The sequence below is a fragment of the Dendrobates tinctorius genome, unplaced genomic scaffold (assembly GCF_039654945.1).
Source record: "Dendrobates tinctorius isolate UK_male_01 unplaced genomic scaffold, ASM3965494v1 ptg000040l, whole genome shotgun sequence".
Taxonomy (NCBI): Eukaryota; Metazoa; Chordata; class Amphibia; order Anura; family Dendrobatidae; genus Dendrobates; species Dendrobates tinctorius.
In genome coordinates this window covers 4,318,506-4,390,594 of record NW_027361708.1, presented here as the reverse complement: position 1 = coordinate 4,390,594, position 72,089 = coordinate 4,318,506, and the positions used below count along the sequence as shown (strand labels likewise).

The 72,089-nt window shown below is 44.5% G+C and overlaps 1 protein-coding gene across 1 annotated transcript; it reads right to left on the bottom strand.

The window, feature by feature from the left end:
* Positions 1-35,283: 35,283 nt before the first annotated feature.
* LOC141088725 (uncharacterized) lies at positions 35,284-43,746 on the bottom strand. Its single transcript, XM_073574909.1, has 7 exons — positions 43,588-43,746; positions 43,103-43,225; positions 42,560-42,636; positions 42,230-42,267; positions 41,455-41,658; positions 40,588-40,659; positions 35,284-35,660 (listed from the first exon to the last, which is right to left on the bottom strand). Exons 1-7 carry the CDS (start codon positions 43,744-43,746, stop codon positions 35,284-35,286), a joined length of 1,050 nt encoding a protein of 349 aa, XP_073431010.1.
* Positions 43,747-72,089: the final 28,343 nt, after the last annotated feature.

The window sequence follows — 72,089 nt, the reverse complement described above, 5'->3', positions numbered from 1 at the left end:
TAACTTTAGAAATCTAATGAAAAACAACAACTTTTTTATTCCACATCTCAACTCCTCATAGTTATATATCCACTATGGGGAAAAATAGCAAAATAAATCATTTAAAAACACACAAACCTGTCAGTCCTTTTTTATTTAGTGTTTCTAGTGGAACGTTCGGTTTCTCTTGAATAGGCTTTGGGAGAGGATTTGAGATTGGAACTTTGGGAAGTACCTGAAGTTTTGCCCACTTGAATGGCTGAGGAAGGGAAGATGCTAGACCAAGCACCATTAAAAGTAGCAAAGATCTCTGAGATGACATCTTTTCGGTCAAGAAAACCTGGAAATTAGACATATTTTAGATGATAGAATGCAAGTAATAACAATCATTTGCTTCCTTATTGTATCATTATGTACAATAGCTATGAACATTATGTAAATCTAACCGTAGAAAGTAGTAATGAACACACAATATTGGTTTTAAAGGAGTTTTCTCACACATAACATTTATGACTAGTGTTGAGCATTCCGATACTGCAATATCGGGTATCGACCGATATTCGCTGTATCGGAGTTCCGATACTGAGTTCCGATACTTTTAGAATATCAAATACCAGAATCGGAAGTTCCCATAATGCAATGAGCCATTTTATTCAGCCATTGAGGAATCCTAAGAAGTGTGGGCACATCCTGTTATGCATGTTAGGCATGTTAACTAATGGCATGGCTGTGATTGGCTGCGAGCAGACCACCCAGTTGCTCCTCCCCCAGACACACGCTGAACAGTGATCTATGGAAAGTGAAACTAGTGAGGGAGGAGGAAACGACCAGTTCTCATTTCAATGCCAGAACACCCCCCGGACGTTTATCTTAGAAGCAAGAGATGATATCTTGGAAACCGTGCAGACTAGCCACAGAAGGTAAATTACTTATTGTCAGCATTCTGCAGCCCAGATATGCACTGAGATTATGTGAAAAGCCCGGACAACCCGTTTAACATAGTCAATATCTTTGTAATTCCGAACATCTTAAAAAAAAATTAATTCCTGCTATTCCATTTGATTGGGCTAAACCTCTATGCCTTTAATGTCTCCTCCACCTCCACCAATACATTCTACATTATTCTTAGTTGTTTTCCTTCATGTAGAATTAACCTACAAGGAAAGTAAGGGTTTTTTTCATTCCGATATTTGTGTCCCATTGACTTGCATTGGTTTCCGGTATCGGAATCGGCGATATCAGATATTTTTGGGGTATCGGTCCGATCCAATCGGATCCGATATTTCCCGATATCGGAAGGTATCGCACAACACTATTTATGACATATCTACAGAATAGGTGATAATGTAATGTAAGATCTCTGGGGACCCCCTGGGTGTCTTGGGCTATCTCCATCAGTTTTGCTGACTATAGTCTTTACTATCTCCATCAGTTCTATGGACTTTAATTTCCTGACTGTTTTCATGAATTGAGTAGGAATGGAGGTCTTGGGACACAAGTTCTACCCATCAATGGGGGGTCTCTCTGATGGGGACCCCAGAGATCCCCAGAGATCTTACAATTATACAAAGAAGGCTCACTTGATCAAAACTTGTAAGAAACACAGGCCTCCAGTGAATTTCATTGATTGACAAAATAGTATGGCATATCGTATATTTGCTAGTTCTATAATATTTTGTAGAGTATTGTTTATGAACCTTGTATAATGGGACCGACTGTAATTAACTGGTATATTTTTGTGAATTGGGGAAATTATAAGAGTGAAGTTTCCAGTCTATAGTCAAACACCTTAAATTCTGGACTACCTTTTTGTATTGCAAAACATATAAAGGGTGCATCAATTTTGGCTATACAGAAAAGCACAATCTACCAAACTAAAAACTTGGACTAGTAAAGCCTTATGTTAAGCTATTAGATTTTTTTTTTTTTGCTAGCATTAGCACAAAACGGGAAAATTCCCTCTTCATATGTTCACATATCAAGTTTCACAAGAGTGGATCCCATGATGAAAAAGTTTGCCCTGATCTAGATAAATAATACAGCATTCATATAGAATAGAGAGTAGTGATGAGCAAGTATACACGTTACTCGAGATTTTCCGAGCATGCTTGGGTGATCTCCAAGTATTTGAGTGTGCTCGGAGATTTAGTTTCTATCCCCGTAGCTGCATGACTTGTGGCTGCTAGCCAGCCTGAATACATGTGTGGAATGCCTGTTTGTTAGGAAATTCCCACATGTATTCAGGCTGGCTAGCAGCCGCAAATCATGCAGCTATGGGGGCAGACACTAAATCTCCGAGCACATCCAAATACTCGGAGATCACCCGAGCCTGCTCGGAAAATATCGCTTAACGAGTATACTCGCTCATCACTGATAGAGAGCATAAATAACTAGCAGATCAATACACAGTTTAGGAGCAGTTCAATGAGAATATTTCCTTGTGATACTTACTGTAGGCATATCCAAGAATTATGAAGTCTGGTCATGTCTCATTTTATATTCTTTTTAAATACTTCACTATTAAGTGGTAGTGGGATGTTTCTTGAGTTAGATAGAATGCCCCTCTTTGTTGTATCCTTGATATTTTTTCCTTAAGTGTTGTAGAAATTCCTTAAAGTAGCTAATGGATTTGCACAAGGTAGTGTCTGGAAGATTAAGAGGTAATTATGTACCAAAATAAGGTTTCAAGCATTTCCAATCATTAAAATGATTCTAAGTCGAGAATTTTATTCCTAAATGGACCAATTTGTGATGTAATGACTGCCTTAGTGTGCTTTAAAAAAGTTCTTGAAACTGGCAATGTTTGTACAATATTGGGGAGAAACGCAAAGCACTACTAGTAGGGGTCTATCTTATATAAATATACAGTTAAAATATCAGAGCACTCTCTTGTAATGGCTGTGCACTTGTGTGATCGTCACATGGCAAGAATGATTATATCTGTCACATAAAGATGTGTTTGACAACCCTATGATGAAGGAGTTTCAAAACTTAAAAGACTCTGAGCTCATGCAATATATATACAGTGTCATGTAAAAGTATGTGCATCTCTGGTCAAAATTACCATTATTGTCAAAAGTTAAGCAAGATGAAGATTAAATAATCTCTGCATATATACAGCTGTGGTAAAAATTAAGAGACCACTTTCAAATGTTCAGTATGTCTGAGTTTTCTCTTTATAGGTGTATTTTTGAGTAAAATGTAAATTGTTATTTTAGTCTACAAACTTATGACATGTCTTCGAATTTCCAAGCAATAAATTTTGTTTTGTTTTTTCTGAAAAGGAGAATTGGTCAAAATTTAAAAAAAAATACAAAACAGTTCTTTCGGACCTCAAATAATGCTAAGACAAAAAGTTCATAATCATTTACAAACAACAATACTAATGTTTTAACTCAGAAAGAGTTCAGAAATCAATATTTTGTGGAATAACCATGATTTTTAATCACAGCTTTCATGCGTCTTGGCATGCTTTCCACCAGTCATTCATAAAATTTAAGCGGTTCTTCTTTGTTTGATGGCTTGTTTTGAAAATAGAGTGACTAGTTGTTTCTCAGTCACTTGACATGCAAGTCTTGCAGCCATCTAGAGTTGCCTTATACGCTTCAGATATCCTCTCTCATTTGGTCTGCTGTTATAGCAGCATTTCATCAGATCCAGGTTCTCTTGCCTTGCCCATGTATGGTTTGTTCCATTAGCCCATTTATCATCAGATTGTCCTGGTTCCTGACATCTGACTCGATCTTGTTAATTCGTTCGACGTCTAAGCCGGAATCACTTTCTTTGTTCATGTCACTCTCATGTTTATTGAGGTAAGCACTATAGTGTAGTAGTCTTGCCCAAGGAACATTACTGGTATATTATTTCCAACAGGCCAGAACCCCGGTCTCTCACGTTGGTGGTTAAGCACTTTTACCCCTTTCCGACATCGGGCGTTCATTTACGCCGATGTTGGACTCCCTCCCTTTGATGTGGGCTCTGGTGTTAAGTCCACATCTTTCCTGGGACATGTCAGCTGTTTTGAACAGCTGACTAATGATGAGTGAGCATGCTCGCCACTACTCGGTACTCGCCCAAGCATTTCACTGCTCGAAATGCTCGGAGCTAGCCGAGTATTTCTGGGGTTACTAGGCGGGAGCTCGAGTCCCCTTCCTGCATGTTTAGTGCTCTTTAGAGAGCCAATGAACATGCAGGGATTGTCTGCCACACACTGTAATGCCGCAGCCATGTTGGTTGTGGCATTGCAGTGATTGGCCGCACAGCGTCAGTCTACTCTGGAATCAGGCAGTGTAGAGAGAGGTGCTGCTGAGCTAGGGAGAGATTTGCTTGTTTCTTAGTGTAGGTATGCCACAATATATTATACACATATCCATCTCAACTAACAGTCCTTCTGAGGACTAATCAGCTGCATAGATAGCAGTGCTTGACAGGCAGGCAGTGTATGTGGCAGACTGCAGTGCATGTGGCAGGAGGGTCCATTCCAGCAGCGGTGGGAGGAGCTTGGTCAGAGGTGTGGTCTACTGGTGTGCTGCTGTGCTATGTGGAGCTGCTGCTGGAAAGGGAGATTTTTTTTCCATCTTGACTTTTGTCTGGCCCTTTCCAGCAAAAGAGAGGTTTTGTGGGACTGGATCCCCGTCCAAGCTGGTGGAGGTGGGGGGCCTAAGGAAACATCAATAGGCACATTGGGAGGCACATTAAGATCATGCCAGACCCTGGATGGAGCAAGCCAGGGTCTGAAGGCAAGGACCTCCTGGGGCAACAGGACTCCTTAAGCTGCAGCCGCGGCAGTTCCTCCTCACAGAGGTAAGGAGGCATCCTGCATGGTTGTGGCAGTGGTGCCCCTTGACTGGGGAGTCAGTTACCACCTATGGCTCCCGCATACACACACACTTCTACAAGTATGAAGACGCTGCAAAACTCTGGGATAAGTTGAGGTTGGTGAGGATACAAGCTAATAACTGGATATCCAGCTCAAAAAGAGCAGTGTTATTAATGAGTCACCGTAGGAGGCAAAAGCAGAAATACAAGCTAAGTCCAGAAAACCAGAGAAGTTGGCAACTATCAGATTGCAGACCCCTGAACCTATCAACACAACTAGCAGTAGCCGTGGGGGGTTCCTACGATGCCCAAGACCCCTCGATCACAGCCGGAGAAATACATAGGCCTAAAGAAAGAAAGGGGAAATCTAAACTGCCCCAGAGCAGACCCCAAAGCAATAGGCAGCCCCCAACATATAATGACGGTGAAGCAAGATGAAAATACTAACACAGACAGAAAGATAGACTGAGCAAAGACGGGGCCCCAAAACTACCTAGATAGGAAAGGACAGGAAGGCTACTGTCTGCAATCTGCCAAAACCCTATCAAAGACATAAGCCAACCAGCTGATATGAAAAAGGCCCTGAAGCAGCTAGGCTTCAAAAACTGAATCAGCACTCAGGTATTTTCAGAAGACAGAGCTAAAAGAATTCAGCACACCCCAGCAGGGAATGGCAGAAATCCAGAAAAACAAAGCAAAAACAAAGTCAAAGAACAAAAGCAAAAGGCCGAGCAGCAAACTTAGCTTTGGAGGAGCAGGAATTCAGACTGGTCTCCAAGGATCCCACAGAGAAATCACCCGCAGGGCAGAAGGGCGTCGGCAGCATTATATCCAGTCCGTAACTCCACTCAGCCAGTCACAATCATCAGCCTCAGGTGTTTGACAATCAGGCTCACTACCTTTCTTTACCAGAAGAGGGAGTTCCTCGGGCCTCAGTAATGAAGGGGAAAATGAACTCACAACAGTACCTCCCCCTTGAGGAGGGGTCACCGAACCCTCAACTATGCCACCAGAGCGATCAGGGTGAGCCCGATGAAAGGCACGCACCAATCGTTTGGCATGAATATCAGAGGCGGAGACCCAGGAATTATCCTCCTGACCATAACCCTTCCACTTAACCAAATACTGGAGTCTCCGTCTAGCCAGACGGGAATCCAGTACTTTCTCTACCTCATACTCCATGTTACCTTCAACCAATACAGCGTCTGGAGGTGCCACCCCCGGAACAACAGGTTCAACAAACCTCTTCAACAAAGATTTATGGAACACATTATGGATTTTAAATGTGACAGGAAGAGCCAAACGAAAAGAGACCGGATTAATAATCTCCACAATCTTGTAAGGTCCAATAAATCTAGGCTTAAACTTAGCAGAAGCCACCTTCATAGCAATATTTTTTGATGATAACCACACCATATCACCAACCTTAAACTGGGGACCAATGGTCCTATGTCGGTTGGAAAACCACTGGGCCTTCTCCTGGGAGAGAGATAACTTATCCACCACTTGGTCCCAGATCTGGTGCATTCTCTCCACCACAGTGTCAACACCTGGGCAGGCAGAGGGCTCCACCTGCCCTGAAGAAAATCGAGGATGAAACCCAAAGTTACAAAAAAAAAGTGACATCAAAGTGGCAGAACTAGCTCTATTATTCAAGCAAATTCGGCCAAGGGCAAAAATGAAACCCAATCATCCTGATCAGCAGAAATAAAACATCTCAAATATGACTCCAAGGTCTGGTTTGTTCTCTCTGTCTGCCCATTGGTCTGAAGGTGAAAAGCAGAGGAGAAGGACAACTGAATTCCCAGCCTGGAACAGAAAGTTCTCCAAAATCTAGACACAAACTGCACTCCTCTGTCAGATACAATGTTCTCAGGAATCCCATGCAAACGAACCACCTGTTGTAAAAACAGGGGCACCAACTCAGAGGAAGACGGCAACTTAGGGAGTTGTACAAGTTGAACCATCTTAGAGAACCTATCACAAATCACCCAAATAACAGTCATCCTCTGAGAGACAGGCATATCAGAGATGAAATCCATTGAAATATGGGTCCATGGCCTCTTGGGGACAGGCAAAGGCATCAATAACCCACTAGAGCGAGAACACGATTTAGACCGAGAGCACGTCCCACAGGACTGCACAAAATTCCTGACATCACGAGACAAGGAGGGCCACCAAAAAAACCGACTCACCAGATCTCTAGTACCAAAAATACCTGGATGACCAGCCAAAGCAGAGCAATGAACTTCAGACATCACTCTCTTCTTCCACTGGTCAGGAACATACAACTTTCCACTGGGACAACGCTCAGGTTTGTCCTCCTGGAACTCTTCCAGAGCACGTCTCAAATCGGGCGAGATGGCAGAAAGAACTACCCCTTCGCCTAAGATGGTAGCAGGCTTGGTCACCACAGGAGAATCAGCAAGGAAGCTCCTAGAGAGGGCGTCTGCCTTGACATTCTTTGTTCCAGGAAGAAAAGAAACCACAAAATCAAAACGTGTAAAAAACAAGGCCCACCTAGCCTGTCTAGGGTTCAAGCGCTTAGCCGACTCTAGGTAAATCAAATTCTTGTGGTCAGTGAGGACCACGACTTGATGCTTAGCTCCCTCCAACCAATGTCTCCACTCCTCAAATGCCCATTTCATGGCCAACAGTTCCCTATTCCCCACATCATAGTTATGTTCAGATGGAGAGAACTTTCGTGAAAAGAAAGCACAGGGATTCATTTTAGATGTTACAGGATCCTTTTGGGACAAAACAGCTCCTGCACCAATCTCAGAAGCATCCACCTCTACCTGGAATGGAAGTGAGACATCAGGTTGCCGCAAAACCGGGGCGGAGGTGAATCTTCGCTTCAACTCCTGAAAGGAAGAAACAGCCTCCGGAGACCAATTTAACACATCAGCACCCTTTTTAGTCAAATCAGTCAATGGCTTGGCAATACTAGAAAATTTTGCTATAAATTTCCGATAAAAATTAGCAAAACCCAAAAACTTCTGGAGGGCCTTCAAAGAAGTGGGCTGAACCCAATCGTGAATGGCCTGTACCTTGGCCGGGTCCATTTCAATAGTTGACGGGGACAAAATAAATCCCAAAAAAGAAATCCTCTGTACTCCAAAAAGGCATTTAGATCCCTTGACATACAGGGAATTCTCCCTCAAGATCCGGAACACAGTCCGAATATGTTCCACATGAGAATCCCAATCCTTGGAGAAGATCAAAATATCATCCAGATAGATAATCAAAAATTTATCGACAAAATCTCGGAAAATATCGTTCATGAAGCACTGGAAGACAGAAGGGGCATTAGTAAGCCCAAAAGGCATCACCAGGTACTCAAAATGTCCCTCTGGAGTATTAAACGCCGTCTTCCATTCATCCCCATGCTTAATGCGAATAAGATTATACGCCCCCCCTGAGGTCAAGCTTGGTAAACCAGCAAGCACCTTTAACTCTGGAGAATAGATCAGAAATCAGGGGTAACGGATACTGATATTTAACAGTATTTTTGTTGAGGGCACGATAATCAATACAAGGTCTTAATGATCCATCCTTTTTGGCTACAAAAAAAAAACCGGCACCCAAGGGTGACGAGGATGGTCTAATATGACCCTTCTCCAACGCCTCCTTAATATAGGATCGCATAGCCTCGTGCTCGGGTACAGATAAATTGAAGAGCCGACCCTTGGGAAATTTACACCCCCGGCTCAGTTCAATTGCACAGTCATAACTCCTATGAGGAGGCAGAGATGCAGACTCATTCTCACTAAATACATCATAAAAGTCCGCCAAATAATCAGGAACATCATGCGACTGAGGAGAGGTGGAAAACACCGGAGCCCCACTAAAGGCACACCGACAACCCCAACTCACCACAGACACAGATTTCCAATCCAAAATTGGATTATGAATCTGTAGCCAGGGAAACCCCAGAACAACAGTTTCATGCAGATTATGCAACACCAGAAATCTGCAATTTTCTTGATGGTCTGGGGCGACCCGCATTACCACCTGGGTCCAAAACTGGGGTTTATTTTTAGCCAAAGGAGTAGCATCAATTCCCCTCAAAGGGATAGGCGTCTGCAGAGGTGTCATCGGAAATCCACAACGTTTAGCAAAATCCAAGTCCATTAGGTTTAGGGCTGCTCCCGAATCCACAAACGCCTTGGCGGAAAATGTGGACAGGGAGCAGATCAGAGTAATAGCCAGAAGAAACTTAGGTTGAACACCCCCAACAGAAAACGTGTGTGCAAAGCGTTTCTCTCGTTTGGGACAGACAGAAATAATATGCGAGGCATCTCCACAGAAAAAACACAACTTATTACGCCTTCTGAACTCCTGACGCTGCTCTCTGGAAAAAACTCTATCACATTGCATAGGTTCAGACATTTGTTCAACAGGTGGCAACACCTCTCGTGCAGCTTTGCGTTCGCGCAAACGCCGATCAACCTGAATGGCTAATGACATAGAATCGTCAAGACCAGAGGGAACAGGAAATCCCACCATAGTATCTTTTACGGCTTCTGACAACCCCTTCCGAAAGAGAGCAGCCAAGGCATTATCATTCTAGGTAGTAAGTACTGCCCACTTTCGGAATTTTTGACAGTACAATTCTGCAGAATCACGACCCTGGCTCAATGCCAGCAGGGTCTTTTCAGCCTGATCAATGGCATTAGGTTCGTCATCCAACAACCCCAAAGCTTGAAAGAATGCGTTCACATTAGTCAGAATAGGATCATCTGGTTTCAAAGAAAACGCCCAATCCTGGAGATCGCCACGCAGCAAAGAGATGACAATTTTAACCTGCTGCGCGGAGCTCCCTGACAAGTTAGGCTTCAAGGCAAAAAATAATTTACAATTATTTTTGAAATTCAAAAATTTAGACCGATCCCCAAAAAATACATCAGGTGTAGGAATCTTTGGTTCAGCAGCATGTGAATGAGCAAGGTAGGCGGAAATTCCCCGCACTTCCGCAGCGAGCTGCTCCACACGATCAGACAATTGCTTTATCTCCATTGAGAGAAAAAAAAATTCCCCCTACGGCCTCAGAGATATAGAGGAAAAAATATACACAGTTTTTTTTTACAATTCTTTCCTGCTATTGAGTACCCTAGAATCTGCGGTATGGCGGGTGATTCTGTTATGAATGAGTCACCGTAGGAGGCAAAAGCAGAAATACAAGCTAAGTCCAGAAAACCAGATAAGTTGGCAACTATCAGATTGCAGACCCCTGAATCTATCAACACAACTAGCAGTAGCCGTGGGGGGTTCCTACGATGCCCTAGACCCCTCGATCACAGCCAGAGAAATACATAGGCCTAAAGAAAGAAAGGGGAAATCTAAACTGCCCCAGAGCAGACCCCAAAGCAATAGGCAGCCCCCAACATATAATGACGGTGAAGCAAGATGAAAATACTAACACAGACAGAAAGATAGACTGAGCAAAGACGGGGCCCCAAAACTACCTAGATAGGAAAGGACAGGAAGGCTGCTGTCTGCAATCTGCCAAAACCCTATCAAAGACATAAGCCAACCAGCTGATATGAAAAAGGCCCTGAAGCAGCTAGGCTTCAAAAACTGAATCAACACTCAGGTATTTTCAGAAGACAGAGCTAAAAGAATTCAGCACACCCCAGCAGGGAATGGCAGAAATCCAGAAAAACAAAGCAAAAACAAAGTCAAAGAACAAAAGCAAAAGGCCGAGCAGCAAACTTAGCTTTGGAGGAGCAGGAATTCAGACTGGTCTCCAAGGATCCCACAGAGAAATCACCCGCAGGGCAGAAGGGCGTCGGCAGTATTATATCCAGTCCGTAACTCCACTCAGCCAGTCACAATCATCAGCCTCAGGTGTTTGACAATCAGGCTCACTACCTTTCTTTACCAGAAGAGGGAGTTCCTCGGGCCTCAGTAATGAAGGGGAAAATGAACTCACAACAGAGCAGCACTGAAGAAACTGAAGGGGTCTATCAGCAAGGTGAAGGAAAGAAGATCTACCATCCTTGCTGGAAAACAAGGTGAACAAAAGCTCCAAAAACGCGACAGACCAGGTCCACAAATTAGTGTAATAAATGTGGTGCAATAAAAAAATATATAAAATTTATTGGTATATATAATAATTTAATACATACGGGGCACATAGAAGAAAGAATAAGGAGACAGGGATACTGTCACATCCAAAACCACATGGGTAACAACAAAGGGGGCTGGAATAAGACAGCCTAACTGGCAAATAATAATATAATCATAATATAATCATATAAAATGAGTAGACATCATGAGGATCCACAGGGAAATGTAATGGCCAATACACTGTGCTCACTTCATACAAGGCACCTAAAAGGCCACCAATAAGCGTCATGATGAAAAACAAGTAGATACAATGTACCTGAGGACAACTGCTAGCGGCTACCAATGTACAGACACCCACCCCGACGCGCGTTTTGGATGGTCAGTCCTTCCTTGCTGGAAGCGGTCCCTTTGCATAAAAGCTGTGCAACAATGACTGGTTTGGAGCCCTGACCGGTGGGACTCCTGGGGGGTCATGGAGTCACGTCCAGGTGGAGGAGGAAGACAGTGAGAACTTCACTCCCTACCCACCTGGAGACCTGGTAAGTGAACCCCAGGCAACGCATTGCGGGATAGCCCCTGAGCAAGTGGCTCTCCCACCTGACTCTAGCATGTCAGAGGATAGAGGATAGTGGAAGCGAAAGGGAGGATGGTGGAAGTGGGAGCAGTAGTGAGGGGGGCTGCCTCATCCTGCAACAGATCCAAACAGATCGAGTCCTTGATATGGTTTGGCCAACTGACATTTGGGGATGAGATCTGTGAGGATGAGGCAACTGGGGAAGGGAAAAAGAGGAAGAAGAGAAACACCAAAGAGGCGAAAACGGTGATAGACAAATTTGTCTATGTTCCCCTTCATGGGGACACTTGTTCCGTTGTGTGGAACCTGCTGCCCACCCCGGCTTGGGCTCTGTTGTGGGTCCACAGTAAGGGAGTGGGAAGAGCAATGTCTTTCTGGGGCAGTTCGCCGTCTCTGTTGGTGGTAGCATGGCTTCGCACAGTGATATGGAGTGTGGCATGGAGGGTGGCCTGGTGGCGGGTGGTAATAAAGGTGGAGGTGCTTGGGCTAAGTCCTCTGTGGCAAGGGGGACTCGCTCGGCACCTGGTGCACTCACTCGTGTGTGGGGAATGGTGTGTGTGGTGTCCGCTGTCTCCTGCACTGCTGGTGGGGTGCTGACAGCCAGGGCCGCATCTCTGGCGGTTTGTGCAGGGGTGTCTGGGTCCCCCACATATGGATCCGATTTAGTTGGATCTTTTTCAGGGGCACTGGGACCAAAAAAGAAAACTAAGTGAGGGGAGCTTGCTTCAGCAAAAATGAGGATGAAATGCAGCGTGGTGGTCGCTCCTCTGGCGGTGTCCTGGCTGGGTCGGGGGCTCCTGTACACAGATCCAGTGATGTGTCTGTGTCGGGGGCCCTATCACTGCTGGACGCCGACGAGGATTGACATAAACTGAATCGGTTGGTGGTGGTGGCAGCTAGTGTGGAGGCTGCGTCCCTAGGAGCCTGCGCTGTGGTACCAGCGTCCGCTCTGAGCAGATTCAGTACTGGGTATGTCTCAGGGGCTCTGGCATGGCTGGCTCCATGGGTGTGGCCTCCTGGCAGTGGCCCCACACACTCTGGTTGTGGCCCAGGGGACGTGGCCTAGCAGTGGTGTCCCCCACTCACTCTCGCGGTGGCCCGTGGGGGAGCCTGGCCTCCTGTGAGTCTTGTGACTGAAGCTCCACCCACTCCAGCTGCGGGGGGTGCCGGGGTCCCCTGCTCTCTGTGCCATACACGTGTGTCCGGTGAGGTGTTGAGGGCGGGTGTTATGTCTATTGCTGCTCCTGGATCTGCTCTGGGCTCGGTGAATGCAGCATTTCCTGAGCCCAGGTAGAGTGCGATTACTAAGGTTTTCTCGGCAGCCCTTAAAGGGGTACCGGCACTCCTGGGTAGGAGTGCCAGCAGTGGTAATGCAAGCACTGTCCAGCAGGGGCCACCAGCAGAGGCAAGTAAGAGGATAGGTGATAATAAAAATGAAAATAAAAGTAATAATAATAACAGCTCTTGTGGGAATGAGGTGGCTGGGGTGAATGGTGATAAGAGTGACAGGGGTATGGATGTGGATGTGGATCTGGGTGCGAGTGGTGGAGAGAATGGTGTGAGTGCTGGTGTTAGGGTGGTAGGTGAGGGGGGCTGGCCCATCTGCCCCCCATCTGCCAGTCCCTGTACTTTTGCTGGGGCTGTGGGGGTTTCTCGGGGGGTTTCCTCACCTCTGGGCTCCGAGGATGGCATTTTGTTTCCTGGAGACTCTTAAAAAGGGAGAGCTTTTGGTCTTTGTAGAGGGAAGAAAGGCGTACTTGTCATTCTTGCTGAAGAGACATGGCTTGGCCGCCATCCAAGATAGAAGGGAGGGGGAAACCCTGCTGAGACGGAGGTCAGGGGAGAGAAGTCAGCGGCTGCACCTGGGGGGCTTTCGGGGGGTGGCAGATTCTGCCCTCCAGAGGACGCTGTTTACTCTGGGGGGGACTGCCCTGGAGCTCAGAGGCGAGGAGAACACTAATATGGACACCTCGATTTCCTCAAAAAGGCAAAAGAAAGTGGAACTGGACCCCTCTTCGGGGGGAAGGGTAAAGTGGGGGTGGGGAAAAAAAGGCCATCTAACTTAATTACTCATGATGGTGGAACCCAACCCTGTTGACCCTGGCGTCAATTAATGTCGCCAGTGTAAAGTCAGATACGGCTGTATTTACGACCTTTGATTTTCTCACCCGAATTGAGGCTGACATTTTGTTTTTACAGGAGACCAGACTAACAGACATGGGGGCCATTTACAAGGCTAAAAGGGAATGGAGGAGTGGGCTCTCATACTAGTCTCTTGCGGCCGAGCCATATAGCGGGGTGGCGGTCCTTTTTTAGACTGCATCGGTGGAATGCAGATGGGTGATTGAGGTGGAAATGGGGAGGTGCTTGGTCATGGACATCTTCATGAAGGGACAGGAGCCTCGGTCCATAAATATCTATGGGCCATAGTCCAAGTGGGACTGTAAATGTCTCTTCCTGAAGATCAAGCCCTTTCTTTTTACGAGTTGGCAGGTGGTCTTTGGTGGGGATTTTAACACCACTACAAGATCCCGTGATGTGTGGTCCTGGAGACCGAAGGCTGGCCTATGATAGCAATACCCTAAATAGCATAGCTAATGTGGCTTACCTGGTGGATGTCCACATCCAGCACACCCCAGGTCACGGGGGTTTCACTTTTCACAGCGAAGGCAGTTGGTCTAGAATAGATAGATTTTTTTTGAAGGACGAGGATTCCATCTTTTCAGCAGTGTCCGCCATTAAGGTGGAATTCTCCGACCATTGTTTAATTTTAATTTCCTTGAAAGTGGCAGAGGCTCCCTGCATGGGGAAAGGCCTATGGAAGCTTAATTCATCCCTTCTCGAAGAAGTGGAGGTGAGACAATCTTCTGAGGACTTTCTTCAGAGCCAGGTACCACTTTTGGATCTCTGTAGCAGTACGTCTGAGTGGTTGGAGATCTTCAAAGGGAGGGTGGTGAGTTTCTTCTGTCAGCTTTCGAGCCTCAGATGTCTGAACAGGAAACTCGAGCAGCTTGTCTTGACTGGGGGTGACCGCGATGAAATCTCTAAGGTGAAGTCTTTGCCCAAGAGGTGTCAGTATGATAGGCACACATCTTTTGTTTTTGAGAAGCATTTCGGGAGGTACCGATGGCCCGATCCATACAGAAACTGTAAGATGTCAGTGAGTTGTATGGTGGTGACAGGACTGATCGACATTACGGGTTCCCTGAACAGATCCAAATCAGTGATCCTAGAGGTGGTCAGTTCCTTTTACTCACGCCTCTTGGGAAAGAGGGATCTGGATCGAGATGGGATTTCAATTTTCCTGGCTAAAACTGTTCCTGAGCCAGGGGATGTTTTGGCAGAGGCAATCAGGGAGGAGGAAGTGAGACTGGCGATTGATAGGCTCTGGCCCAAAAAATCGCTAGGTCAGGATGACTTAACATCCGAATTTTACAAACGTTTAGGAACTCTTTGGTCCCCCTCTTGACTGAGTTTTTCAGCAAGTGTCTTTCCTCAGGCACTCTTCCCAGATCATTGAGGAGGTCAGCCCTGATTATCCTGTCGAAGGGTAAAGATTCCACCCGTATTGAGAATTGGCATCCCATGGCACTTTTTGATACGAACCGAAAGGTTCTGGCAAAAGTGCTGTTCAATTGATTGGTGAAGTTTGCACCATGGCTCCTTTCGGGGGCTCAGCACTGCTCTGTTCCAGGCTGCAGTACTTTTTGTGCTGTGCTCGGTGTCCGGGAGGCAGTGGAGCAGAGCAGGACAGGTCACTGGAAGGGGTATCTGCTGTCCTTAGACCAAACGAAGGCTTTTTACCAAGTTGATCACAAGTACCTTTGATTTGTGCTTTTGAGGTGCAGTCTGCCTGGGAGGTTTGTAAATTGGTTAAAGATCTTATACAAAGGGGCAGAAACTTTTCGGCTTGTGAATTGTTAGGTTGGTTACCCTTTTGAGGTTGGTTCTGGGGTCAGCCAGGGTTGTCTTTTGAGCCCACTTATACGTGTTTGCTATTGATCCCTTTTTAAGGAGGGTGGATCGTGGATCGTTGGTGGGAGTCGGGATGGACCGGGACAGAGTCAGGGGGCCACTCTGAGGGTGGTAGCATACGCCGATGATATCTCAACTTTTGGATCCTCGAAAGAGGAGGTACATTGAGTCAGAGGTTTCTGGGTCCATGATCAACTGGGAAAAGTGTGAGAGTGTCTGGCTGCCAGGGGGGATCCAAGTTTTCATCTCCCAGACACCCTTCCAGGGCCCCTGGCCTCGGCAAAAATTCTAGGCATCAATTTCGGGCTGGAGGACTACCCCCAGCAAAATTGGGAGAGCAGACTTAAGATCGCCGCCCAGAAGGTGGACCAATGAAAGGGTCAACTTGGCCAAAGGTTTTCTGATTTCCTTGTTAATATACCGGGGCAGTGTCTGCATCTTGCCAGAACCTCTTTGGACACGGGTCTATAGCCTGTTCTTCTAACTGTTATGGGGAACAGGCTTAACCTAATCAAGAGGGAGGTCACGTACTGCATGAGTAGACTAGGAGGGTTTGGTGTGTTCAACCCGGTGGTGTTTCTAGTAAACAGCTTTCTTAAAACAAACATCACCAACCTCTGGTTAGAGAGGGCTCCTCCATAGGTATTCTCCTGCAGGGGATGTTTTCAGCCTTTCTTCCAAGAATGGGAGACAGGAGGGAAGGTGAAGGATCTTCGCACACCACATGGACATCTTCAGGCATAAGTTGCCCTGGTTCTGAAGGTGATCCACTGGTGGGGTCTGGGGATGTGGGAGATCAGGAACATGGTGAGGTAATCCCTTGACAATAGGGTTCTGTTGACCCGTTTCCAGAAGCCTCTGATGCTCAAAGATTGAACAGGCCGGGATCTTGAGGTAGGGTTTAGATTTGCTAAACTCTTTGTGGATCCCCTTGAAGTTTTGGGACTTGGCTTGGCGCTGCTTCCATGAGAAACTGTATGTGAGGGACAACTTCAAGTACAGGAACCCTTATGACTGGGATTGTCCCTGCGGGGAGTGTGGCAACATGCTGGAAAGCATGGAGCATTTCCTCCTTCGGTGTCCCTTTAATACAGGGGTCAACAACAGGGTGTGCGCTTCTGTAGGCTGGCCTAGGCTAGCGTTTCTTTCCTATGTGGAGTGGGCCTATGGGGCATTTAGGTCCCTGGGTTGCCGAGATCAGTGCACGTTATTCTCAGTCAGTTTAGTGGTTAGGTTTTACACATGGAATGCATAATGCTTAGTGTCAACGCAGTAGAAAACCCTCCCCTGAAAAGAAGTGGTTAGCAACATCATGGGTGACCTGGGCAAAATACATTCTATGGAGTTTGAGAGGCTAGGTGCGGGGAGGGCCTCTCGACTTTGGAGGGATTTCTCCTTTAATGTACAATAGGGAAAGCTAGTCTTTGTGTGTTTGTTTGGTAGGGTAAAATAAGGTGGTGTTTTTAGAGTCAGATAGATGTATAGGGCAGAAGGGACAGGGGTGGACAGTCTAGGGATAGGTAGTTAGGTAGGTTTTGGTAAGATAGGTAGAGGAGGGATAGTAAGGGGCAGGTAGGGATAGATAGGGTCATTTTTTATAGGGGACGAGGGACAACTTTAGTTAGAGAGGGACAGGGAGATTGGTGTCTGTAGTCAGGGTCAGGGCCACTCCAGAATCCAGTACAAACTTATTACCCTCAACCACAAAGCTCTTCATGGCTCAGCACCACCCTACATCTCCTCCCTTGTTTCAGTATACCATCCTAACCGTGCCCTCCAATCTGCTGATGACCTGAGGTTAGCATCCTCAATAATCAGAACCTCCCACTCCCGTCTCCAAGACTATACACGTGCTGTGCCAATTCTTTGGAATGCACTTCCCAGGTCAATACGATTAGTCCCCAATCTCCACAATTTTAAGCGTGCCCTGAAAACTCATTTATTCAGACTGGCCTACCGCCTCAACACATTAACCTAATCTATCCCTATGTGGCACAGCCAAAAGTTTTTACCATAACCAGGTTCCCCGCATCATGTTCCCACATGCTTTATGCATCCATTAGCCCTCTGCATCTGTACTGTTACACACTTAACATTATGGCTGGTCCATACAATCAGGGCAACTGTTACCACCCACCTTTCGAGTCTCCCTTTTTTCCTCATACTGTAGATTGTAAGCTTGCAAGCAGGGCCCTCATTCCTCTTGATATCTGTTATGATCTATGTGATTGTAGTTATGCTGTAATGTCTATTGTCTGTACAAGTCCCCTCTAAAATGTAAAGTGCTGCGGAATATGTCGGTGCTATAGAAATAAAATTTATTATTATATTATTATTATAGGGTTGGGGCCTCTTACAACTCCAGATATCTGGTGGTGGGCTATTGTGTGGCACCAATAGCTTTTTGTTTTGTTAAGAGAGGAGTAATGGATATTGGGCTTGCAGGTGCCAAACTTGGGTCTGACAAGAGTTTTGTTTTGTGATATGTAATGTAAAGTTGTAAGGTCATATAAGATAAGCAATTAGAGTTGAGCGAAACGGGTCGGTCAATTTCAAAAGTCGCTGACTTTCGCAAAAGTCGGGTTTCATGAAACGAAACCCGACCATAGCGTGAGGTCGGCCATGAGGTCGGCGACCATGACGCCAAAGTCGCGTTTCAAATGATGCTTCAGCGCCCTTTTTCAGCCAATGATGGAGGACGCACACTGTGGGCAACGCGATGACATAGGCAGCGGTCACCACCATCTTTGAGAAGGGCATGCAAGTGATTGGCTTGCTTTGTGTGGCGTCACAGGGGCTATAAAAGGGCGTGCACGCCGTCCGCCATCTTACTTCTGCTGACCTCAGAATAGGGAGAACTGCTGCTGATGATGATTCTGTAGGGAGAGCATTAGGCAGGGAAGAAGATACAAAAAACTGCTTCTGCTGCTAGCGATTTTGCCTGTACAACACACCAGTTAGTGTGCAGTGCAAGGGGAGGCTATATTTTGGTGCATCAGCTCTGTTGGTTATTAGGCTATCTTATAAGGCTCCCTGACAGCTGCATTGCTGTTTTCACACTGCTGTGCAAACTGCTTTTTTAAAAGCAAAAATACTTTTCATCCTCTTTTTTGCCCAGTTACCAAGCATTCATTTTTCCACACTTTTGTGTGCAGCAGTCCTGCTTATTAGGCTGCCTGCTGCCATACTTGGGACTGAGAGCATCATTGTCAGCTTGCTAAAATCTCTAGGGAGATTCAAATTCTCCCCAGTCCTATATGGATATTTTATACACCATCCAATTTCAGCCTGTTATATTGAGGTGTAATCTACACTGGGCCTGAGATATTAGTTCAGTGTCCTCCAGTCTGTAGGGAGATTCAAATTCTTCCCAGTCCTATATAGACATTTTATACACCATCCAATTTCAGCCTGTTACTGTATATTGAGGTGTAATCTACACTGGGCCTGAGATAATAGTTCAGTGTCCTCAAGTCTGTAGGGAGATTGAAATTCTCCCCAATACTATCTACACCTTGTACCTTGTTTTACAGTACCATATTGCTGGTGGTATTTTGGGTACATTTTCCCACAAATGAGGAAGTGTGTTGGAAGAGGCAGTGGAAGTGGGCAGGGGTTGCCAGCTGGTAATGATGGTGGATGTTAGGCGTCGGATTTCTGTCGCTGCACAGCGAGAATCCCGAGCCTTGCCTCCGACGGTCTCCCATTCTTCTCCAGCCACAGAGGAGGTTGCTCAGCAAACTCGTCGGTCCCGGCGCTCTGCCCAGACCAGCTCCGTGGGTTTGCTTGCTGCTGCCACCTCTGGCACAGCTTTGGCAATGCATGCTGCTCAGCAGCGAGATTCTCCAGGGACTAAGTCCTCATGTCGGGCCACTGAGGATGCCTGTGGAGTGATCTCCCATTGGAGAGCGAAGGTCACATGCTCAGGTCCTGCTCATGTTCGGATTGGCCCATCCGAGAAGCAAGGAAGATCATGGACGCCTGCGGCTATAAAAGGTTCGCATGGCCGTGCGGCCATGCGCTAAGATAGACTGTAATTTCTGACTATGAGGAGTGAGTGGTGTATGCACGTATGAATGTCTCTGGTGACTGACTCATTAAGAAACCCCTACCCTTGGTACACATGTGTTGTGCAGCCTAGCCTGCTAGCACCAAGGCTTAGGTGTAGGTAGATCAGAGTTGGAGTCAGGCTTTAGTCCACACCAGTGACTCGGCACGCCTCAGTGCGAGTGCTCCACACTCCATAGCCAGTGTCTTTAGCGGCGTTCGTGGCAGCGATGCCGCGCGCTCAGTGTGCCTAGAGGGACTCTAACCCCGTGTCCTTGGGGTAGAGTTCTGTGGCCGTTCACTATGCGCTCTTTTGACCAGGCTCTGTAAGCTAAACAGGCTCCGGCATTTACTTTCAGCCGTGGTGCGGCTCTGTGAGTTAACAGAGTTCGCTACTGTTCACATAGGGTGGCGTAACCCACGTGTGACAGTTTTCACACTGCTTAAGCCTCCCGCCATTATCTAGCAGCAGCGTACCACCTCTGCACGGTGGACCCCGGGCTGCAAACGCACCTACTACCATTTTATAAGTTGGTGCATTCCGCCAGCCATAACAGTGGATCTGCTGGTAGTGGCAAAAACACAATAGCACCTAATGAAGGAGGTGGTGAGCCTGCGTCATTGTCTGGCTTCACAAGGCCTCGAAGGCTCCCTTTTCTGGGAGTAAGTAAACCGCTTTTAAAACCAGAGCTTCAGGAACAAGTTTTGGCTTACATTACTGACACAGCCTCCAGCTCTATCGCCTCCTCTTCTGAACTTTCAAAAAATAAAAGCACTGAGTCGTCATGGGAGGCTCATGATCAGGAACCACACCTTTCCTTGTGTCCTTCACCCCTACCAAAAGTAAAGGATGCAGCAGCCAACACTACAGATTACTCCATGGAGCTCTTTTCACATACCATGCCTGGGTTATCAAGTCAAATCATGAATTACCCAGTCCAAGAAGAATCTGACATGGAGTGCACTGATGCACAGCCACTGCTAGATTTATCTGCTGGTACATTCACTCAGAGCACTACATTGTCGTCGCAGTTTACTGAGCCAGGATCTGACCCTGATAAAACTCAGGTGCCCCTTCCTGCATACTATACCACCTTACATGGTGACACAGAGGAGGGTGCACGTGACATTGAAGAGGAGGTGATGGATGACCCAGTTGTTGACCCAGATTGGCATCCATTGGGGGAAGAGGGTTCCACTGCCAATAGCTCAGAAGAGGAGGAGGAGCATCTGCAGCAGGCATCGACATCGCAACAGCTGTTATCTGGCAGGCCCGGAGCAGTCCAAAAAGGGGTTACAAAAACCAAAAGAGTTGCAGGACAGCTAGGCCAGATGGTCAAATTAGCACAGCGTGCAAGGCCTCAAAATGTCTTCCATAGTAGGAAGAGTGCAGTGTGGCACTTTTTTGAACAAAATCCTAATGATCAGGCAAAGGTTATCTGTAAGAAGTGCGCAAAGACCTTTAGCCGAGGGAAAAATCTGAGAAATTTGAATACCAGTTGCATGCTTAGACATTTAACCACCATGCACTTGCCAGCGTGGACGGACTACCAAACCTCACGTACCACATGTGCAACTGCTCCCAATGAAGGTAGTCAGCAACGCTACATCATTTCCCCCACTGTAAGCCGACCAGTTAGCACACCACCAGCAGAAAATGTTGAGGTGTCGTTGCAAGGCCAAAGCAGTCAGGGAATCACAATGTTATTGCTACGAAAGACTGAATCTAGGCCATCAGAAAGAACACCAACTCCATCACCATCATCAACCCTCTCTCAGTCCACCATGTCCACTGCTAGTTCCATCATGTGCAGCTCTCAAGTCCAGCTCACCCTACCAGAGACTATGAGTAGGACAAGAAAGTACTCATCCTCTCATCCGCGTACACTGGGTTTGAACGCCCACATTGCCAAACTAATCTCGTTAGAGATGATGCCCTACCGGTTGGTTGAAAGCGAAGCTTTCCACGAACTTATGGCCTACGCAGTACCACGCTATGACCTACCCAGTCGGCACTTCTTTTCTCGCAAAGCCATCCTAGCCCTCCACCTTCATGTGAAAGACCGCATTGTCCATGCACTCAAGCAATCAGTGAGTGCAAAGGTGCACCTCACAACAGATGCATGGTCCAGTAGGCATGGCCAGGGCCATTACGTGTCCACCACTGCACACTGGGTTAATGTGGTGGATGCAGGGTCCACAGGGGACAGCGGAGGTGGGACAGTGCTGCCTAACCCATGGTATGGGAAACTGTTATGAATGAGTCACCGAAGGAGGAAAAAACAAAAATACAAGCTGAGTCCAGAAAACCGGAGAGGTTGGTAGCTATCGGATTGCAGACCCCTGATCCTATTCACACAACTAATAGCAGCCGTGGGGGTTCCTACGGTGCCCTAGACCCCTCGTTCACAGCCGGAGAACTAAATAAGCCTAAAGACAGAAAGGGGAAATCTAAACTGCCCCAGAGCAGACCCCAAAGCAATAGACAGCCCCCAACATGTATTGTCGGTGAAAAGCAGATGAAAACACAAACAGACAGAAAGACAGGTAGAGCAAACGATGGGGCCCAGCTAACTAAATAGGAAAGGACAGAAAAGATGCTGGCTGCAATCCGCAAAAATTCTGCCAAAATAATGTCCAACACGTCTGATAGAAAAAAGGCCCTGAAGTCACTAAACTTCAAAATAACTATATCAGCACTCAGGTATATTCTGAAGACAGAGCAAAAGATCAACTTGACCAGAGACAAAAATGGAGCTCAGCCTGTACCAACAAGGGCAGGCAGAACACAAACACTAAGTAAACAGACGCAATCTCATGGAAAAATAAGATAGCAAAAACTTAGCTTTCAGAAGACAGGTACTGAACTGGTTTGCAAGAGCTCAGAGCAGAAAGGATCACCAGCAACCCTGCAGGGCATCAGCTGCCTTATATCCACTCAGTGATTCCGGGTGTCCAATCACGCTCCGCCTGTTCAGATGACAGGTTTTTCCCATCCCAATCAATTTCACTACCTCTCTTCACCAGCAGAGGGAGTTCATCAGACATCAACGGTGAAGGGGAAAATGAACTCACAACAGGAAACAGTTGGCTGTAGGCGTTCTACCCGCCTCCTCCTCCTCCTCCAGAAGCGAAAGCTCGTCCACAGAGTGCAGTCGCACGAGCACTCTATCCGCAGCTGCCAGTGTTGCACACGAGGTGTCCCACTATCGAACAGCTAGCAGTAAGCGTCAGCAGGCTGTGCTGAAGATGATGTGTTTGGGCGACAACAGACACACCGCGGAGGTACTGGCCGACTACTTGCAGCGACAAACTGAGTCATGGCAGGGCAGTCTACATCTTGAGGCAGGCAAGGTAGTTAGTGATAACGGCCGGAATTTTGTGACAGCCATAGCCCTTTCAAAACTCAGACACATACCTTGCCTGGCTTACACCTTGAACCTGGTGGTGTAGTGCTTCCTGAATAATTATCCGGAGTTAACAGGCCTGCTCCAGAAGGTCCGAAGACTGTGCTCGCACATCCGCCGGTCGCCCGTACACTCCAGTCGTATGCAGAAGCTGCAGCGATTGCTCCAACTTTCCAAGCACCACCTAATTATCGACGCTGCAACAAGGTGGAACTCCACCCTGCACATGGTTGAGAGGCTGTGCGAACAGAGGCAGGCTGTAATGCATTTGTGGGAGGATACACGGCCAGGCACTTTGAGGGCAGACATGGAGTTGTCGGCTGTGCAGCGGTCGAATCTGAAAGACCTCTGTAAAGTCCTTCAGTGTTTTGAGGAATGCACATGACTGGTAAGCGCAGACGACACCATCATAAGCATGAGCATCACACTTATGCGTCTGCTCATGCAAACTTTGACGCACATTAAGGAGCAGGCGTCTGCAGCCGAGGAGGATGAGGAAGAGGAGGAGGGAAGCCTTGATGACAGTCAGTCATTGTCTGCTCCGGGACCTCTCCTGGACGAGGTGGAGGAAGAAGAGGAAGAGGAGGATGATGATGGGGATGATTATTTAGAGGAGGAGGATGCTTCTCGTGGGGCAAGAGAAAATGTTGGCGTGGCAAGGTCTGGTACAGTGTTTGTGCGTGACTGGAGGTATGTGGATTTGCCAGAAAGTGCTTCTCCACCCAGCACTTGCAGTGCATCATTGACACCTGGAACATAGGCCCACATGTCAGATTATGCCTTGCAGATCCTAAAAAGGGACCCCCGCATTGACAAAATGATGAACGATGATGACTACTGGTTGGCCAGCATCCTGGATCCATGCTATAAAGGCAAATTCCAAAACATCATGTCACAGGAGAACATTGACCTAATATTGGCTAACAAACAAGCAACTCTGGTAAACCGTTTGTTTGAGGCATTCCCAGCACACAGCAGTGGTGATGGTTCTCCCACGAGTCGTAGGGGGCAACATGGAGGAGGTGTTCCTGGTGCACTCATCAGAAGTGGCGTTGGAGACAGGGGTTTCATGACCATGTTGTGGACTGATTTTTCAAGTCCCGCTCACACGACTGGTAATACTGCATCGATTGAATGTGACAGGAGACAGCACTTGTCAGCTATGGTTACAAACTACTTCTCGTCCCATATCGATGTTCTCCCTCACAGGGTGTTCCCCTTTGACTATTGGGCCTCTAAACTGGATGCCTGGCCTGAATTGGCACAATGTGCCTTACAGAAGCTCGCTTGCCCTGCTGCTAGTGTGCTATCAGAAAGAGTCTTCAGTGCTGCTGGCTCAATCCTGACAGAAAAAAGGACCCGTCTGTCGACCCAAAATGTTGATGATCTAACCTTCATTAAAATGAACCATGCATGGGTTTCAAAGGATTTTGTCCCACCTTCCCCTGATGACACATAGGTTGCCCGAAAAATGGCTCGCTTTTGTCCTCCTCTTCCTCGGACTTCTCCAATTCCTCCATTTGCAGCTGCTGAATGTCCAACATCAACATATGCCATTTTTTAAACCTCCCTAACAGGGCTGCCTCCCCCCCATGGCCGGGGTCGCCACCTAGCGCACGCAACCGTGCGAGTGCCATTGCCCTGGACAGGTGGGTGGGCTGGCTCTTGGGCACCGGCACTGGCACAGGGTCCCTCATAGTGCAATCAAGTGTCTCTGACGGTGGGAGTGCACACCCGCCGTCAGACACACCGGCGTACTATGAGGGGCCCAGTGCCAGTACCGACGCCCACGAGTGGGCCCCCCTTGCTTGGGCAGGGCCCCAGCATTTGCAATATTTACCTCTCCCTGCTCCTCCGCTGTGAAGTCTGGGCTGTCAAATCCTTCCCTGGGACTGCCACTATAAATTTGGTGAACTGATAGATGATGGTTAAGACGTAGCTATGCCCTGTCCTGCTGGCCGGTCTCTAGATTCAGATGATCAATGGCTTCCATTTCTTATGGACGTCGACTCACAATGAAATGCAGTGGTGGTTTATCATCAGCTTTCACAGTTTTCCTACTCACAGACATGTGACATTGCTGCCCACATTTTTAAATGTGCACTCTCATGCCAATCCAATAGAATCGCCTACAGCCTGTGGCTTCTGTCTTTTGCACTCCAAAGTTACCTGACAGATCATGATAGGCAGTGAGGACCATGTCTACATCTCTCCCTGTGATCAAAATTTGATGGAGATGAGTAACGGTGATGGGATCAACGGTACTGCGATACAGCAACCCTTTCTTCACAAAGAACTGTTTTCGCTGTCTCCACACACAAAGTAATTGAGGGTCAGCATCGCCTCTGAGAATTCTCCTGGGAGTTTTTCCCGTGATTAGTAATTCCTAAATTTCTGCAATCACTCGACTTTATGTCTGTAATTTTATCCATCTCGTTTCCTCTTGCGGAGAGTCTGGACTGTCTTACTGAGACAGAAATATATATGAAGATTTAAAAGTACCCCAACAGTGTATGCTGGTGTACGCTTCAAAAACATTTCCTTTTTTCTACTTTTTAGATTGTTGTCTAATCCATACTGAGGCTGTGAGTGTCTTTGTCGTACTCCGGAAATAAATACGGAGATTTTAAATAATAAAACTATGCTATATATATATACCTGTTATCCGGTGATACTGTACCCTTTCTCAACTTTCTGCAATCTTGTCGAATTCATACTGTGCCTGAGACGGTCTGAGTCTGCCTCCTGATTACAGATGAGTGGTGTTTGAGAGGAACTGTTGGCCAAGTTCAAATTCTAGCTGTTTTGGGCGGTGTTAGATCCGTTCGTCGAACTACAACACTTTGATTAAAATTCGGCTGTTCGAGTTTCCGTTCTTGAACGTTTCGTTAAACAAAACCGTATCTTTTTTTCACATTAATAATGGTTTTCAATGATAATAGACAGTTTTAGGGCATAATAGCAGTGCCTGGTAGTCAGCGGTGTAGTACACATGTGAAGGAGCTACACTGTGTGTGTTTCTAATAATTTTTTACCGCATTTTGTCCTGAAAATCCTTTTGGGCCTAGTTACTGTGTCTGCTACTCAGAAGAGGAGCCCACCCGTGAACCGAGCTATGCCGCCTGTTTATGAAAGAACCAGTTTTTGACTTCATTTACACCACTTAATACTTTGGGCCTAGTAACTGTGTATGCTACTCAGCAGAGTTGGCCACCCGTGAACCAAGCTATGCCGCCTGTTTATGTAAGAACTGTGTGCTACTCAGCAGAGGAGCCCAGCTGTTAAGCAAGCTACAGCACCTGTGGTTTGGACACTTAATTTTTTCACATTCTTTCTGGAATGCCGTTTAGGCCTAATTCCGGAATTACGGTTGACCTGCACTTACTGGGAAATGCTTGTTCGCGGGGAAGAATTGTAATCACAGATCCCCATCACTAACGGGGTTCAGCGTGTTATCCGCACCTGTAAGCGATACACGCTGGTCCTTTCATTGTAGCACGCGTGCAGCCCCGGACATGTAAGGGCATGACAGACCTGTTATTGGCCAATGTCGTGTGCCAGAGCCTCGCGTGTCCCTCTAGTAAGCTGGACGTGGACCGCGGGGGCATGCCTGAGTCTCGTTTGTTAACGGAACTATGCTTGCAATCTGTGCAGCTTTTTTGTGGATGGCATGGTTGAGGTTGCCTGTGTTGAGTCCAATTAAGCCGTAGGCTCCACTCCTGGTGGTGCCCTTCTGGACATTCCTTTAAGGTTCAGCTGTGCAACCGTACTGCCCCCGGAAACCAAACACTTTTCCTGACAGTGACATTCTGGTCAAAGAGCGCGATGACATCATGTCTGTACGCCCTCTGCCTAAACAGTCCAAGTGCAGAGAGATGGAAGATGGGGACGACGAGGAGTCCAGAGTACAGGGATTCCCTAGCGAGTAGACTTATTTAATTGTTTTAAAGGTTGTGAGCAATTTTTGGGGAGCTCGATACTCTGGAGAATGATATCTGGGGCCCACCATACACAGGAGCATTCCAAAGGTGGACATCAGTCACTGGAGCAGCATTTACAGGGCCCATTATACACTGGAGCATTAGAAATGGGGCCCATTATATATGGAGCATTATTTGGGCCCATAAGACACTGGAACTTCATCCATGGTGAACAACATATACTGTAGCATTATGTGGAGCTCATCATATACTGTATGGAACATTATATAGGACCAATGATTCTGTATGGAGAAATATATGGGCCTCATTACTCTGTATGGCGCACTATGCGGTGGCCATAATACTGTATGGAGGAATAAACTGTCTGTTTTTGGAGCTATTGTAGAATTTAAAATGGATATCAGTCATGTGATGTAAGAATTGAAGTATTTTTCATTGTACTATACCGCTATTTCTCTGCCGTATCAAAGGATCATGAATTGTGTCATGTGTTAAAGGAGCCCAGTAACACTCTTTGGCCCAGGGCCCACGAAAATCTGGAGCCAGCAGTACCCCCCCACAACTTTAGCCAAATAATCCCCAGTTTTCAATGCCTAACTATTATTATAAAGTAAATTAAGGTTGACAAGCTTAAGGAATAAGAATTGATGTTTTTGGCATTAAAATGGGCACTCTAGGTGTGTTTCCTGTCCTCCACTCACTGCCGACTTTTCTTCCCCATTGACTTACATTGGGTTTCGTGTTTCAGCCGGATTTCGACTTTTCAGAATAATCGGCTCATTTCGTTCGACCCGACTTTTGCGAATGTCGGGTTTCATGAAACCCGACTCGACCCGAAAAAAGGCAAAGTCGCTCATCTCTATAAGCAATGTAAAGGTGTTTTGGTTTTGTTTTCTGTTTCTGCTTCTATTATGTTTGTATGCTTTGTCTGTGTGTTGACAGCATGTTTTGGGGGGTTTAGTTTCAGGTTGGGTGGGGGGGGGTTTTCTCAAGGGAAATGAAGATGAAAAGGACATCCTGATGAAAAAGGGCATCCTGAAAAGGAAACTTAACCAAGGGCAAATGGACCCACTAAAGGGAAGTAAGGGCATGATAAACTGTTCATGAACCTTGGTGTGCAGTGATAGGCATGATAAACTGTTCATGGACCTTGGTTTGCTGTGATGGGTATGAGACTTTTCATGGACCTTCAGTGCAAAGTATTGGGCTAAGGCTGGTTTCACATTTGCGTTTTTTAGCGCTGGAAAAAAACGCACACCTGCGCATGCGTTTTTTCCCCTATATTTAACATGGGTGCGCATACCTGCGCGCTGGTAAGCGCATGTATGCGATTTTCATGCGCTGTGTTTTTTTGGGGTGTGCGTTGGGATTTTCCAGATGCAGCATGTTGCATTTTTTGGCCCTGCAAAAAAGCGCATGCGCACATATGCGCACGTTTTGCGCTAAAAATGGCCATTATAGCCTATGGATGCGCATATGTGCGCACTGGCATGCTCATGTATGCGTTTTTTTGCATATGCGTTTTTTTTTTTAAACCATGGAATTTAGGGGTTTGGGTTAGAGTTAGGGTTAGTTAAGGGGGTTTAGGGTTAGGGTTATGGTCAGGGTCAGGGTTAGGGTTGGGGTTTGGGTCAGGGTTAGGGTTAAGTATGGTTTTGTTAAGGATTAGGGTCATGGTTAGGGTCAGGATTAGGGTTAAGTATGGTTTTGTTAAGGGTTAGGGTCAGGGTTAGGGTTAGGGTTAGGGTCAGGGTTAGGGTTAGGGTTAGGGTTAGGGTCAGGGTTAGGGTCAGGATTAGGGTTAAGTATGGTTTTGTTAAGGATTAGGGTCAGGGTTAGGGTCAGGATTAGGGTTAAGTATGGTTTTGTTAAGGGTTAGGGTCAGGGTTAGGGTTAGGGTTAGGGTCAGGGTTAGGGTTAGGGTTAGGGTCAGGGTTAGGGTCAGGGTTAGGGTTAAGTATGGTTTTGTTAAGGATTAGGGTCAGGGTTAGGGTCAGGATTAGGGTTAAGTATGATTTTGTTAAGGGTTAGGGTCAGGGTTAGGGTTAGGGTTAGGGTCAGGGTTAGGGTCAGGATTAGGGTTAAGTATGGTTTGGTTAAGGGTTAGGGTCAGGGTTAAGGTTAGGGTTAGGGTCAGGGTTAGGGTTAGGGTTAGGGTCAGGGTTAGGGTTAGGGTTAGGGTCAGGGTTAGGGTTAGGGTTAGGGTTAGTTAGGGTTTAGGGTTTGGGTTAGGGTTAAGTATGATTTGGTTAAGGGTTAGGGTCAGGGTTAGGGTTAGGGTTAGGGTCAGGGTTAGGGTTAGGGTTAGGGTCAGGGTTAGGGTTAGTAAAGTCATGGTTTGGGTAGTGTGAGGGGCCACCTAAAAATGTTGGAAAAAAACGCAAACGCGGTAAAAACGCGCTAAAAACGCATACAAACGCATAAAAACGCTGCGTTTTTTTCATGCATGCTCATAAAAATGCTTGAAAAAAACGCAGCAGTTGTATGCTTATGTATGCGTTTTTTCAATGCGTTTTTTTGCGGGAAAAACGCGCTGCAAAAAAAAGCAAGTGTGAAACTAGCCTAAGTTAGACTTTTGACGCGTTGTGGGAAAAAAAAATTAAAAATTTAAAAAATAAAAAAAAGACATGGGAAAAGTCCTTGCTGGGGATTCCTGAAGCTGGAAAGCTTTTGGACTCGGGTTATTTGGGCTCTTGACTCTGGTCTATTGGTTTTAAGGGCTTTTGATTTTGTGGTTTTTGTTTGCTTTCTTGTTTTGTAAAACTGTGAAGTTTCTGTAAGTTTTGTATTTTTATAATTAAAAAAAGAGTTCCAGTTTCCAGTTCTGTCTGCTGCTGCTGCTTTTACAGATATTTCTAGATATAGCCCCCGGTATCAGGGGCCAGGAATAATTTTTTTTTTACCTTAATCCTGATTATATGCTTAAAATGCAATCCAGAGAACACAGTTTTTCTGCTCCATTTGCTTGTTGGCACTGCAGAATACAGCCAGATCCTTTCCATATTACAGAGCTAAAATTCCATCTACTGTATTTAAAACTGTGGTTTGTCAGTCACACGGATCACATATAAGTGCACTCAAAATTCTGACAATTCTGGCCTCCATTTAAATTTTGTTGTAGTGTGTTAGCGAAGTTATAGACACCAGTTTGCTCTTAAATATAGTTACCTACAGGCCAGATATTTAAAACTGTGGTTTGTCCGTCTCATGGATCACATATAAGTGCGCTCAAAATTCTGCCATTTATGGCCTCCATTTAAATTTTGTTGCAGTGTCTTAGCAAAGTTATTCACACCAGTTTGCTGTTAAAAATAGTTACCTACAGGTCAGCTATTTAAAACTGTGGATTGTCCGTTTCACGAATCACATATAAGTGCGCTTAAAATTCTGCCATTTCTGGTCTCCATTTAAATTTCATTGCAGTGTGTTAGCGAATTTATTGACACCAGTTTGCTGTTAAAAATAGTTACCTACAGGCCAGCTATTTAAAACTAAAGTTTTCCATTACACGGATCACATATTAAGTTCGCTCCAAATTCAGCCATTTGTAGTAAATGTGGAAAATATTGTCCTCCATTTAAAATGGGCAAGTCGCGTGGCAAAGGACGGAGAACTCGACATGATGGTGACAGTGCATGCATAGGCCGAGGTCGAGACCGTGGACAAGCTCAAATAGTGCCACAACAAACACCCATATCCTCTCGCCCAACCTTCATGTACCAATTGCTAGGTGACCACAGCACACCACTGTTGAATCCAGAGCAGTGTTAAAAGGTTGTTAGTTGGATAATGGATAATTCTTCCAGTCACTTTGCCGTCACCACCACCCTGACTTCCACACCGTCAAGTCTCAGTAGCCATGAGTCTGGACCGCATATTCCTCACCCTGATCCTCCTTCCTCCCACCATGCCGAGTGCCCGGAGACAACTGATCCCACACTTGGACAATCTGAAGAGCTGTTCACTTTTCAATTTATAGATTTGGGCCTCTCGCCCAGACCACTTAAAGCGGGACAAGAGGAGATCTCTTGTAGCGATGCCCAAATATTTGAGCAGCCATGGTCACATGAATGCAGCGGTGGGAAAGTGTCACAAGAGGTGGGCGATGATGAGACACAATTGCCAGAAAGTCAGGAGGAGGACCAGTGTGCGGAAGTGGAAGAAGAGGTGGTGGATGACATAGTAACTGACCCAACCTGGCAAGAGGACATGCAGAGCGAGAACAGCAGCACACATGGGAAGAAAGGCAAAGCACCCAAACAGGCTGGAAGAAGCAGTGTCGTGGCCACAGACAGAAGGCTGGCAACCGTTCCCAGTAACATCAACATGACAGAAGTTGCCAGTACAAATGTTAGGTCTTCGAGAGTCTGGTTTAAAGACTCTGCTGATAACCCCAAAAAGGCCATTTGCACCACCTGCCAGGCTGTCATCAGCAGGGGTAGCAAAACTACCAGCCTGACGACCACCAGCATGATCAGGCACATGACAACAAAGCACCCGACTTTGTGGGCCGATCCCCAGGCTCCAGGAACAGTGTCTGCGGGTGACATCACTGCTTCTTCTGCTGTTGTGCGTGCAAGCCAATCCCCTGTCCAAGTGCATGTGAAGATGCCTCCTACCCTGCCCCTGTCATTGCACACACTCATCTAGCACCATCAGCAAGCACATCCACGTCCTTGTCCCAGAGAAACCAGAAAGCAAAAAACACAAATATCCTGAACTAAAAGTAAAAAATATACTGCAAATAATGCATAAAGGTAATAATAATAATAAGGGTATTTAGTAAACATAATTTTGATCAAAATAATGTACAAGCCATCCCGCCACGTCACGGCAACCCTTGTGGGACAGTCCCTACTCTAGTATTTAAAACCTTATCACTTGCCAAGTGGCGTGAATGTGAATAAGGGTCGAGCGGCTGAACCACTTGTAACAGCTTAGGCCAGACTGGATGGCTTTCCCAGCTCAGAAAAAGGGCGGTCACACCCCTATATGCACTGAATGCACAATGAAATGAATAAAAAACAAATCTGAACTGAGACAAGTAAGTCAATGTGTATGCACAATGCAAGTGCATTTCAACACATGACCATTAACCAGAGAAACCAGAAAGCAAAAAACACAAATATTTTTTTTTTTTTTTTTTTTTTTGTCCTTGTCCCAGCACAGTGTTCAGTTGTCCATACAACAGTCCTTGAAATGCAAGCACAAATTTGCAGCCAATGCCCCACAGGCCACCCTAATAAATTCACACATTTCATGTCTGCTTGGGCTCTAAATGTTGCTTTTTAGGCTCGTGGAGACTGAAGCTTTCTGCAACCTGATAGCGGCGGCCATCCCTCAGTACTCGGTCCCCAGCCACCACTATTATTCCGGGTTGCCGTCCCCACATTACACAAGCACATGTCCAACAACATTAGCCATACTCTCAATAATGCAGTTACTGGGAAAGTCCACCTAATCACAAACATGAGGACCAGTGCTTGTAGGTAGGGACGGTACATCTCACTGATGGCACACTGGGTTAACATAGTGGAAGCCGGGACCCAGTCAGATCATGGGATAGAACACATCCTCCCGACGCTGAGGATTGCGGGTCCTATGTCAATCAGGGTTGCCCCCACAGTCTACAGTTCCTGCACCCCATCCTCCTCTTCAGCCTCCATCTTCGAAATGACCACATAAGTCACAAGCTAGAAGCACTGCAGCACTGCCTCAGCCAAACGGAAACAGGCTGTGCTGAAGCTAATATGCTTAGGTGACAAACGGCACAATGCTGAAGAGTTGTTAACAGCTCTGAAAGAGCAGGCAGATCTGTGGCTGACACCACTGAACCTACAGCCAGTCATGGTCATGTGTGACAATGGCCGGAACCTGGTTGTGGCTCTGAGGTGAGGTGAGCTCACACACGTACCATGCCTGGCCCATTCGCTTAACCTTGTGGTTCAATGGTTTCTCAAAACCTACCCGGAGCTGCCAGATCTGCTTGTAAAAGTATGCCGCCTATCTGCCCATTTTAGAAAGTCAGCTACAGCTTCCGCCGCCCTTGCCATGCTTCAGCAGCCTTTGCAGCTTCTGTCTCACCAACTAATGTGTGATGTCCCCATGCGCTGGAACTCTACACTGGAGATGTTGGGAAAAATTTGTGAGCTGAAGAGGGCAGTTATTGACTACAAGCATCAACAAGGCCGTCAGTATTCAGTTCAGACTCCACACATAAGACCTCAGGAGTGGACATGGTTGTCAGACATATGTACCATCCTCCAAAACTTTGAGGACTCCACCAAGATGGTGGGCGGCGATGACACCATAATTAGCATCACCATCCTGCTTTTCTGTGTTCTGAAGCGCTCACTGCTCACAATCAAATAGGATGCATTGCAGGCAGAGCACGATGAGATGGAGCAAGGAGCCATACAGGGTGATTACCCACAGCCCAGCCTCATCTCATCCCAATGTGGATTAGGTGACAATGAGTAACAGGAGGAGGAGGAGGATGAACAGGGGCTAGTTTCATGCGCTATAGATGGTACTACGTGCACAACTGTCATACTGTCTCTTCAGCATGGATTGCCTGAGGACAGGGAGGAGGAGGAGGAGTAGAGCATGGTCAGTCATCCTCTTAGTGAGGACACGGAAGTCTTGCCTTCTAGTAATTTGGCACACATGGCTGAGTTTTTATTACGCTGCCTTTCCTGTGACCATCGCATGCTCAAAATTTTGGGTGACAGTCATTAGTGGTTGTTGACACTTCTAGACCCACGCTACAAGTAGAACTTTCTATCTCTTATTCCAGAGGCGGACAGGACTACTAAAATGTGACAGTACCAGAATGCCCTTTTTGCAGAATTATTAAACAAATTCCCATCTTAAAACCCTGGCAGCAGAGGTCACAGTTTGTTGGACAATCAAGGAGTACAGGCAAGAGAGACACAACTCCAATCCTGTAGAGACAGAGGAACACTGTCAAAGTTCTGGGAGAGTTTTCTCAGACCCTCCCATCGCACAGGCCCTGAGGCGCGGGGTACTCGCACAAGGAGTGCAAAGTTTGGGAAGGTGCTGAGGGTGTACCTTGCTTACCGTACCAATGTCCTCCGTGATTCCTCTGTGTCTTAAAATTATTGGGTATCCAAGCTGGACGCGTAGCATGAACTGGCCCTGTACGCCATGGAGGTCCAGGCCTGTTCTGCCGCTTGTGTTTTGCCAGAGCGGGTTTTTGGTGCAGCTGGTGGAATTATAACTGATAAGGGCATCCGCCTGTCAACTGAAAATGCTGACAGGCTGACACTTATAAAAATGAACAAGGACTGGACTGTGCCAGACTTCTCAATACCACTGAGCTGACACTTATAAAAATGAACAAGGGCTGGACTGTGCCAGACTTCTCAATACCACTGAATGATAGCAGCATAACATAAACTTATAAAATCCAGTGTGGTCTGATAACGGCAGTTAACTACTATTTTTGGTTTCCTATCATTGTTAATGACATGCTGGAAGTTGTATCGTCATGCAATACAATAGTATAAATGGCTGACCTGTCATTGTAATTGTTCTCTGTACTACGATTGGCAATGTATTCATACTTTAGTGATGTTTTTATGTACTGTTGGTGGTTTTGGTGCTGTATTCATATTCTAATGGTTTCTAAGGTTATTTATGCATGTACTGATGGTAGTTCTGGTGCTGCATTCTTCTGCTGATGGTGGGTTCTGATTATGTATTCTTATATTAATGGTGGTTCTGTGGATGTATTAATGTTCTGATGGTGCTTCTGGTGCTGAATTCATTTATTAATATATTCATGTACTGATGGTACTTTTGGTGATATATTTATGTACTTGTACTGATGCTGCTTTTGGTGAATTATTCCTGTGATGGTGATTTTGTTGATGTATTCATGTACTGATGATGATTTTACTTCTGCATTCATGTGCTTATTGTTCTGTATTCAGATACTGATGGTGGCGTAGATTATGTTTTTATGTACTGCTGACGGTTGTGATGCTGTGTTTCTGTGCTGATGATAATTGTGATGTTATAGTTTTAGTTTAGCTATAGTTTTAACTGAACATTGAGTAAATCAAGAAAAGAAGCTAGTTGTAATATCAATGGAAATCAAATATGAGTGTCACATGACGAATACCTAAATCGCTTAATGTATGTATAGGGGGAGCGCCAAACTGAATTTTTGACCTGGTTGCAGAAAACCTAGATTCACCTCTGATTAAGGTGTAGTTTGTAGTGTTGAAGATGTATACAAATTCAGTGACAAAATGATAACAATAAAATTGATGATAAACACAGGTAATAGGACATAGAAAATTAATATGCCTCTCCTTTTATTTTGAGAATTGTAATTGAAATATCAGCAGAGTAGAAGCTACAAATGAAACAATGTTTTTAATTAACAAAGTAAAAGTTTAAGCAACTATTGAATCAGAGAAGCTAATGAGTACTCATTTTAGATTTATATCTCACAGATAGTAAGACGATCATAGTTACAAGCTTTATCGTTCCACTGGCCATTAGTATACATTTCAGTGCAGCCTTCGGTTCCTTTTCCACTGGGTTCACCTTTACTCCAGCGAGAGAAAACAATAGGGGCTCCATTCAAGTAGTTGAAGGCTCCAGGTACTGGTCCCTCTCTTATTGCCAGATATGCATTTCTGTTATATTTCTTCACGAATGCCAATGCAGCACTGTTCTCTGCTTCATTCATAGGAGAAACAATTTGTCCACCAACGACATTACATGAAGAGTTTGATGTTGCAAAGTCTTCTTCTTTTCCATTAGTAGCCATCATCTTGTCACCTACTACTTGGATCCTTCCTTCCAGTTTGAGAACTAGAAGATATAGAAAAATGTGAATTATCATATATAAGATGGAAGAAGTTTTCTAGGCCTAAATAATCATTAACTTACTGGACCACTTCAGCATTTTCTTATTGGCCACTCCATTAGTTGTCACTATAATGTGACTGCAGAGTGTGCTTTATAATAGTAACTCCTCACTGTATTTTGCCATGTTCAGTCCTGCTCCTGTTTTACCCTGCATTGTGTGACCGCAGCCTTGACTTGCGAGCGCGCACAGTAGACTGCTATTTCCTTATTTAATGTAAACAAATGAGAGCCTTGTTATGATTCTCATAGACTTACATTGAGAAAGTGACTCCTTATCCACACAATAGGCGCTGCGTGAGGTGGCTGGTCACGTTTGTGGTCACATGATGCAAGAGAGGGCCGGAAAACAGCCAAAGAAATGGAAGAAGACAGCAATAGGTAATTATTTTGATGCACATACTGAGCACGTTACTGCTGGCTAACAGAGGGAGGAGGGGCAATAAAATAAAACACTGGAGTAGTCCTTTATTTTTGCAGCTCAATAAGTTTTGGAAATATTTAGTAATTAAATTATTATTATTTAATAAGCAGCCATGGTGGTTGGTAATGACGAGAGGAGAGGTGCATGGGTAGACCCTACGCGTATCGCTGCTGGGCAGCTTCATCAGGGGGTTTGTCACTCCCCTTGACAAAGCTGCCAGGCAACTATATGTGATATACCCCTGATCCAGGTGACTACCGGCCCTATGATGGTTAGGGGCATTCTATAGGCCTAAATACTTATAGAGAAATTACTTTCCTATATGGTAATTTATCTCAGGTCTTTGGAGTCGTTCACATGAGATTACCATTTTTTCACCATATACTTTGTTAGCACTGTCATATGAGGTTGACCATTATTGCTGTATGGTTATTTGTTATTATTACTGTGATTGGCTGGTTTATTGCAATTGCTAGGGGTGTGGTTACATTGCACCTTGTGTGGTTTTAAGTGGTTTTATGTCCCTGTTTGTTTATCAGTGTAAATGAAAGTATATTTTTTATTGAAGCATTAGGTGTGCATGTCTTATATGTATTGGACTTTCTCTTCTTTCTGACATTACTCTTTCCCTACATGATGTAGCACCCTTATTATGCCTAAACTGACATTGTTGTCAGCCCTATTCACATTTAAACACTGGCATCATGCAAATGACCATCCCTATTCTCAAGAAACATTTAGAAATGCATAAAATGGTATTACCCCATTATGTTTTAAGCAGCATTTCCATGCATACTACGGTACTACTGGGTAAGGCAAGTCTATAAGAATTGCGTACACTGTACTCACTATTTCTGTAACGGTCATACATGTCCTTAGTGGCAAATATGTAGAATACAAATATATTCAATAAACAGTGTTCAGTACCCAGCCATCATCTGGCACTACATTATAAAAAAATCTAAAAAATCTATTTTACTCATGGCATTTATAACCAATTTTTAACTGCATTTAGCAATGAATGAAAGGAAATATACTCTATATATTAAAGGCTATAGGCACCTTTTCACATACTAGATGGTGGCCCGATTCTATCTCATCGGGTATTCTAGAGTCTCTGTTAAAATAAAAATATACTCATCTTCCGACGGCCCCCCAGACTCTTTCTCTCCTCTCCACGCTCCCGGCATCTTCTGGTTCCAGTAATGCTTTGCACGAAACACCGCTGATGACGTCGCGCTCTCGCGAGAGTGACGTTATCTTCAGCCCTTCTCGTTAAGCATTACTGGAACCGGAAGACGCCGGGCGGATGGTGAGAGGAGGGACAGAGTCCGGGGGCCGTCGGAAGGTGAGTATATAACTATTTTTTATTTTAACAGAGACTCTAAAATACCTGATGCGATAGAATCGGGCCACCATCTAGTGTATTATACTCCTGTTACACCCGGAGCTGCTGTCACTGTTCTGCTGTTACCTAATGTATTGTACTCCAGTTACAGCCAGAGCTGCAGTCACTGTTCTGCTGTTACCTAATGTATTGTAGTCCAGTTACACCCAGAGCTGCAGTCACCATTCTGCTCTTACCTAATGTATTATACTCCTGTTACAGCCAGAGCTGCAGTCACTGTTCAGATCTTACCTAATGTATTGTACTCCAGTTACACCCAGATCTGCAGTCACTGTTCTGCTGTTACCTAATGTACTCCTGTTACACCCAGAGCTGCAGTCTCTGTTCTGCTGTTATCTAATGTAGTGTACTCCAGTTACACCCAGAGCTGCTGTCACTGTTCTGCTGTTACCTAATGTATTGTACTCCAGTTACACCCAGATCTGCAGTCACTGTTCTGCTATTACCTAATGTATTGTACTCCAGTTACTCCCAGAGCTGCAGTCAGTGTTCTGCTTTAATCTAATGTATTGTAGTCCAGTTACACCCAGAGCTGCAGTCACCGTTCTGCTCTTACCTAATGTATTATACTCCTGTTACAGCCAGAGCTGCAGTCACTGTTCAGATCTTACCTAATGTATTGTACTCCAGTTACACCCAGATCTGCAGTCACTGTTCTGCTCTTACCTAATGTATTGTATATGTACAGGACTGTACCTGTGTAATGAGCGACGCAGCAGTGATGCCTTTAATGGCTGTAATGTGCCTGTACAATAAGCAATGCGGCCGTGTTGCCACGACGACTAAGCGACTGTTGCTTATTGGTCACGGCCTAACTGCCGCGACCAATCAGCGATGCACGATTTCGGTTACAGACAGACAGCAGCTCTGGGTGTAACTGGAGTACAAGACAATTATATATACAGTCATGGCCAAAAGTATTGACACCCCTGCAATTCTGTCAGATAATATTCAGTTTCTTCCTGAAAATGATTGCAAACACAAATTCTTTGGTATTATTATCTTCATTTAATTTGTCTTAAATGAAAAAACACAAAAGAGAATGAAGCAAAAAGCAAAACATTGATCATTTCACACAAAACTCCAAAAATGGGCCGGACAAATGTATTGACACCCTCAGCCTAATACTTGATTGCACAACCTTTAGCCAAAATAACTGCGACCGACCGCTTCCGGTAACCATCAATGAGTTTCTTACAATGCTCTGCTGGAATTTTAGACCATTCTTCTTTGGCAAACTACTCCAGGTCCCTGATATTTGAAGGGTGCCTTCTACAAACTGCCATTTTTAGATCTCTCCACAGGTGTTCTATGGGATTCAGGTCTGGACTCATTGCTGGCCACCTTAGAAGTCTCCAGTGCTTTCTCTCAAACCATTTTCTAGTGCTTTTTGAAGTGTGTTTTTGGTTATTGTCCTGCTGGAAGACCCATGACCTCTGAGGGAGACCCAGCTTTCTCACACTGGAAAAAATTAAATTATGCTGCAAAATTTGTTGGTAGTCTTCTGACTTCATAATGCCATGCACACGGTCAAGCAGTCCAGTGCCAGAGGCAGCAAAGCAACCCCAAAACATCAGGGAACCTCTGCCATGTTTGACAGTAGGGACCGTGTACTTTTCTTTGAATGCCTCTTTTTTCTCCTGTAAACTCTATGTTGATGTTTTTGCCCTAAAAGCTCTACTTTTGTCTCATCTGACCAGAGAACATTCTTCCAAAATGTTTTAGGCTTTTTCAGGTAAGTTTTGGAAAACTCCAGCCTGGCTTTTTTATTTCTCGGGGTAAGAAGTGGAGTCTTCCTGGGTCTCCTACCATACAGTCCCTTTTCATTCAGATGCCGACGGATGGTACGGGTTGACACCGTTGTACCCTCGGACTGCAGGGCAGCTTGAACTTGTTTGGATGTTAGTGGAGGTTCTTTATCCAACATCCGCACAATCTTGTGTTGAAATCTCTTGTCAATTTTTCTTTTCCGGCCACATCTAGGGAGGTTAGCCACAGTGCCATGGGCTTTAAACTTCTTGATGACACTGCGCACGGTAGACACAGGAACATTCAGGTCTTTGGAGATGGACTTGTAGCCTTGAGATTGCTCATGCTTCCTCACAATTTGGTTTCTCAAGTCCTCAGACAGTTCTTTGGTCTTCTTTCTTTTCTCCATGCTCAATGTGGTACACACAAGGACACAGGACAGAGGTTGAGTCAACTTTAATCCATGTTAACTGGCTGCAAGTGGGATTTAGTTATTGCCAACACCTGTTAGGTGCCACAGGTAAGTTACAGGTGCTGTTAATTGCACAAATTAGAGAAGCATCACATGATTTTTCGAACAGTGCCAATACTTTTGTCCACCCTCTTTTTTATGTTTGGTGTGGAATTATATCCAATTTGGCTTTAGAACAATTCTTTTTGTGTTTTTTCATTTAAGACAAATTAAATGAAGATAATAATACCAAAGAATTTGTGTTTGCAATCATTTTCAGGAAGAAACTGAGTACTATCTGACAGAATTGCAGGGGTGTCAATACTTTTGGCCATGACTGTATAGATGCTATATATTTTATTCCTAAATAGAAAGTTTAGTAACTTTTTAAGTAATCTTCATTAAAATTTTCTACCATTTTGCTTTAAATCCTCTATGTAGAAGAAGTCTATAGACTATGAAGGAGCCACATATTAATGGAAGATACAGTACTGCAGTTAAATCACTTGTGCCCGTGTGCAGGAACGAGCCTCCCATAAGCTTATATGAGCAGCAGTTACACTATACACTTGATTATATACAGAAAAAGTTTCAGAATTATGGAAAATGGAGAAGCATATACGGGTTTTTGAGGAGCTTGGATGATTCATAAGCTATTGCTTAATAATAGCTGAACTCTTACATTACTTAGTTTCTTTAACCAGTGACAAAAGGAAAAACGTCAAGAACATTACTGACTGATACTAGAGATAAAAGAAGGAGAGCGTAGCCAAAGAGCAGAAAGTTCCCAGCACAGGGAAGTTATGATTTTTTTTACGAGAAATGCTCTTCAGTCACTTACCTGCTTCTAGCTTGCTGACACGACGTTGGAGGTCTTGCCACTGGGAAGGTTTGATGCCTATAACTGGAATTCCTGAAAGTGAAACATAAAAATCAAATGTATATACAAATGCATTTTAAATTTTTCAAAACTTAAGTCACAAATCTCATTATTGTTGTCAGTCGACAAGCTTGATGTCGACATTTGCCTAGGGCTAAGCTGGCCATGCTATAATGTTCTTGGACACGTAGTGTTTTCCTGTATAGCACCAGCATAATCTCTACGCTTCTACAGAGAACAAATCAGAGTACCACACTATAAAAACAATGCAGAGACTTATGAAGAATGTATTTATCAATTATACATTGACATATCTCTCCCATTCTAAACAGTGTTGCATAAAATCTGATTTGATAACAAACATTTAAAAGATTAGCAAGATATATTAACAGTAGATAGATGGATTTGTTAGCAGTGTTTAACCATGAGTTGACAACAGGGTGAATATTTTTGGATTGTTTGTAAGGCTGATTATGGCTAAATAGTTTTTTATCACACTTATGAGGTCCCATACGCATTAGATGGTTGTTGGCTGAACAATTCTTTGACCAATCGTTCGGCCGACAGCCATCTTAGCCAACTCTTCCATGCTCATGAGCAATTGCTTATCCATTCCTTTTTTCTCTATGAGAAAGATGCCGACTGAAAGATTGGATATGCCCAGTTGGCATTGTCTCCTACCATCAGTTGCACAGTGCCCCAATATTACATTCTTAGCTGAACCAGTCAATATCATCTGGTTCTGCGAACATTAGTCTAATATGTATGGGATCCTTTAGTTTCATTTATATCTATGTATCAATCATTGACATTAACAAAGTCACAAACCTTTCATACCTATTTTCTTCACAGTAACTCCGGTTGTCTTTGGAATGTTTGCATCTATTTTAGGAGGTGAAATAGGTTTTGAAATACTGGGAGTTTCTGGAACCTTTGCCAAATTTAGGGGATCAGGGAGACAGGCCACCGTACTGACCACTATTGTGAGCAGAAGAGATCCGTGATAGAACATCTTTGGTAGTTGAAGAAGGCCTGTTTATGAAAAATACATTAATGATCTGTTAGAATGCACAACATATTATCTCAACCACCATTATTTATCTATTGTCCACATATTGTCTTCTTTACTGGGATAATTAATAAATTAATAAATTATTTAAGAAATAAATGCAATAATTTTGTGGTCCTACTTTCCATTTCTAAAGCATTTGTTCTCAGTTAGTTGAGATTATTTGTGAATTAGACAAATAGCCCCTAGTGGGTAATGATCGCCTCCAAAAGTAACAGTAAAGGGACTGTTTCCTAAACTTTTGGGACCAATCACTGGGCTAGAGTCTTAAATAATCACATTAAAACATCATCATATGAGGAATAATGCTATTTAGCATGCACATCTGGATGAACCATAAATTGTTTTGAAAGAAAATTAATGGTGTCTGAATTCTGAGACCCCCACCAATCATCAAAACCCACCTAAAAGGTGCGCAACTGAAGTGAAAGCAGTGCCCAAGTATGGATTCAATAGAAAGCACAGGCTTCATTGCCAATCTGCTCACAATTTAAAAGGCTTTAAAATATAAAAAATTAAAAAGGTTTTACTTACTATTTAAATGAAAATGTGTATCTCCTTCTGACATGTACCTGTAGAAGAAAGCAGAATAATTTACTCTAGTCACATCGATTCATTTTATACAGTTCTACAAAATTGAACTATGTGGAAATAGAAAAAACCCTTAATTTATCACAAATGCCACCTTTGTTATACCATTAATGGTGGCGGTAATTATCTAATGGATTTGCACAATTCAGTAAATGGTGTCTTAAGAGGTCCTAAATTGATTTTCAAGCATCTATAATAATTGGGAATGAGTCTTAGTAGGGCTTTCCATGACGGATGGGACCTCAACTTAATGTAAAGATTACCTACACATACTTTAGACAAGAACTTGAGAATATTTGTTCATACTCTAGTATATGATGAAAATTCAAATGACTCTTTTGAGGAGCTACCTAAAAAAGAATTATAATTAACACCATATTAGTCATCCTTTAATAGCATAAAAATGAGTAGTGCAGCACTTTTTTATTAGTATAATAATACTCCTTTACGCCTATATAAATCTTAACATTTGTCTTCAGAGGCAACCATTTCAGTTTTACCAAAACCCAATACCCAGCATTGTTTTTTTTTAATTTTAGGCCTACCTTTTTGATTAATTTGAATATTAATATCTATGCTAAAATTCTTGCAGCATGGAAGGCAAAGTACAACACTACAAATTAATGTTGATGTCATATGCTCAGGAATGAGACATTCTCACTTTACTTGTGAACAAATTGTTGTTGGCCCTTGCCTCCATGACAGAATTATGGTCTCATAAAATATTCTATAGTGTGGGTACAGGTAAATGCAATCAGGCCCACAGGAGAACACTGTGGCCAAATGTTCTTTGCAATACTTGCTCCATTTAATCACCTTCCAAGTCTGCCAGTTTACCACAAGGTTGTGTAGCATAAGCTGAGGTAATCTGAGAACCTCTGGAGAGGGCAAGCCCTCTAGCACATAACAGTCTACAAATTCTAAGTGCATGGCTCCTTCCTGTAGATGCAACATATGAATGATCTGAGTAAAGCACCTTTGGCTCAAGGATGCAGAGTCAATAGCGATAGTGGGTATTGATATAAATAATACTTGTGGTTTGAGGCCCTAGAGCCTGGATGAAACTAGCATCGATTAAATTAAACCCCACCGCACTGTCCAGAAATGCAGAAATGACCTTCTTATCTCTGCTGCGATGGTTCTCAGCCAGTAGAAAAAATTGACCAATGGAGGAGATAAGTATACCTGGGTTGCTCCTTAGTTTTCCTGTGGTTGTTTACTAGGGAATATAGAATGACACATGCCCACAATATTACTCTTTCCACTGCAGAAGAAACACACTCCCCTTTACGACAAAATACCATTGAACCCACAGAATGTGCAGCCCCACCCAAGTGCATGGATTTTGGTTGCATGGTAGATTCAGACCCAGACTCTCTTGACTCCAGGTTACCTACAAATAGGAGTATCTCCTTATGTCTCCGATGAAGACAGCGGTCCACACAGATGGCCAGAGACATGGCCGCCTCTAGGGAGACTGGAGTCTTCTGCAGGGAAAAGTCATCCTTTACTCTTACTGATAATCCTTGAATGAACTGGCTACAGAGTCCAGGGGCATTCTACCTAGTATTGGTGGACCACTTTTGAAACATGGAGCAATACTCTTCTGCCAGACGGTATCCCTGTCGAAGCTCCCTTGGCCAGGGAGGCGTAATCAGGGTCATCATATATATACACACGTTGTCAAAATTGTTGGTACCCCTCGTTTAATGACAGAAAAACTCACAATAGTCACAGAAATAGCTTGACTCTGACAAAAATAGTAATAAATCAAAAATCTAAGAAAATGAACTAATGAAAGTCAGATATTGCTTTTCAACCATGCTTCCACAGAATTAAAAAAAAATAAAACTCATGAAATAGGCCTGGACAGAAATGATTGTACCCCTGAAAATAATGTAACAAAAGGAACATATAAATCAAGGTGAGATCACTAATTAGATTCACAGGTGTCTACAATCTTGGAATCAGTGAGTGGACCTGTATAGAGGGCTACAGATACTGACTGTGCTATTTGGTGACATGGTGTGTATCACACTCAACATGGACCAGAAAATGCGAAGGAATGAGTTGTCTCAGGAGATTAGAAAGAAAATTATAAACAAACATGTTAAAGGTAAAAGTTATAAGACCATCTCCAAGCAGCTTGATGTTCTGGTGACTACAGTTGCACATATTATTCAGAAATTTAAGCTCAATGGGACTGTAGCCAACCTCCCTGGATGTGGCTGCAGGAGGAAAATTAATGACAAATCAAAGAGATGGATAATACAAATGGTAATAAAAGAGCCCAAAAAAACTTCTAAATAGATTAAAGGTGAACTTCAAGCTCAAGGAACATTAGTGTCAGATCATACCATCCGTCATTGTATGAGCTAAAGTGGACTTCATGGGAGACGACCAAGGAGGACACCATTGTTGAAAAAAAAATCATAAAAAAGCCAGCCTGGAATTTGCCAAACTACATGCTGACAAGCCACATAGCTTCTGGGAGAATGTCCTATGGACAGATGAGACAAAAATGGAACTTTTTGGCAAGGCACATCAGCTCTATGTTCACAGATGTAAAAATGAAGCATATAAAAAAAAGAACATTGTCCCTACTGTGAAACATGAAGGAGACTATTAAGTTCTGGGGCTGCTTTGCTGCATGTGGCACAGGGTGTCTAGAATCTGTGCAGGGTACTATCAAGGGATTCTAGAGAGAAATGTGCTGCCCAGTATCAGAAAGCATGGTCTCAGGTGCAGGTCATAGGTCTTGCAACATGATAATGACCCAAAACACACAGTTAAAAAGAGTGGCGGAGGAAAACATTGGACTATTCTGAAGTGGCCTTCTATGAGCCCTGACTTAAATCCTATTGAGCATCTTTGGAAAGAGCTGAAACATGCCATCTGGAAAAGGCAATCTTCAAACACGAGACAACTGGAGCAGTTTGCTCTTGAGGAGTGGGCCAAAATACCTGTCGAGAGGTGCAGAAGTCTCATTGACAGTTACACAAATTGTTTGATTGCAGTGATTGCCTCAAAAGGTTGTGCAACAAACTATTGAGTTAAGGGTACCATCATTTCTGTCCAGGCCTATTTCATGAGTTTCATTTTTTTTTAAATTCTGTGGAAGCAAGGTTGAAAAGCAATGTCTGATTTTCATTTGTTCCTTTACAGAGATTTTTGATTTATTATTACTTTTGTGAGATTCAAGTTATTTCTGTGACCATTGTGGGTTTTTCTGTCATTAAACGAGGGGTATCAACAATTTTGACCTTGTGTATGGCCCAGCACCTGAAAAAATCCCTCAATCATCCATAGAGACTGAGAATTATCTGGAATAGAAAATGCACAGGATTGGGGGTCACGCTGAAGGAGCGAAAGTACGATCCCCGCCCTTTGCTACTCAGCTTCAGAGGAGTGAGAATGTAACTTATCGTAAATTTTATAGGCTTCCCCGAAAGGAACAAGCTTGTCATGCCCCAGTGAACCTGTCAGGTAAGCGACCTTGGGCTCCACCAGGAGCTTTTTGGGACTCACAGTCTCAAAACCGGATGTGTTTGGGTGTTGCTAAACAACAGAGCAAAGATCTGCCACCTTCAGAATGAGATGCTGCAGTAGCTCAGCCAGAGCAGTAAGAGGATCAATGATGAATAAAAAAATAACAACTCTCCAAGAGCTTGAATGTGTGGTTTGAAGGACAGGGTAGAGTCAAGGCTTACTCCGAGGCAGCGGACTTCTGGTACAGGGGAAAGCATGATGTCATTAATTGTGATAGATCAGGTAATGAAGATCTGTGGGATGGAGGAAAGATGATGAGTTCAGATTTTTCCACATTGAGTTTGAGGAAGCGAAAGGAGAAGAAGGATATGGCTGATAGACACTCCGGGATACTGGACACCAGAGAGGTGATGTCTGGGCCAGAGAGGTAGATCTGTGTGATGTCAGCATACAGGTGGTACTGGAATCAATGAGACTTTATGAGTTGTCCCAGGCCAAGTGTATAGATTGGGAAGAGTAGGGGGTCCTAGAACAGAGCCTTGGGGGTCTCCAACAGAGAGGGGGTGGGATGAGGAGGTGGAGGAGGAGTGTGGGAGTGGGAGGCGCGAATGTGCGGTCTTTATGGCAGAGAAGGAGAGGATCTGTAGTAGGAGACAGTGGTCAACTGTGTCAAAAACAGAGGACAGGTCTAGAAGGAGGAGTATGTAGTATTGTCCATTAGCTTTGGCTGTAAGTAGGTCGTTAGTAATTTTTGTCAGGGCAGTCTCAGTGGAATGATGGGGACGGAAACCAGATTGTAGATTGTCAAAGAGCAAGTTAGATGAGAGGTGTGACGAAAGTTCAGCGTGGACATGCTGCTAGAGAAGTTTGGAAGTGAAAGGGAGCAGCGATATTGGGCGATAGCTGGACATATTGGTTGGGTCGAGGGTTGGCTTTTTAAGGATAGGCGATTGCTGCATGTTTGTGGCATGTATTCGTAAAGAATAACAAATCCAATGCAAGTCAATTAGAAAGACGAATATTTTTCTGCTGGACCCAACAAACAGGTCTGGGGGCCTGAGAAAAAAGCTGAAACATGCCTTTCTGACTCATATATGGTTTCTGGGAATAATGCTGCCAGACTATTGTGCCGGTTTTTTGGATTTTTAAAAAGACCTACCAAACCAAAGATGCATTTTTTTATAAGGGAAAAATGCTAAGAAACATTTTAGCCTTCATAATTACATGTATATAATGCAAAAAAAAAAACCTCCCCTTTAGCATATGTTCACACAGAGCATTTTGGCTTTAGCTTTTCCTTTAACACTTGTGAGGGCTCTCGCTCCTACATTTGAGAGGTCCCTCTCTCATGACAAATAGTTAAATGTATGTATCCAAACAACCCTGAGGATAGGGGAAAAAAAAGGGAACAATGCCGCGCACGATCTAAGTGCAGTAGAAACTAGGTGTAAATTGCACGCTTATATAATTACACTCACCTGGTCAAAGGCGAAAATTAAGCATTGATAGAGGATTCAACGGGATCTTTGCCAACGGATCCCAATGAAACAACTATCATAGTGGGTGAAGTCGCTGTAAGGCGAATATACTGTAATACAGAAGTTGGAGGAGCTGTATGATCAAAGTCAGGAAACTGGATTCTACCAGACACCAAAAGCATTAGAATTAAATTCTCAATACAGTGTATGCAAGCGAATGTCTGTATTGAGGCCAGTCTTTCAGGCCTGAAACCCATGTCAGGAACACGTACAAGCCTCATTTTACTTGAACGCAGCCTCCTCAAGAGAAAGAGACAGGAGTGCCATTGACAAATCTGCACAAGCCTACGCACTTCTTCTGGAAACTAGCCAACCAGGCAGAATGTATCTTTTGCATGGTTTTCAGAAACAATGGAGTAATTACAGAATATTTCCCAGAGAGTGTCGAGGTCTGAGTGCATTACTCAAGTGACAGGCAGTGCTACAGAGCTCAGGTAAAGGCTTTAGCGTGGCAATAGCCATGTTCCAATATGTCTAAGGTTGCAAACTGAATAGATCTGTGGAGCGTATTAACCCAGTCTCTTAGACGTGCTTAAAATTTACAGAAAATGGCCAATACCCCACCACCATTTTTTGTAAGGACCCAAATTTAGAAAATGTAAGGGAAGCAACAGTTTAATAAAGAGACAGAAGTCTCATTTAGGATCCTGGAAAACTCAGCAATACTCTTTGTCCAGCACAGGACAATGTAAATTGCTAATGAATATGTATAATGTCACATTCCTCAGAGCTGCTATACCAGCAGTACCTGGGTCCCGAGGAATACACGGTTACAGGGACTTACCCGGCCAGTGGGGAAGGTAGAATGTCCGATGATGCGGCAGTCGCGGGTCTCCCGGAGAGAGCAGCTGCTGCCAGAAGCGCCATCCGGGAGCAGGAGCCAAAAATGACAGGTACGCGAATGGGCAGAGGCACAACTAAGCTCCTAGGATTAAGGAAGTCCTAGAACAAAGCCAAAGGGGTCAAAAAGCTAGGAGATCTATAACAAACACCAGAGGGAAAAACAGTAGCGTGGTCGGGACACAGGCAAAAGTCAGGCACCAGGAAGTCAAGCAGATGAAACCGAATCAGTAGGCAAACACACAACGGGGACAGACCCGGTCAGAACTCAAAGATCAAACACAGAAGCAGACACACTGCACAAGATCACAAATGCACAGGGGTCACTTAACTAAGCTGAGGGCACAGTATAACTGAAGAAGATGGATGTACGCAGCAGTTATAAAAACCCTCCCCATGCCCAAACGGAGGCCACAGAGTTAACCCCCAAGGTTCCAGCTCAAACTTAACCACAGGATCATGACAGTACCCCCTCTCAAAGGGGGGCCACTGGACCCCAGGCTTCCCCTGATGTCTGGCATGAAAAGTTCAAACCAGGCGGTCAGCATGCACCAGGCGAGCCAGAACCATGAGCGATCCTCCGTCCTATACCCCTTCCAGTGCAACAGGTACTGTAAAAAGCGATGCACCTGCCGATAATCGACGATGTGCCTAACCTCATACTCCCCCTGACCCTCCACCAACACTTGTGGGGGTGCTGACCCAGGACCTTCTTTGACAGACCCCAACGGTTTCAACAGGGATTTATAAAACACATTAGATAATTTGAATGAGGCTGGAAGACGCAGCCTATAGGTTACCGGATTGATTATCTCAGATATCTCGTACGGCCCGATGAATTTGGACCCAATTTGGTTGATGGGACCTTCAGTTTGATATTCTGTGTAGACAGCCAAACTTTCTCCCCAGTTTGAAACCTGTGACCTGGTGTTCTCTTTCTATTGGCAAATAATTTATACTTCCCCTGGGCCCTGGAAATATTATGTCGCACCTCAGCCGCTGAACAGATCCCTCCACCCCTGGACAACCGGAATCCAACAGTGAGAATTCCCCAAAATGAGGACTAAAGCCGCAATTGATCAGGAACGGGGACATACTAGTGCACTGAAATACCCGGTTGTTGAAGGCGAATTCAGCCAATGGTAGTGCGTCATACCAGTCATCTTATACAACAGAGGTCAAACACCTAACTGTTGTGAGTTCATTTTCCCCTTCACCACTCAGGCCCGATGAACTCCCTCTGCTGGTTAAGAAAGGTAGTGAGCCTGATTGTCAAACATCTGAGACTAATGATGATGACTGGCTGAGTGGAGTGACTGACTGGATATAAGGCCGGCGATGCCCTTCTGCCCTGCGGGTGATTTCTCTGTGGGATCCTTGGATACCAGTCTGTATTCCTGCTCTCCTAAAGCTAAGTTTTCTGCTCTGCTTTTTGCATTTGTGTTTTGACTTCGTTTTGCTGGATTTCTGCCATTCCCTGCTGGGGTGAGCTGAATTCCTTTAGCTTTGTTTTCAGAAAATACCTGAGTGCTGATTTAGTTTTTGAAGCCTAGCGGCTTCAGGGCCTTTTTCCATATCAGCCTGTTGGCTTGTGTCTTTCATAGGGTTTTTGCAGATTGCAGACAGCAACTGTCCTTTCCTTTCCTGTGTAGTTAGTTTGGGCCCCATCGTTTGCTCAGCCTATCTTTCTATCTGTGTGAGTGTTTTTTCATCTTGCTTCACTGTCATTATATGTTGGGGGCTGCCTATTGCTTTGGGGTCTGCTCTGGGGCAGTTTAGATTTCCTTTTCTGTCTTTAGGCTATTTAGTCCTCCGGCTGTGATCGAGGGGTCTAGGGCACCGTAGGAACCCCCTACGGCTACTGCTAATTGTGTTGATAGGTTCAGGGGTCTGCAATCTGATAGTTGCCAACGTCTCCGGTTTTCTGGACGTAGCTTCTATTTTTGTGTCTGCCTCCTACGGTGACTCGTTCATAACAGAATCACCCGCCGTACCGCAGATCCTAGGGTACTAAGTAGCAGGAAAGAATTGAAAAAAAAAAAAGTGTGTATATTTTTTCCTCTATATCTCTGAGGCCGTAGGGGGAATTTTTTTTTCTCTCAATGGAGATAAAGCAATTGTCTGATCGCGTGGAGCAGCTCGCTGCGGAAGTGCGGGGAATTTCCACCTACCTTGCTCATTCACATGCTGCTGAACCAAAGATTCCCACACATGATGTATTTTTTGGGGATCGGTCTAAATAATTGAATTTCAAAAATAATTGTAAATTATTTTTTGCCTTGAAGCCTAACTCGTCAGGGAGCTCCGCGCAGCAGGTTAAAATTGTCATCTCTTTGCTGCGTGGCGATCCCCAGGATTGGGCATTTTCTTTGAAACCTGATGATCCTATTCTGACTAATGTGAACGCATTTTTTCAAGCCTTGGGGTTGTTGTATGACGAACCTAATGCCATTGATCAGGCTGAAAAGACCCTGCTGGCATTGAACCAGGGTCAAGATTCTGCAGAATCGTACTGTCAAAAATTCCGAAAGTGGGCGGTACTTACTACCTGGAATGATAATGCCCTGGCTGCTCTCTTTCGGAAGGGTTTGTCAGAAGCCGTAAAAGATACTATGGTGGGATTTCCTGTTCCCTCTGGTCTTGACGATTCTATGTCATTAGCCATTCAGATTGATCGGCGTTTGCGCGAACGCAAAACTGCACGAGAAGTGTTGCCACTTGATGAACAAATGTCTGAACCTATGCAATGTGATAGAGTTTTGTCCAGAGAGCAGCGTCAGGAGTTCAGAAGGCGTAATAAGTTGTGTTTTTTCTGTGGAGATGCCTCGCATATTATTTCTGTCTGTCCTAAACGAGAGAAACGCTTTGCACACACGTTTTCTGTTGGTGGTGTTCAACCTAAGTTTCTTCTGGCTGTTACTCTGATCTGCTCCCTGTCCACATTTTCCACCAAGGCTTTTGTGGATTCAGGAGCAGCTCTATACCTAATGGACTTGGATTTTGCTAAACGTTGTGGATTTCCGATGACACCTCTGCAGACGCCTATCCCTTTGAGGGGGATTGATGCTACTCCTTTTGCAAAAAATAAACCTCAGTTTTGGACCCAGGTGGTAATGCGGGTCGCCCCAGACCATCAAGAAAATTGCAGATTTTTGGTGTTGCATAATCTGCATGATACCATTGTTCTGGGGTTTCCCTGGTTGCAAATTCATAATCCAGTTTTGGATTGGAAATCTGTGTCTGTGGTGAGTTGGGGTTGTCGGTGTGCCTTTAGTAAGGCTCCTGTGTTTTCCACCTCTCCTCAGTCGCATGATGTTCCTGATTATTTGGCGGACTTTTATGATGTATTTAGTGAGAATGAGTCTGTGTCTCTGCCTCCTCATAGGAGTTATGACTGTGCAATTGAACTGAGCCCGGGGTGTAAATTCCCCAAGGGTCGACTCTTCAATTTATCTGTACCCGAGCACGAGGCTATGCGATCCTATATTAAGGAGGCGTTGGTGAAGGGTCATATTAGACCATCCTCGTCACCCTTAGGTGCCGATTTTTTTTGTAGCCAAAAAGGATTCATCATTAAGACCTTGTATTGATTATTGTGCCCTCAACAAAATTACTGTTAAATATCAGTATCCGTTACCCCTGATTTCGGATCTATTCTCTAGAGTTAAAGGTGCTTGCTGGTTTACCAAGCTTGACCTCAGGGGGGCGTATAATCTTATTCGCATTAAGCATGGGGATGAATGGAAGACGGCGTTTAATACTCCAGAGGGACATTTTGAGTACCTGGTGATGCCTTTTGGGCTCACTAATACCCCTTCTGTCTTCCAGTGCTTCATGAACGATATTTTCCGAGATTTTGTCGATAAATTTTTGATTATCTATCTGGATGATATTTTGATCTTCTCCAAGGATTGGGATTCTCATGTGGAACATATTCGGACTGTGTTCCGGATCTTGAGGGAGAATTCCCTGTATGTTAAAGGATCTAAATGCCTTTTTGGAGTACAGAGGATTTCTTTTTTGGGATTTGTTTTGTCTCCGTCAACTATTGAAATGGACCCGGCCAAGGTACAGGCCATTTACGATTGGGTTCAGCCCACTTCTTTGAAGGCCCTTCAGAAGTTTTTGGGTTTTGCTAATTTTTATCGGAAATTTATAGCAAAATTTTCTAGTATTGCCAAGCCATTGACTGATTTGACTAAGAAGGGCGCTGATGTGTTAAATTGGTCTCCAGAGGCTGTTTCTTCCTTTCAGGTGTTGAAGCGAAGATTCACCTCCTCCCCGGTTTTGCGGCAACCTGATGTCTCACTTCCGTTCCAGGTAGAGGTGGATGCTTCTGAGATTGGTGCAGGAGCTGTTTTGTCCCAAAAGGATCCTGTAACATCTAAAATGAATCCCTGTGCTTTCTTTTCCCAAAAGTTCTCTCCATCTGAACGTAACTATGATGTGGGGAATCGGGAACTGTTGGCCATGAAATGGGCATTTGAGGAGTGGAGACATTGGTTGGAGGGAGCTAAGCATCAAGTCGTGGTCCTCACTGACCACAAGAATTTGATTTACCTAGAGTCGGCTAAGCGCTTGAACCCTAGACAGGCTAGGTGGGCCTTGTTTTTTACACGTTTTGATTTTGTGGTTTCTTTTCTTCCTGGAACTAAGAATGTCAAGGCGGACGCCCTCTCTAGGAGCTTCTTTGCTGATTCTCCTGTGGTGACCAAGCCTGCTACCATCTTAGGCGAAGGGGTAGTTCTTTCTGCCATCTCGCCCGATTTGAGACGTGCTCTGGAAGAGTTCCAGGAGGACAAACCTGAGCGTTGTCCCAGTGGAAAGTTGTATGTTCCTGACCAGTGGAAGAAGAGAGTGATTTCTGAAGTTCATTGCTCTGCTTTGGCTGGTCATTCAGGTATTTTTGGTACTAAAGATCTGGTGAGTCGGTCTTTTTGGTGGCCCTCCTTGTCTCGTGATGTTAGGAATTTTGTGCAGTCCTGTGGGACTTGCTCCCGGTCTAAATCGTGTTCTCGCTCTAGTGGGTTGTTGATGCCTTTGCCTGTCCCCAAGAGGCCATGGACCCATATTTCAATGGATTTTATCTCTGATATGCCTGTCTCTCAGAGAATGACTGTTATTTGGGTGATTTGTGATAGATTCTCTAAGATGGTCCATCTTGTACCACTCCCTAAGTTGCCATCTTCCTCTGAGTTGGTGCCATTGTTTTTGCAACAGGTGGTTCGCTTGCACGGGATTCCTGAGAACATTGTATCTGACAGAGGAGTTCAGCTTGTGTCTAGGTTTTGGAGAACTTTCTGCTCCAAGCTGGGTATTCAGTTGTCCTTCTCCTCTGCTTTTCACCCTCAGACCAATGGGCAGACAGAGAGAACAAACCAGACCTTGGAGTCATATTTGAGATGTTTTATTTCCGCTGATCAGGATGATTGGGTTTCATTTTTGCCCTTGGCCGAATTTGCTTTAAATAATAGAGCTAGTTCTGCCAATTTGATGTCACCTTTTTTTTGTAACTTTGTGTTTCATCCTCGATTTTCTTCAGGGCAAGTGGAGCCCTCTGCCTGCCCAGGTGTTGACACTGTGGTGGAGAGAATGCACCAGATCTGGGACCAAGTGGTGGATAAGTTATCCCTCTCCCAGGAAAAGGCCCAGCGGTTTTCCAACCGACATAGGACCATGGGTCCCCAGTTTAAGGTTGGTGATATGGTTTGGTTGTCATCAAAAAATATCGCTATGAAGGTGGCTTCTCCTAAGTTTAAACCTAGATTTATTGGACCTTACAAGATTTTGGAGATTATTAATCCGGTCTCTTTTCGTTTGGCTCTTCCTGTCACATTTAAAATCCATAATGTGTTCCATAAGTCTTTGTTGAAGAGGTTTGTTGAGCCTGTTGTTCCGGGGGTGGCACCTCCAGACCCTGTATTGGTGGAAGGTAACATGGAATATGAGGTAGAGAAAATACTGGATTCCCGTCTGGCTAGACGGAGACTCCAGTATTTGGTTAAGTGGAAGGGTTATGGTCAGGAGGATAATTTCTGGGTCTCTGCCTCTGATATTCATGCCAAAAGATTGGTGCGTGCCTTTCATCGGGCTCACCCTGATCGCCCTGGTGGCTTGGTTGAGGGTTCGGTGACCCCTCCTCAAGGGGGAGGTACTGTTGTGAGTTCATTTTCCCCTTCACCACTCAGGCCCGATGAACTCCCTCTGCTGGTTAAGAAAGGTAGTGAGCCTGATTATCAAACATCTGAGACTAATGATGATGACTGGCTGAGCGGAGTGACTGACTGGATATAAGGCCGGCGACGCCCTTCTGCCCTGCGGGTGATTTCTCTGTGGGATCCTTGGATACCAGTCTGTATTCCTGCTCTCCTAAAGCTAAGTTTTCTGCTCTGCTTTTTGCATTTGTGTTTTGACTTCGTTTTGCTGGATTTCTGCCATTCCCTGCTGGGGTGAGCTGAATTCCTTTAGCTTTGTCTTCAGAAAATACCTGAGTGCTGATTTAGTTTTTGAAGCTTAGCGGCATCAGGGCCTTTTTTCATATCAGCCTGTTGGCTTGTGTCTTTCATAGGGTTTTTGCAGATTGCAGACAGCAACTGTCCTTTCCTTTCCTGTGTAGTTAGTTTGGGCCCCATCGTTTGCTCAGCCTATCTTTCTATCTGTGTGAGTGTTTTTTCATCTTGCTTCACCGTCATTATATGTTGGGGGCTGCCTTTTATTTTGGGGTCTGCTCTGGGGCAGTTTAGATTTCCTTTTCTGTCTTTAGGCTATTTAGTCCTCCGGCTGTGATTGAGGGGTCTAGAGCACCGTAGGAACCCCCCACGGCTACTGCTAGTTGTGTTGATAGGTTCAGGAGTCTGCAATCTGATAGTTGCCAACTTCTCCGGTTTTTTGGACGTAGCTTCTATTTTTGTGTCTGCCTCCTACGGTGACTCGTTCATAACACCTAACAATCTGTTCCAAGGATTGAATGGTGCATTCTGTCTGTCCATTACTCTCCGGATGTGGAAGAAAACAACAAAGAAATACTCAATTTCTTACAGAACGCCCTCCAAAACTTGGCCACAAACTGCACACTTCTGTCAGACACCACATTCATGGGTACCCAATGCAGACGGACCACATGCTGCACGAATAACCTGGACAAAGGGACAAAATGAGCTTGCTTGGAATACCTGTCCACCACCACCCATATCACTGTATTACCCCTGGATGGAGAGAGACCGGTAATGAAGTCCATGGACAGGTGAATCCAAGACCTCTCAGGAACCGGTAAAGGCACCAATTCCCACACCAGCCGGCTATGAGAGCTCTTAGAACATGCACATACCCTACAGGCAGATATAAACTTTTTGACATCAGAACTCAGAGAGGCCCACCACAAAACTCTTGCCACCATCTCTCGTGTGGCCGCGATCCCTGGATGAGCACTCAGTTTGGACTCATGGAAGTCTTGAAGGCGTTTACCCCGAAATTGGACTGGAACAAACAGTTTATTTCCTGGCTTGGAAGCTTCCGACTCCTACGAGATCCCCACTACCACCACCCCGGGAGAAAGAATGGAGGATGGCGGTTCTGGGGGAGACACAGGCTTGATATTCTTAGAACCAGGACAGAAAGTGATACTAAACTGAAATCAGGAAAAAAAGAAACCAATGGGCCTGCCTAGGAGTCAATCTTTTCGCTGACTCGATATAGGCCAAATTTTTGTGATCCGTGATCACCGGTATAAGATGAGCCGCCCCTTCCAAAAAGTGTCTCCATTCTTCGAATGCCAGCTTGACAGCAAGAAGCTCTTTATTGCCCACGTCATATTTTCGCTTGGCGGGAGAGAACTTCTTGGAGAAGAAGGCACAGGGCCTGAGATTGGTCAATGTGGCAGGTCCCTGAGACAAAACTGCTCCCACCCCCACCTCAGAAGCATCCACCTCCACAATCAAGAGTTTGGATGAATCTGGCTGAACCAAAACTGGAGTGGTCATGAAACATTTTTTTAGCGCCAGAAAAGACTTCTTGGTGGACTCCGACCACTCTTTCACATCCACCTCCTTGCGAGTGATATCAGTGAGGAGTTTCACTACCAATGAAAACCCTTTAATAAATTTGCGATAAGAATTGGCAAATCCCAGGAAGTGCTAAAGCCCCTTAAGGTCTTGGGGTTGTACCCAATCAGCGATCGCTTGCACCTTCCTGGGATCTATGTGGAAGCCCTCCCAGGACACAGTCAGACCCAAATTTCTCCTGTTACCCTTGGGAAAATAAAAAATTGGGACTAAAAGATCATGTTTGTGGAAAAAATATTATTTTTTTATTTTTACGGCCGGGCGTTATAAACTTCTGTGAAGCACTTGGGGGTTCAAAGTGCTCACCACACATCTAGATAAGTTCCTTAGGGGTCTAGTTTTCCCAAAATGGGGTCACTTGTGGGGGGTTTCCACTGTTCAGGCACATCAGGGGCGTCCGATCTCAATTCCAGCCAATTTTTCATTGAAAAAGTCAAACGACGCTACTTTCGACATGTGCCATGTGCTTAAACAGTGGTTTACCCCTAGATATGGGGTATCAAGGAAAGACGTAAAGGAACACTCCAACAATGTGTAATAAATCAATAATATACAAAAATAATATATAATTTAGTAAATTGACAATGTGTTCCTTTAAGGTTGGATGGCAGACCATCCGGTATCAGTAAAGAAAGAAGGAACTACCATGTGATGTACACGAACCACAAATTAATAAATGTGTAAATATGAGAAATTCAATGAAAACCAAAGAAAATATAACAAAAATAATGTTTATTATTATAGATTCTAGCACAATATACAACAACAATGTATAAAAGACATATAAAATTGTTATATAGTATGGCAAAAAGAACACCTCAATGTATTAGTAATTACATACTATATTAATTTCACCACTGCACAAGAAAATTTTTTGTGGTAAAGATCAAAAATGTATAATAATCCCCAAATAACGCAGCAAAAAAAGTATCAATATAAGTGTATGAAAATAAGTAAAGTGAAAAAAAAAAAAAATATATATAATGGTGGTATACAATGAGAAAATTGTCAAATATAAAACGCTATATAGCAATTGTGATAAAATAACATATGTGTTATTAATATGTGTAAAAAACAATTATATATATAAAAAAAATGACACAGAAGTGAAATAACTCAAAATTGTGAAGAAATAGCTGCTGGAATAATGGGGTAAAAAATACTGAGCTCACATAAAGAGTGCTCGAATATGCAATTGTGAGAGACAAATTCCTAGCACTAGGTAAATGCTATGCCAATAAACAAAATGTCTAGCGCTCAATAGCAAAACATGAAACCCTAGAATGAATTACCATGTGGCGCTATATGCTAGAATGGATCAGCAAGAAAATGCAATCTACAATTATAAGAGCGCTTATATAGAAAAATGTCTAGCGCACCATGTATGCATTAGTCAAAATATCCAGCGATTCTATAGCACAGAGGGCATATGACCCAATATAATATGATAAACTGCCATATAGCGTTATGTATAGAAAATAAGCCAGCACAAGAAAGATACTATGTAACACTGTGTAATGAATAAAAAATCAAGCGCTTAATGGTAAGGTATATAACCTAATGTGATGCATTAAATTGCCATGTAGCGCTATATAATAAACATGGGCCAGCACAGGAATACAATCTATGACATTGTGCAATGAACAGAGTATCAAGTGCTAGCATGTTAACATATAACCTATGTGGTGGATTAAATTGCCATGTAGTGCTATGTAGTAAACATGGGCCAGCACAAGACTAGATCTATGACATTGTGGAATGAACAAAGTATCTAGCGCTCAATAATAGAAAAGGCATATAGCTTAATAAAGCATAGTATATTACCCAGTGGGTTGAATGAAGGACAGTGGTGGAGGCGGATTACCAGAGTAATGCGCCCCGACGTGCGTTTCGGAAGAACTCCTTCGTCAGGGGGATATTGCTATCACAGTTAGAAGGTCTATATATAATGCACAAACTCAGGTGTATAGAGTAAATTGGCACATGCGCTGTCACCATCCATCATAGACACACAAGGCTAATTGGCGTCATGCCATTAATTACCGCACAGCAGTGCATGTTAGCAGGTGCATAAAGATGCCAATGTCTTGCAGTCTACCCGGACGTCAATCAGCGATGCGCACAACTATATACAAAACCTGAATGTGTGATTAAGCCTAATGATTCCATATATCATACATGAGATTCATGAAAATAATAATATCGATTGCTATAAAACAAGATGTAAATAAATATACATACACATGTTTCCCAAAGAGGGATAAAGCTTGTATATAATCAAAATATTGATTATATAGAGAAACAAATTACCACTCATAATACAAGTATAATATATCATGTGTAGTCAATAGAATATAGCAATATATACATGAAAAACATTTCCATAATATACATAGGGCAAAGAAATAATTATAGATTATATAAAGTCAACAATACTGCAAAAGTTTATGACATCAGACATATATAAAAAGAGAAAAATAGTAACATAATAAAAAATATATATATAAGGACCAGACAAATATCACCATACACATATATACAAGTTAAATGTGAATTTTTCTTAAACATTCAAAAAATTTCTGTGAAGCACCTGAAGGGTTAATAAACTTCTTCAATGTGGCTTTGAGCACCTTGAGGGGTGCAGTTTTTAGAACGGTGTCCCTTTTTGGATATTTTCTATCATATAAACCCCTCAAAGTGCCTTCAAATGTGGTCACTAAAAAAAATGGTATTTTAAAAATGAGAAATCGCTGGTCAAATTTTAACCCTTATAACTTTCTAACAAATAAAAATTTTAGTTCCAAAATTATGCTGATGTAAAGTAAACATTTTGGGCACCACATTTTAAAAAATACATCAACAAACTGGAGCAAGTACAGAAAAGAGCAACCAGAATGGTGACCGGTCTGCAAACACTGTCTTATGAGGAAAGGTTGCAGGATTTGGGAATGTTTAGTTTGCAAAAGAGAAGACTGAGAGGAGACTTAATAGCTGTCTACAAATATCTAAAGGGCTGTCACATTGTAGAAGGATCAACTTTATTCTCATTTGCACAAATAAAGACTAGAAGCAATGGGATGAAACTGAATGGGAGGAGACACAGATTAGATTTTAGAAAAAACTTTTTGACAGTTAGAGTGATCAATGAGTGGAACAGGCTGCCACGAGAAGTGGTGAGTTCTCCTTCAATGGAAGTCTTCAAACAGAGGCTGGACAGACATCTGACTGGGATGATTTAGCGAATCCTGCTTTGACCAGGGGGTTGGACCAGATGGCCCAGGAGGTCCCTTCCAACTCTACGATTCTATGATTCTATGTGAGAAAGGTTAATTATTAAGTATTTTGTGTGCCATATCTCTGTGATTTAAGGGCATGAAAATTCAAAGTTGGAAAATTGCGAAATTTTCGGCAAATTTCTGTTTTTTTCACAAATAAATGCAAGTTATATCAAAGAAATTTTTACCATGAAGTATAATATGTCACGAGAAAACAGTGTCAGGATCACTAGGCTCCATTAAAGCGTTCCAGAGTTATTGCCTCATAAAGGGACAGTGGTCAGAATTGTAAAAATTGGCCCAGTCATTAACGTGCAAACCACCCTTGGGGGTTAAGGGGTTAAATATGACAATGGAAGGCCAGCAAATCACAGTAATGCCACACCAAAGATGGCGCCAGCATTACTGTGTTTGACAAGCCAGCCCAGCATGTTCATTGGCTGCAAATAAAAAGCCAAATATGCTGGACGGGTCACTCAAATATACCGAGGTAAATAATTACTCACCAAGTAATGAATAGCCCAAATACCATACTATACAATATTAGTGGCGCATTAATACCCCCTAAAAACCGCAGCAAACATAAGGGTCTGAACCAACAAAACCTATAAGGTAAAAATCTAAATAAAATAAGAATTTTTGCGGAGGTTTCTCGTAGAATAGAATCAGACATTCATGTGTCAAATCATTCAGCAATATATGCTAATAAATATTACCGCAAAAATGAGATTATAATACCTTTTTTAAAATGGACCGATTTGAAAGCATAAAATCGTTAGAATTACCTTAATATATGATGGTGGATGCTCTCATAACGTGCTGATGTGCTACAGGTTTAGGATATTAATACCATAAAAAAGTCTTGTCAAAATTCCAGAACAGATAATAGAAACTGGCAATTAATAAAATATAAAATTAATTCTGTACAAAAACAAGACCAAATAATTATAAGTTTTAGATAACAATTCACTTGTATAATTTAAGCAGATACTAAGGGTAATGCGCATTACCTGAGATCCTAGGCGCTATTATGTCCATATGTTTAAAATCTTGCACTTTAGGAAAAATCAGCGGTTCCTTTTGTATGCTTATCCAAAATAGCCAGAGGAAAAGGAATCCACTTATCTATTAAAACGTGTTACAATTAATTGTAAGAAGTCCCTATATGTCAAATTCCACTGTTCCTGTGACAGACACTCTTATAAAATTGAAATTGAAACCGCGGTAAAAGGAGATACTGTGTTACCTTGATTCCTTGACGTGAGGATCAAATGCGAGTGCTGGGTTGCCGAATTAGTTTGGACAATTCCTTCCATCGTAGATCTTTGCAAAAAAGGTCAAGGCTTGTCAGCTATTAGACAATAGATCACAGCGATGTCCCGGCCGGTAACATACATTGAACGGTGGCGTCCTGCTGTCCAGCGCTTGTTGCACGTGTAGCGTGTGGATTTGGTTCAGGATCTGTAGGACCTAGATGACGTTTTCAGTCACGTGACTCTTTGAAAGTCAGATGGTGTACACTTCTCAGCGGTTGTGTAAAATAGTTTTTTTTGTATTCAATAAAATATGTATTTGCATAGGTTTATTGTCCAATGTCAAATATCCAAATATACCGCCACACACTACCTACCTAATATTACTGATAATTAGAGTTGAGCGAAACGGGTCGGTCAAATTCATAAGTCGCTGACTTTCGCTAAACGAAATGAAACCCAACCATAGCGTGAGGTCGGCCATGAGGTCGGCGACCAGAGCGCCAAAGTCACGTTTCAAATGATGCTTCCAGCGCCCTTTTTCAGCCAATGATGGAGGACTCACACTGTGGGCAACGCGATGACATGGGCATCGGTCACCACCATCTTTGAGAAGAGCATGCAAGTGATTGGCTTGCTTTGTGTGGTGTCACAGGGGCTATAAAAGGGCGTGCACGCCGACCGTCATCTTACTTCTGCCGATCTTAGCATAGGGAGAGGTTGCTGCTGCTGATTCTGAATAAGGGAGAGCGTTAGGCGGGGAAGAAGAACAAAACAACTGCTTCTGCTGATAGCGATTTTCACAGTACAACACAACAGTTTGTGTGCAGTGACAGGGGAGGCTATATTTTTGTGCATTAGCTCTGTTGGTTATTAGGCTGCCTTATAAGGCTCCCTGATAGCTGAATTGCTGTTTGCACACTGCTGTGCAAACTGCTTTTTTAAAAGCAAAAATACTTTTCTTCCTCTTTTCTGCACAGTTACCAAGCGTTCATTTTTCCACCCTTTTGTGTGCAGCAGTCCTCCTGCTTATTAGGCTGCCTGCGTCCATACTTGGACTGAGAGCATCATTGTCAGCCTCCAAAAATTTCTAGGGAGATTCAAATTCTCCCCAATATATTATACACCTTGCACCTTCTCATACAGCAGCCTTTTTCAGCCTGCTAAATTGAGGTGTAATCTATACTGGGCCTGAGATAATTGTTCAGCTCCCTAAAATCTCTAGGGAGATTCAAATTCTCCCCAATACTATATACACCTTGCACCTTCTCATACACCAGCCAATTTCAGCCTGTTAAATTGAGGTGTAATCTATAGTGGGCCTGAGATAATAGTTCAGCCTTCTAAAATCTCTAGGGAGATTCAAATTCTCCCCAATACTATATACACCTTGCACCTTGTCATACACCTGGAGCGCCCTCACTCACCAGGGCCGTGGGGTACTCGGTACCGGGCCGGTCGATCTTCTCAACGGGATTTGTGCCGGCAGCAGTGACCCGGTCCGTGGCCCTTGGGCTCCATTGCAAAAGGGCTTGTTTCAGTATACTTATGGTGGTGAAAGTTTATAAGTGATTTGTGACGCCACCTGTGGTGTTCGGCAAATGTTAAGCCGACGCTGCAGACAGATCCTCTGGGACAGATGGTGTAGTGCAGCAATGATGTTATAGCCCTCCACAGGCAGGGCTGTCGTCCCAGGGCAGTGTAGGTGAAGTGACACTTAGATGGTGTAGTGTCGGGTGCAGGAGGGATGTAGCGTTGTCGGGCAGGCTGGCGCAGGAATAAGTGGAGGACACCAGGGCATACTTCGGGGACTCCTTCTACCTAGTCCCAGCTCACTCACATTGCTGTTGTGCCCCAAGTCTTGTGTGGGAATAAAGTTGCCACTACTTCTATTCCTCCGGTGTCTGATGCAGGACCATTAGTATCCATACAACCTCGGGGACCGGACCCCGGCCTTGCGCTTAGAACTTGGGAAGGGTTTTCCTCTAACTCTGGTCCTTGTTCTCTTATTCTCCTCATGTTCCGTATCAATCCTTTTCTATTAATGTTCCTTTCCTGTGCCAGCGGACTCAGATCACTGAGGTCAGCAGCAGCACTTCCTTCATCCATCCCACTCAGGGGATCTCCTTTCACAGACTGACCTCGTCAGACTCCTGTGACTAACTGAGCAAATCATATCCTCTTCCCGCTCTTTTAGTGCAAACTAAACTCCACCCGCCTCCCAGCACGCTTTGTGTTCCAAGCAGGGAGCTACCAAAGGGTGCTTTGCTACACTACTATGTTGTGTGGGATGCAGGTGTTGGAGTGTGGTCAGGTGTCTCCACCTTACCTGGATGGTGGTGTACCACACCTCAGGAGGAGGTGCAGTACCTCTGTGGCGACTGAACCCTCAGGGGCACCACACACCAGCCTATTTCAGCCTGTTAAATTGGGGTGTAATCTATAGTGGGCCTGAGATAATAGTTCAGCCCCCTAAAATCTCTAGGGAGATTCAAATTCTCCCCAATACTATATACACCTTGTACCTTGTCATACACCAGTCTATTTCAGCCTGCTAAATTGAGGTGTAAGCTATAGTGGGCCTGAGATAATAGTTCAGCCCCCTAAAATCTCTCGGGAGATTCAAATTCTCCCAAATACTATATACACCTTGTACCTTGTCATACACCAGTCTATTTCAGCCTGTTAAATTGAGGTGTAATCTACAGTGGGCCTGAGATAATAGTTCAGCTTCCTAAAATCTCTAGGGAGATTCAAATTCTCCCCAATACTATATACACCTTGTACCTTGTCATACACCAGCCAATTTCAGCCTGTTAAATTGAGGTGTAATTTATAGTGGGCCTGAGATAATAGTTCAGCCCCCTAAAATCTCTCGGGAGATTCAAATTCTCCCCAATACTATATACACCTTGTACCTCGTCATACACCAGCCTATTTCAGCCTGTTAAATTGAGGTGTAATCTATAGTGGGCCTGAGATAATAGTTCAGCCTCCTAAAATCTCTAGGGAGATTCAAATTCTCCCCATTACTATATACACCTTGTACCTTGTCATACACCAGACAATTTCAGCCTGTTAAATTGAGGTGTAATCTATAGTGAGCCTGAGATAATAGTTCAGCCTCCTAAAATCTCTAGGGAGATTCAAATTCTCCCCAATACTATATACACCTTGTACCTTGTCATACACCAGCCAATTTCAGCCTGTTAAATTGAGGTGTAATCTATAGTGGGCCTGAGAAATAGTGCAGCCTCCTAAAATCTCAAGGGAGATTCAAATTCTCCCCAATACTATATACACCTTGTACCTTGTCATACACCAGCCAATTTCAGCCTGTTAAATTGAGGTGTAATCTATAGTGGGCCTGAGATAATAGTTCAGCCCCCTAAAATCTCTAGGGAGATTCAAATTCTCCCCAATACTGTATACACCTTGTACCTTGTCATACACCAGCCTATTTCAGCCTGTTAAATTGAGGTGTAATCTATAGTGGGCCTGAGATAATAGTTCAGCCCCCTAAAATCTCTCGGGAGATTCAAATTCTCCCCAATACTATATACACCTTGTACCTCGTCATACACCAGCCTATTTCAGCCTGTTAAATTGAGGTGTAATCTATAGTGGGCCTGAGATAATAGTTCAGCCTCCTAAAATCTCTAGGGAGATTCAAATTCTCCCCATTACTATATACACCTTGTACCTTGTCATACACCAGCCAATTTCAGCCTGTTAAATTGAGGTGTAATCTATAGTGAGCCTGAGATAATAGTTCAGCCTCCTAAAATCTCTAGGGAGATTCAAATTCTCCCCAATACTATATACACCTTGTACCTTGTCATACACCAGCCAATTTCAGCCTGTTAAATTGAGGTGTAATCTATAGTGGGCCTGAGAAATAGTGCAGCCCCCTAAAATCTCTAGGGAGATTCAAATTCTCCCCAATACTATATACACCTTGTACCTTGTCATACACCAGCCAATTTCAGCCTGTTAAATTGAGGTGTAATCTATAGTGGGCCTGAGATAATAGTTCAGCCCCCTAAAATCTCTAGGGAGATTCAAATTCTCCCCAATACTGTATACACCTTGTACCTTGTCATACACCAGCCTATTTCAGCCTGTTAAATTGAGGTGTAATCTATAGTGGGCCTGAGATAATAGTTCAGCCTCCTAAAATCTCTAGGAAGATTCATTTGCTCCCCAATACTATATACACCTTGTACCTTGTCATACACCAGCCAATTTCAGCCTGTTAAATTGAGGTGTAATCTTTAGTGGGCCTGAGATAATAGTGCAGCCTCCTAAAATCTCTAGGGAGATTCAAATTCTCCCCAATGCTGTATACACCTTGTACCTTGTCATACACCAGCCAATTTCAGCCTGTTAAATTGAGGTGTAATCTATAGTGGACCTGAGATAATAGTTCAGCCTCCTAAAATCTCCAGGGAGGTTCAAATTCTCCCCAATACTATATACACCTTGTACCTTGTTTTACAGTGCCATATAGCTGGTGGTATTTTGGGTACATTTTCCCAAAAATGGGGAAGTATGGTGGAAGAGGCAGTGGAAGTGGGCGGGGGTTGCCAGCTGGTACTGATGGTGGTAGTGAAGGTGGTGCATCTGCTGTTAGTGGCAAAAGCACAATAGCACCTAAGGCAGGAGGTGTTGAGCCTGCGTTATCGTCTGGCTCCACAAGGCCTCGAAGGCTCCCTTTTCTGAGAGCTCTATCGCCTCCTCTTCTGAACTTTCAAAAAATAAAAGCACTGAGTCATCAGTGGAGGCTCCTGGTCAGGAACAACACCTTTCCTTGTGTCCTTCACCCCTACCAAAAGTGAAAGATGCGGCAGGCCACACTATAGATTACTCCATGGAGCTCTTTTCACATACCATGCCTGGGTTATCAAGTCAAATCGTGAATTCCCCAGTCCAAGATGAATTGGACATGGAGTGCACTGATGCACAGCCACTGCTAGATTTTTCTGCTGGTACATTCACTCAGAGTACTACATTGTCCTCGCAGTGTACTGAGCCAGAATCTGACCCTGATGAAACTCAGGTGCCCCTTCCTGCATACTATACCACCTTACACGGTGACACAGAGGAAGGTGCACATGACATTGAAGAAGAGGTGATGGATGACCCAGTTGTTGACCCAGATTGGCATCCATTGGGGGAAAAGGGTGCCGCTGCCAATAGCTCAGAAGAGGAGGAGGAGGATCCGCAGCAGGCATCGACATTGCAACTGCTGTTATCTGGCAGGCCCATAGCAGTCCATAAACGGGTTACAAAAACCAAAAGAGTTGCAGGACAGCTTGGCCAGACGGTCAAATTAGCACAGCGTGCAAGGCCTCAAAATATCTTCCATTGTAGGAAGAGTGCATTGTGGCACTTTTTTGAACAAAATCCTAATTATCAGGCAAAGGTTATCTGTAAGAAGTGCGCAAAGACCTTTAGCCGAGGGAAAAAATCTGAGAAATTTGAATACCAGTTGCATGCTTAGACATTTAACCACCATGCACTTGCAAGCGTGGACGGACTACCAAACCTCACGTACCACATGTGCAACTGCTCCCAATGAAGGTAGTCAGCAATGCTACATTGCTTCCCCCACTGTAAGCCCACCGGTTAGCACACCATCAGCAGCAAATGTTGAGGTGTCGTCGCAAGGCAAAAGCAGTCAGGGAATCACAATTGTTATGAATGAGTCACCGTAGGAGGCAAAAACAGAAATACTAGCTAAGTCCAGAAAACCAGAGAAGTTGGCAGCTATCGGATTGCAGAACCCCGAACCTAACAACAACAACTAGCAGTAGCCGTGGGGGGTTCCTACGGTGCCCTAGACCCCTCGATCACAGCCGGAGAACTACATAGCCTAAAGACAGAAAGGGAAATCTAAACTGCCCCAGAGCAGACCCCAAAGCAATAGGCATCCCCCAACATATAATGACGGTGAAGCAAGATGAAAAAACACTCACACAGATAGAAAGATAGGCTGAACAAATGATGGGGCCCAAGCTAACTAAATAGGACAGAAAAGAAAAGCTGCTGTCTGCAATCCGCCAAAACCCTCTCAAAAACAAGAGCCAACAGACTGATAGGGAAAAAAGCCCTGAAGACGCTAGGCTTCAAAAAGACTATATCAGTACTCAGGTATTATTTGAAGACAGAGCAAAAAGGAATTCAGCTCACCCAGCAGGGAAAGGCAGAAATCCAGAAAAACAAGGCAAAACAAAACCAAAACACAAGTGCAAAAAGTAGAGCAGAAAACTTAGCTTTTGAGGAGCAGGAAACAGACTTGTCTCCAAAAATCCCTCAGAGTAATCACCCGCAAGGCAGAAGGGCGTTGGCTGCCTTATATCCAGTCTGCAATCCCAGTCACCCAGTCATCATCATTCTGCTCAGGAGCTTTGTAATCAGCCTCACTACCTTCCTTCACCAGAAGAGGGAGTTCATCAGACCTCAATGGTGAAGGGGAAAATGAACTCACAACACAAAATGTTATTGCTACGAAAGACTGAATCTAGGCCATCAGCAACACCACCAACACCATCACCATCACCAACCCGCTCTCAGTCCACCATGTCCACCGCTAGTTCCACCATATGCAGCTCTCAAGTCCAGCTCACCTTACCAGAGACTCTGAGTAGGACAAGAGAGTACTCATCCTCTCATCCACGTACACTGTGTTTGAACGCCCACGTTGCCAAACTAATCTCGTTAGAGATGATGCCCAACCGGTTGGTTGAAAGTGAAGCTTTCCGCGAGCTCATGGCCTACGCAGTACCACGCTATGACCTACCCAGTTGGCACTTCCTTTCTCGAAAAGCCATCCCAGCCCTCCACCTGCATGTGAAAGACCGCATTGTTCATGCACTCAAGCAATCAGTGAGTGGAAAGGTGCACCTCACAACAGATGCCTGATCCAGTAGGCATGGTCAGGGCCGTTACGTGTTCATCACTGCACACTGGGTTAATGTGGTGGATGCAGGGTCCACAGGGGACAGCGGCGGTGGGACAGTGCTGCCTAGCCCACGGTATAGGAAACAGTTGGCTGTAGGCATTCGACCCTCCTCCTCCTCCAGAAGCGAAAGCTCGTCCACAGAGCGCAGTCGCACGAGCACTCCATGCGCAGCTGCCAGTGTTGCACACGATGTGTCCCACTATCGAACAGCTAGTGGTAAGCGTCAGCAGGCTGTGTTGAAGATGATGTGTTTGGGCGACAACAGACACACCGCAGAGGTACTGGCCGACTACTTGTAGCGACAAACAGAGTCATGGCTGGGCAGTTTACATCTCGAGGCAGGCAAGGTAGTTAGTGATAACGGCTGAAATTTTGTGGCAGCCATAGCCCTTTCAAAACTCAGACACATACCTTGCCTGGCTCACACCTTGAACCTGGTGGTGCAGTGCTTCCTCAATAATTATCCGGAGTTAACAGCCCTGCTCCATAAGGTGCGAAGACTGTGCTCGCACATCCGCCGGTCGCCCGTCCACTCCAGTCGTATGCAGAAGCTGCAGCGATTGCTCTACCTTCCCAAGCACCGCTTAATTATCGACGTTGCAACAAGGTGGAACTCCACCCTGCACATGGTTGAGAGGCTGTGCAAACAGAGGCAGACTGTAATGCATTTGTGGGAGGATACACGGCCAGGCAGTTTGAGGACAGACATAAAGTTGTCAGGTGTGCAGCGGTCGAAGCTGAAAGACCTCTGTACAGTCCTTCAGTGTTTTGAGGAATGCACACGGCGGGTAAGCGCAGATGACGCCATCATAAGCATGAGCATCCCACTTATGCGTCTGCTCATGCAAACTTTGACATTAAGGAGCAGGCGTCTGCAGCCGAGGAGGAAGAGGAAGAGGAGAAGGAAAACTTTGATGACAGTCAGCCATTGTCTGCTCAGGGAACTCTCCTGGACGAGGTGGAAGAAGAAGAGGAAGAGGAGGGGGAGGAGGATGATGGGGATGATTATTTAGGGGAGGAGCATGCTTCTCAGGGGGCAAGAAAAAATGTTGGCATGGCAAGGTCAGGTACAGGGTTTGTGCGTGACTGGAGGGATGTGGATTTGCCAGAAAGTGCTCCTCCACCCAGCACTCGCAGTGCATCATTGACACCTGGAACATTGGCCCACATGTGTGATTATGCCAAGCAGATCCTAAAAAGGGACCCCCGCATTGCCAAAATGATGAACGATGACGACTACTGGTTGGCCAGCATCCTGGATCCACGCTATAAAGGCAAATTCCAAAACATCATGCCACAGGAGAACCTAGAGCTAATATTGGCTAACAAACAAGCAACTCTGGTAAACCGTTTGTTTAAGGCATTCACAGCACACAGCAGCGGTGATGGTTCTAACACGAGCCGTAGGGGGCAACATGGAAGAGGTGTTCGTGGTGCACACATCCGAAGTGGCGCTTGAGACAGGGGTTTCATGACCATGTTGTGGACTGATTTTTCAAGTCCCGCTCACACGACTGGTAATACTGCATCGATTGAAAGTGACAGGAGACAGCAGTTGTCAACTATGGTTGCAAACTACTTCTCATCTCATACCGATGTTCTCCCTCACAGGTCATTCCCCTTTGACTATTGTGCCTGTATACTGTACACCTGGCATGAATTGGCACAATATGCCTTACAGGAGCTCGCTTGCCCTGCTGCTGTGCTATCGGAAAGAGTCTTCAGTGCTGCTGGATCAATCCTGACAGACAAAGGGACCCGTCTGTCGACCCAAAATGTTCATGATATAATCTTCATTAAAATGAACCATGCATGGGTTTCAAAGGATTTTGTCCCATCTTCCCCTGATGACACATAGGTTGCCTGAAAAATGGCTCGCTTTTGTCCTCCTCCTCCTCGGACGTCTCCAATTCCTCCATTTGCAGCTGCTGAATGTCCAACATCAACATATGCCATGTTTTCAACCTCCCTAACTGGGCTGCCCCCTCCAGGGCCGGAATCACCACCTGGCGCATGCACCCGTGCGAATGCCATTGCCCTAGACAGGTGGGTGGGCCCACTCTTGGGCGACGGCACTGGCACAGGGTCCCTCATAGTACGCAAAAGTGTCTCTGCTGCCGTCAGACACACCGCCGTACTATGAGGGGCCCTGTGCCAGAGCCGTCGCCAACGAGTGGGCCCCCCTGCTTGCTCAGGATCATGCCGTATCAGAGGATCATGAATTGTGGCATGTGTTAAAGGAGCCCAGTGACACTCTTTGGCCCTGGGCCCACGAAAATCTGGAGCCAGCCCTATCCCCTCCACAACTTTAGCCAAATAACCCCCAGTTTTCAATGCCTAACTATTATTATAAAGTAAATTAAGGTTGACAAGCTTATGTAATAAGAATTGATGTTTTTGGCATTAAAATGGGCACAGTAGGTGTGTTTCCTGTCCTCTACTCACTGCCGACTTTTATTCCCCATTGACTTGCATTGGCTTTCGTGTTTCAGTCGGCCTTCGACTTTTCACAATATCGGCCGATTGCGTTCGACCCGACTTTTGCGAAAGTCGGGTTTCATGAAACCCGACTCGACCAGAAAAAAGTCAAAGTCGCTCATCTCTACTGATAATCTTTCTGTTCCATTCCCTGGTTACCCCTAATGTTCCCTTTCTAGGAAATGTGCACCCTTAGGCAATTGTCTTGTTTTGCGGTAATATTTATCAGCATATTTTGCTGATTGATTTGACACATGAATGTCTGATTCTATTCTACTAGAAACCTGCGCAAAAATTCTTATTTCATTTTGACAAATACCATACTATTCATGCAAGTAAGGAATAGTGAAGAATGTATTCTCTCATCGCTATTTCTTACATGTCCCAGCCCCCCAAATCCTCAGTGACCCCAACTGTCTCACTCTAGTTACTCTATCTATCCCCTTATTAGCACAACTACCCTCCATCCCCCAGATCCTAGCATAAAAGCTTCTCCATCCGTCTGACCATTTTTTCCCAAAGCACAGCTGCACCTCCCCATTGAAGTGCAACCCGTCCCTACCATAGAGCCTGTAGCCAACAGAGAAGTCATCCCAGTACTCCATGAACCCAAACCCTTCCTTCCTGCACCAATTTCTAAGCCACTTATTTATCTCCCTAAGCTCCTGCTGTATTTCTAGTGACACTTGTGGCACTGGCAATATTTCTGAAAACACTATCTTGGAGGTCCTGGCCTTCAGCTTCTCTCCTAGATCCCTGTAATCATTTTTCAGGACCTCAAAAATCCTTCAAACTTTGTCATTGGTACTGAAGTGTACCAAGGATGCTGGTTTTTCCCAGCCCCTCCCAGCAATCTGTCTATCTGATCCGCAATAAGCCGAACCTGAGCACCTGGCAGACAAGGTGAAGGTGTTATCTCTGATCCAGCAGTGAGTGCATCAATTTCCATACAATTTTCCACTCACTCCCAGGACAGAACATTCAGATGGTTGAAACTGGGTTCCTTCCCGTAATAAACCCTAAATTTGTGCATGTACCCTTAGGTACTTTCGCAAAGCTTGTACATTTTAATTTTATACCTTGTCCCCTTACTAACCAAGTATTTTCAGAATTTAAGCCTCCCCTTGAAGTGTATTAGGGACTCATCTATGCAGATTTCCCTTTGGGGAATGCATAACTCAGCAAATTAGTTCCTGAAGTGATCAATGACTGGCCTAACTTTGAAAAGTTGGTCAAAGTGGGGGCAACCTGTTGAAGGCAGCAATCCTACAAGTCACATTTCACTCTTTAACGAGTCTTGCAGTACAACTTAGGATAAAACACGAATCATAATCTCAATTTACAGACTGTTTTGGGCTATTAGCCCTCATCAGTGCAAAGAAGGATAACTGATTTGGCTAGGTCAGAGGCTCTGGACTGAGGTCTAAGGGGTAACATTTCTCCTTGTTAAGTGACATACAGGCTCTGACATGCCAAGGTAAGGAGGCTTAGTCTCCATGCAGTGCTCCTCTGGGAAATTTTATATGCAAATTGTCTCTTCAGAGAGGCAGAGGACTTGAACTGTATAATGCCACATGTTGCAATGCCATTCTGTTTTGGCTTTTATTCTAACTCATATTGCAAGACTCATTAAAGGGTCGAATGTGACTTTTAGGATTGTTGCTTCCAACAGGTGGCATTATAGAGTTCAAACTTTTTTAATCTCAGAAGAGGCAATTTATATATTAAATTTCCCACAGGAGCATTACATGGCAAATAAGTCTCCTTACCTTGACATGCCACAGCCGGTATGTCACTTTCCTGAAGAAGAAACGTTACCCCTTAGACCTCAGACCAAATCATACTTTGCGCTAATGAGGGCCAACAGCCCAAAAACGCCATGTCTGTAAATTGAAATTCTGATTTG

Coding starts and splice junctions, on each gene's coding strand:
- LOC141088725 (XM_073574909.1), bottom strand. CDS start 43,746: ATGTCTCTGGCCATCTGTGTGGACCGCTGTCTTCATCGGAGACATAAG. Junction 43,226..43,587: donor CACATTCTGTGGGTTCAATG/GTATTTTGTCGT, acceptor TTGCATCTACAG/GAAGGAGCCATGCACTTAGA. Junction 42,637..43,102: donor TAAACTGGCAGACTTGGAAG/GTGATTAAATGG, acceptor ATTCTTTTTTAG/GTAGCTCCTCAAAAGAGTCA.